At 44.8% G+C, this 72,089-nt stretch overlaps 2 protein-coding genes across 3 annotated transcripts; one reads left to right on the top strand and one right to left on the bottom strand.

Moving 5' to 3' along the window:
- Positions 1-5,436: 5,436 nt before the first annotated feature.
- LOC144121445 (transmembrane and coiled-coil domain-containing protein 4-like) lies at positions 5,437-29,998 on the bottom strand. Of its 2 annotated transcripts, none has more exons than XM_077654648.1 (15): positions 29,439-29,998; positions 28,844-28,967; positions 27,403-27,460; positions 24,583-24,724; positions 23,045-23,177; positions 22,808-22,905; positions 20,793-20,936; positions 20,035-20,154; positions 18,718-18,882; positions 18,019-18,155; positions 16,069-16,153; positions 14,755-14,872; positions 10,997-11,114; positions 10,432-10,641; positions 5,437-8,377 (listed from the first exon to the last, which is right to left on the bottom strand). In XM_077654648.1, exons 1-15 carry the CDS (start codon positions 29,491-29,493, stop codon positions 8,042-8,044), a joined length of 2,043 nt encoding a protein of 680 aa, XP_077510774.1. In that variant the 5' UTR covers positions 29,494-29,998; the 3' UTR covers positions 5,437-8,041. The 2 variants fall into 2 exon arrangements, with proteins under 2 accessions (XP_077510774.1, XP_077510775.1); XM_077654649.1 differs by having other exon boundaries at positions 28,844-28,964; positions 29,439-29,983.
- Positions 29,999-58,077: 28,079 nt separating this feature from the next.
- On the top strand, positions 58,078-66,143 carry LOC144118714 (solute carrier family 13 member 4-like). The gene is made up of 4 exons (XM_077651558.1): positions 58,078-58,224; positions 59,344-59,508; positions 63,933-64,070; positions 65,993-66,143. Exons 1-4 carry the CDS (start codon positions 58,108-58,110, stop codon positions 66,068-66,070), a joined length of 498 nt encoding a protein of 165 aa, XP_077507684.1. The 5' UTR covers positions 58,078-58,107; the 3' UTR covers positions 66,071-66,143.
- Positions 66,144-72,089: the final 5,946 nt, after the last annotated feature.

Genomic DNA, 72,089 nt, shown 5'->3' with positions numbered 1-72,089 from the left:
GCAGCACTGATGTCATCCTGCCATTGTACTTGGCAGAACACGACAAGCTAGTGACTGAATGCTTTTGCTGCTCCTGTTTCAGAAGTGAGAAAAACTAACAAATGGAATGCGATTAAGAGACCACTACTCATTTCTCAATGAAACTAGAATAATAGAATCATCTCTCTAGGGGATTGCAATCATCCCTTTCACTAACAAGCTCAACCGCATTCCTAGAAATCTCGTTGTCTCCTGAATGAAAGGCGTCTTAATGGTCACATCAGGTCGGCATCCCGTTCCACTTCCGATGATGATATGTAGAGAGAGATACAAGCTAAATATCAGCATCAACAGTCTAGAGATGGAAGCAGGAGCCTTACAGACCATCTTAGTTTCATTAACCCTTTCCACTCAAAGCATGGACCCTGAAGACACTGTTTCAAGTGATATGGCATGTTCCAAGACAAGGAAAAAGAAGACTTTGAATCCTGTTTCATATAATAAAATGAAGACTTAAGGCATTGCTTGATACAAGCTCTGCTCTGTGTATAAAAGTAGCTCACCCCCAAAATACTAGTAGCATTAACTTGCAATACTGAAGATGTTTGTGAAACATGCATCAAGTCACCATCATGCACATGATATTAAGATGTGTGCTGATGCAGGATTGCACTGCTGTAATGTGCGCATAGCTTACACTACATGGTTTCAAGCAGAATGGCAACTATCTCCACCTTGTGGCCACACCATGAAACACAAGCTTATGAACTACTGCAGCCTTGCTGGAAGCTGAAGTGTGTCTCCACTTAACCTGAATGAAATTATTTCGTTTCTCTTCCACAGGCTGACAAGTAAATAGGTTTTTGTTATAATGTTGCACGGCAGCAGCTAAATTTTACATATGCTTATGTAATCAATACCTCCACACAAATTAGCTGCCACATCATATTAATAAAGAAACTGAAACAATCCTGCCATGAGACAACATTTACGCTAGAATATGCCCGTTTAGAGTTCAGCAACATCACATTGTACCACACCAACAAGTGCCCTGCAGGTCCCATAAACTCAAGCACCCATTAAGCTCTCTAATGCTGGGCAGTTGATAAATGGAAGAACATTGGCTCCATGCCTAAAGCTGTGCAAATAAATTAAATTCTAGTACATGCTTTCAACACTCGTGTCTCAAATGCACAAGCTTGATAAATGGAACCTTTTAGTAACTATGAAACTTATTTTATAGTGTTCATACGTTCAAAAATGATCCTTTGTGCCAAATTCTTAAATATGTGACCCTAAAAATGTAACCCTACTACATTACCTAACAAAATCAAGCAAAAGCTTAAGATGTAAAAAAAAAATGCAGATCATTCATAGCAACTCAGGTTACAGGAAAGCCGCACATGGGAGTGTGCTACTACCCACAGATTGTTTCTCTGGCTTCCTACTCACTTCACAGCAACTCCTGGAAGCTACTGTCTAGATTTAGTTCACCTTGGACAACCAACAGCTACGATGGACAAACAACACAAGTCACATTTGGCAACAAGCAACATTACACAGACATCAACACCACATTTCTTCCTATCCATTGAAAGCAGTGCTTCGCTTACCACTACCACAATACTAGGTACCATCACCAACAACAACAGCAACTCCATTGCTGCCACTTAAATGCAACACCAATGATGCACCCCGATGCACTTGAAAAATGATTGTCGCGTATAAGGCTCGTTTGCCACAAAAGGGACACTGTGATCTTAAGCAGCCACACCAGCTGCTGAATACACCAAAGGAGTATGGACACCAAATATTCATTTGAATGTTTTCTTCTTTTGGAATGATGCTTAAGATTTTGTTAGTATATGTGGATCATCATGTGAAATTTGCCTACACCTACAAATAATTTAAAATCAAATTTCTTCTGTTATGCTGTTCTGGTTTCAGTAGCCAAGCAGTATAACGTCAAGGTTGACTTGAGGACGTACGAGGCAAAGAAACAATGCAGTATCACTGCTGCATCCTGGCTTTTTTGCTACAACTCTCCCATTAGCGTGCCCCAAGGGCCAGAATTAGAATGAATGAAAAAACAGCTATAATGCCACTGTTCTTGTTTCACATGAACTGAAGTCGACTTTGATGCCATAGCCATCATTCAGTCATTGACGCCGAAACAACACAGGAGAAGAAATTTAACTATAAACTGTTAGCCAGGCATAGGCAAATTTCACATGGTGATCCACGGTTACCGATGTCTTGTTTATCGTTTCAAAGAAGAAACACACTACCAAAATCTGGTGCCCGTACTCCTGTAACAAATATACACACCAACAGTGCCACACTGCGTACAGCAGGAGCCAAACAGGGACAAATAACAGGAATAGCTTGCAGGAGAACATATAGGAAGCTGCTTTCAACAGGATTGTACAAGCATGGACTATGCATAGGGCATAAGTTTTATGAGCGGCTAAATTTGTGCTTCCAGTCGCAGCAGTGAAGCACTATTATTAGGCCAGAATGATATGCGAAAGGACTTTAGGCATTACTACTTGGTTTCGTAAGGGCTCACCAATGTGGGTCTAGTTGCTTAACATGTTCGCTGTGGCAGCAATTTTTGGAGCCCCAATCACTGCCTCGCTGTGGCCCACCTGGTGGGCCACCCTTAAACTTTCTTGGGTGTGGCGTGACCCACCACTGGGTTACTGGCGAAAACACCTTCTTAGGGCTGCCAATAGATGGCAATAGCAACATCTCATGTGTGCTTTTCGTGGGCTCTTTGAAACATCGCGAGCTATCCCATGGCTTCATCACGTGACTCGGTATTAGTGGCTGCACAGCTTGCAAACCCAACATGCCCCACCGGTGGCCCACGACACAGTGAACTTGTGAATGTGCACATGCCATGGCATTAATTCACGTCGAGACTGGAATCACACGAGTTCTTTGACTGCTAATGAGTGAGTGTTACGGTTTAGATAAACTGCTTTTTCTTCTGGCCCTTTAGTACAGTAAATGACATGTATGACATTCAGCACCTGAATCTGTAAAGGTCGAAGAAGAGCAAAGCTACTTACTTATGAGAAATATTTTGTACACAACTGTGGAATGCAGGAAGACTACAAAGAAAAACTTGTCTTGAGTCTCTTGAGCTTAACAGTAACACAGCTCCTACTGTACAATACCACACAAAATAGAAAAACTTGTACAGAAAGTCACCCAACTTTGAAACAATTTGTACAAATGAAGTGTTAACAGTCTGTCATACTTTGGACATTTCTGCAACTCAATGCTAGCATCTTGAATGCCGATAACTGACCTTTCTTTGCCAAGAGATTCAGAATGTTTTGGAAAAAGCATGTGCACGCTAATAAGCAGACTTCCTGAAAACTCCTTACAAATGTGCTGTTAAAATACATTCTCATTTATTCTTGTAAGGTGTTAAATTCTGGGCTATTCAGTGAAGTATGTGCAAGAGTGTTTAACCAAGTAAAAAACACAGAGTAAAACAAAAACATTTAGTTTGTTTGTAGGTTCCATAAACATTCACCTGCACACTGCCACTTCAGTGAAAAGTAGTCCAGGAGAATAAGTGTTCCTCCAATAACTGATACGCACAAAAGTGCGAACAGGATAAATATTTACACTGCATAATAAACAAAATATAACGAGCACATCATCATCCTAACATCAATAAATATCCTTGCACAGTCAAAAGTGTAAACCAATAAAGCAAAGTAGTCCAAAATTGTTGAAAGCACAAGAAAAGACACAATGGCAGAACAAAATCTGCAATCGCAGTAAAATTTGTGCACAATAAGACAGTCTGCTTAAAAGAAATGGCGACTTTCACAATTACTTGTCTTAAATCAGAGCCAGTGCTGAGCATGTCCTTCACTGCTGCACATTTCTGCACTCAAATCCTCCTGTTGTACGGCAACACATTGCAACAGCTTGAAGGTCGCGCTAGGATGATACAGAGGACATAAAAACCTACGGAGATAAATGACAATGTGCACATTTTGGTGCCCTTTATATCATCTTAGTGCAGCCTTAAAGCTATGATGAAACAGAGCTACCAACTACTCCCAAGTATTAGCTCTCCTTAAAATGACGTCACAATTTCAGCTGAATTCTGACATCCCAAAGTTTGACATGTAGAGCACATTTCCACCATTGGCTGATACCGATTAAAACCACCACCATCTGCAAGTATTCCAAATGTTAGGGTAAAAATATAATAATAAAGAGCAGCACGAATACAACGTCACTGCAAACAATACACTAAGATATTCGCAAAACACCTAAGCGCACACTGAACCCGACTAAAAAACTGAAGATTATAGTATTTCTAATCTTGCTTCTATTGTGGCCATGCCTCGACTAGAAAGGCAAGAGGTGCCATAAGATGCAATCACTAAAAACATGTATATTGAAGACAACCTTTCGAAGACAAACTGAAAATTACAGCAACATAGGGGGGCAAAAAAGGCTCATCCTCCCCTCCTTTCCTCTAGAAACATGGAGGTATTTGCATAATGCAAAAAAAGCCCATGCCTATGCTGTCAAAACAGAGAGGATGTTAGCACAGCAAAGGAAGAATTTAGATACATCTAAAATGGTGCCGAAAGAGGATAGAGTATTGTGATCTTATCATCAACATGCATGAAATAATAGATATCTACTGCTACTTGAAGGGCAAATCCAGGAGTTTTTTCAAATATTTTGAGCTGATAGTTCGGTCATCACATACCTTCAAGTCTTCTCTCTCTGCCGCAACAAACCATTTTTAAAAACGCCGAGTGGAATGATTTTAAAACAGCAAAATGAAACTGAGACCCAGTCTGTGGCCAAAGAATATGCCTCACGAGATGATTATGGCACAAACACTACTCTAAAAACAATGGCAAGTGCATTGATTGGCTGAAGTAACGACTGAAAATGATGCGTCTTTTCATAAAATGCCTGAGAAGACCCAATACAAGCGTGAAAATATTTTTTGTGAAACGGGCATTAACATGAACACAGTGCTTGCAACGTCAAAAATTCAGTGTTGCCCGTTAAAAAATCTGAACGGAGGCCACGAAAACGTCAAACTTTAAAATCGATTTCCACCGGAAAGAAATGTCGCATGGCTGCCAAACTTGATGGAAGTAATCAGGGAAATGAGAAATATCTACAGTACATGTTTCATTAGAATGTGGTAGCAGAAAAAACCTCTGGAGTTGCCCTTTAAGTGACTCAGGATGCATGAAGCCTACAGTACATTTGCTCGTATTTTGTCAAAACATCTGAGAAGTTTTGCTGCAACAAGGTTCAGGAGAGATGAAAATTGCACAGTCCTGCAAGCACACGGTTCACATCCATTCACTAAATAACACTCCATTGTATGAATTACATTTCCATTTCGTCTTTTTTTCAAGCATGCAAGTTGCAGATGGTATATATATATTTTTTTTTGTGAAGCCTCAAGTGCAACATTTCATCGCCGAATAAAAATATGTCAACAAAAATGACGGAAATGCCCAGAAGAGCTGACCTGCAGCCAAATAAGAACTTCTGACATGCTTAAAGTTTCTTTGAACAGAAAGACATACAGCCATGCAAACTTTCTGAATCCTTTCACATCCAAAATACAAAGAGCTCTGGGCACCACATTAAATGTGTCATGAAATTTTTGTGGTTTCAAGCAAGCAGTGAGTCGGAAGAAGCTCCTTAGCTCTCTCATCTTGCGTGTCAGCATTGTGCTCCGACATATTCAAGCCCAACATAATCTTGCTGCTACCCGATTCCAGGCCTTTTGAAACAAGCTCTATCAAGTGTAAGAGCTTATGCATGCTTGCTTCCTCCTTCGTATAACAAGTTCTTCTGTGCTATGGTTTTAGTATTTCAAATCATTACTCGCCCACCTGACTTTCAAACCTAATTCTGCAGATTAGTACCAATGAATGGATTACGCATACTGCTAACCGGCAGCAAGCAGTGTTAACACTGTGCAATTTAAACATGTTAAGGACAAAAAAAGATAATACCTGTCAGTGTAAACACAACATTCCCTAATACTCGGAAGCCATTATTTTTTAGCAATCTGCCACTGAAAATTTTCACGGCAAGGACTGTTTATAAAGTTGTGAGATCAGATAAGTATTTGGCAGTAATGAACAGCAGACTACAACAATTTGATGGGAGAAATTGAGCTGATTCTACAGTTAGTAGAATCCTTTGTGACTTTGAGACAAGTTTTGTTTGCAACTTTGTTGTAACTGGGACAGATAAAATCGGTGTGCATACCATCTTTCATTTCTTGACTGATTCATTTCTGAATGTAGTTGCCACTATATACATATCATTATACTACTTTCATTCCAAAAGTACAAAGATGGAATATATATATATATATATATATATATATATATATATATAGTGTAAATGAAAGAAAAAAAAAGGAGTGTCCACAATGCAAGGAAACGTAAATGAATGCATAAGGTGAACAGCGATGCTTAGCCACAGACAACAAGCAGTAAGTGCCAACTGTGCAATACCTGTACCGGTAATTATAGTAATTTGCATGTAAAATAAACTAGGTGCATTAAAATATAAGCTCTTTTGTTTTCTTCTCATTTTTTTTCCTTTCCTCTTTTCTAAACTGTTCTTTCAAGGACCATCATAGCTCAAAGCAACCCTCTCAAAGCTGTACATGACAGTAATCATAGCTTTTTCAAAAATACAGTCCCCGCTGGAAAGCGTATTCGGCGCAAAAATTTGCAATACAGCTTGCACCGGCAAAAAATCAAGGATCTAGGGAGTGCAGTCATACCAACTGACAAATCCATGCTCTCAAAAGCAAATGAACTGCCCTCCCATGCATGCTCGCTAGTCTACAAGAACCAAGCAATGCTCAATATCACACTATGACACACACTGTAATGTTGTATACATACAATATAATGTGTATCTGGAAGGTGGCTGGAACCCCCTCCCCCCCTTTTCCTAGTTTCCTCACAGCCTGGGCATGCAATCTGAAACTCAGTGGTGCATAGCGGGGCCTGCACTCGAATTCAGGCTGCTCATTTCAAACTCCATATGTGGGTTTGGTTTATGTTTGTGACAAAATGGAAGGTCTAGGACGTTTTTGTAAAGTGACTGCAGCTCTGCACAACTGTTTTAAACAGGTGTCGACAGCCACTCACTCCAATGGCACACAAACACACAAAAAAAATAGAGCCCCTAGACTGCCTTCCGTGGTTGTACCTTGAATGCAAAAGAACCAATGCAGTCTATAGTCATAAAAACTGAAGGCTGTGATGCCTGGACCTTTAGTAGGCACCAATACTTTTGCTGTGCAGCTAACACTTAACTGGCCTCAAGAAAAACATTCAGAAAGTGGCACAATCGTTCCAACAAACAATGAAGTGTAAGTTTTCCTTTAAACAGCAGTTAGCAGAATGTGGCTCAGCATCCTCCGGATAACATTAAACATGTCACAAATTCTGGCAAACTACATTTTACAAACTGTAGTCACAGCAGCCCGTTTCCTGAGTAATGTGAACGAGAACAAATATTTGGGGTATAGTACAAGAATATAAAGACCAGAAAATTCAGCTGTCAGGCACAACACATTAGTGCCTCCAATGCTTCGGGTAGCTAGGAGCTAATCGCTCCTGGGCAGCCCCTGGTGCCTGGGAAGTTGACTATTCTTGTGCACATGTTGGGGCCTTCAAGGTGCTAATTTTTGTCACAAGACATATAATTAACCCCTTTTAACTGTGCAAAAACATTTTATAGCCTCGGCTGAAGGTCTTTTTTGTGATCATTTCATTGGTCGAACACCACCGTTCCCGACAAGCTGTCTCCAACGCACATGTCCCAACGAACACATCTCTTTCAAAACAATGTTCCCGCCTATGAAAAACAAATAGCACAAACAAGGATGGGAGAAGAAGGGCACAGACAGAGCGGTGTCCTCCTTTCACTGTTCACTTCTTAACGCAACATGCACTGACTAGCTCAACATTCCCACTTTTTCCTGTTTTTTTTTTTTCCTGCGTCAAACAACGCCGCCAAGTCAGGCCTGAGACTTGTTGTGCGACACACTGCCGGCAGCAGTATGAGGGCTTGATTCGTCGTCCCATGTCGACCACTCCCAGCTGTCGGTTGTCGAGGCAACGCCACTCGTTGCATCATCATCGTTTGCCGCTGTGGTGCTTGGTGCGGCACGGGGCCTCAGGAGGTTTCGCGTCGACTGTAGGAAACCACGGGGCGACCAGCGTCGATGGCCATCGGCCGTCACGCTGCTGCTTCCACCAAAGGCTGAGCTGCTCCTGCTCAGGACGCTCTCGAGGGAGTAGCTCATTGGCCGGTCATTGACCGACAGGTGGCGGTTCTCTCTTGGAGCACAAGCCTGTCGAGCACGGAAGACAGAGCGTAGGAGGCTGTTAGGGAAGCTAAAGGCAAGTAACGGCAAGAAAAAAAAACTGCAAAAATGTATGCAGAGCATGACCACACTAAAGGTCTGCTGAGTGGAATCTTGATCAAAGCATGATGTGACACTAACACTTGCTTGGATTCATTTATCCTACACATGTTAAATACATGGGAACTACCTTCCCTCTTCAATGGCTACGATTACTACTAACTATTAACTCGTAGAAATGCTTTGCACAACATAATGCACTAAAATGCCATAATATTGTAGTATTCGGGCCAGACTTTTTTTTTTTACTGTTGCCTTTGTGTACGCATAACTGTTTACTACCCTTTGTCTGTACCAAATGTGAAATACCTAATGCTATGCACTCCACTTTCCTCTAAAATAAGGTGTGCGTTGAGGGTATGAATAAGTAAAATAATAAAGAGCTGCACATTTACAGGTTGGACAGGCGCAAAAAAATCATGGCAGAGAGTGCTCAACATAATCCTAGAACAGCTACTCTCTAACACCAGTTTGAACCTACTAATGAGTGCAAAGGTGCAAAAGTAGTCAGACGACAATAAGAAGTGGCTTGACACGGTCACATGGTTAGGGCTGTCACACTGTTCCAGATTTCTGTTGAGCATTTTATGCTCCAATGTCAAGCCAAGTCTTATTCTGCTTGCATGTAGTGCTATATGGATGTCTCTGTTCAGCAACTTCTGGCTGAAGAAAGCATCATCCAAATAGCATGAAAAAGGAAAGAAACCAAGCACTGCATGAATTGAGCATTCTTAAAACAGCAGGGTCACCCAAAAATTCAGCATACCTGTCTGTTACACTGAACAAGCGAATAATTTCGACCCGAACCATCACAAGCTATGTACGCAAGGCACATGTAATTTTCTAGAGAAGCTTTGTAATGTGACAGAAGCCAGCTGTTGTATTGAAATTTCACATTTACTACATGCACTGTCTGTTGTAGAGGGAGACAGAACTGAACTTTATCACGCTGACTGGTGCTGCTACCTGCCGCAGTGTGCAAAGAAAACTATGGTTGTGTACCAAAGTAATGCGGTAGCTGAAATAAGTTTTTATTCAGTGACCCCAAGTGGCCCCAACTAACATGTTGTAAGGATGACAGTTTCTCTAAGTAGATGAGCGCACAGATCACTTCTCTTACTGCAGCCTAAGAATAGATTAAAAAATTCGAGGACGCTTAACTTCGTCTTAAAGAGTGGGACACAACATCGTGTTGCAGCGTTGCCAAGGAGTCCATGGAACAACATCGCTAGAGTCACTGCAAGCCTTTTTTCGGTGACTCTCTCAAAACACAGATGCTCCACACTAGCACTCACAGATGGCTGCAGTTCTATCACACCTGTTCAGAAATGAAAAACACTACTCCGATGCAGAAAGGTCGCCTACGCGCGCACCATCTGCTGGGCCAGCGCCATGCATGGCGAAGGGGGGTTTCAATGGGTCCCATACGATGGTGCTATGACTGCACACTAAGCCCGGAGGAAATTTACCGGAAATGCATGGTACTCTCTTAATTCAGCCATCTCTAATTTACATGCTCATAATTACTCCTGTATGCCTCAGTACAGATCTCGAAGATACGCTTCTAAGAAACCCGTGCATTCACTAGACGCGCGTTCAATGATGTCCAAACGGCAAACCGCTGTGGCAGCGTGGAGGCGTCCCCATCTCGAATGCCAAAGACCCTGGTTCGATTCCCAGCCTTGACCAAGGTTTTTTTATTTATTGAGTGTGCATGCCCTCTGATTTTTACGCAGCCCCCAAATATTTCCCACGCGCGGTGCTGACAACTACTACTACAACTACAAATAGTACTACGACGTCGACAGCTTTTCGACCACCACTAGGACCATCACTAGGTTGCTGGCAAAAGAGAGTTGCAATATGTATGGCATTTTTATGAAGAAGCCTGCTTCATGCAATAAAATATAACAAACAAGTCAGATACGACTAACACAAAGCAAAGCCCATAAGCAAATGGAGACAAAATGTGAGAAACTCACCACGTTAACAGTTTTCCTGGCATACAGTGCAGAGTCGGACCTTGAACGATGTAGCTGTTGGCTGCGGAAATTCTCGCCCCTGTCTGCTGGGGCGTAGGACCTTGACTTGCGCATGCTTGGATCTGCCTCCAGCACATCATCACACGTCTGGATGCCGACAGCCTTGAGAATGATATCCATCTTCTTTACGTAATCCGTGTGCCCAGAAACCTGTGAGCGAACAGGCTGACAAATCACCCACTTACAAAGGAACAAGGACAATTTCCAGCCTCTGATGCACTCCAGTAGACAGCAGTTGGAATACTAAACCTGTTGCTACCAACCTCTCTGAGCACTTCTGAAGAACGGTTGCCAACACTAAGCATACGGTAGAAAAGTAGTTTGTGGAAGCAGTGTTTCTATTCACAACCTCTTCAATGTGACTACATTTATACACACTGCTACTAGCATTTCTCTCATCATATAAGGGCTGGTACCGTAACCTGCTATCACTACATAAACAACTGGTTACAAGCCAACTTATAAAAAAGAGCGCAACAAATTGAATTTCATGGCAGGTACTGACCACATCACTGAGGTCAACATTGCACATCCGTCTGTCGTTCCATCTGATTGCCTGGAGTCCGGCTATCTTGAGAGTTGCTGATGACGTTCGGTGCAGAAACTTAAGCAGCCAGTCTCCCCTAGTGCCAAGAAAAAGATATTCATTACATGTCATTGTACACATATTTTTCTATTCAGTACATACCATGTCTAGGGCACGTACAGTAAACCCATACCAAACAGGCTAAAAACAAAAAGGCCAGCCCATTTACATTTCCTTTGCACGATAAAACATTAGTTGCTTTTACCTAACAGCAGGGAGGAATAATAGTGAGCTATTAAAAAGTCGACACAAAAATAGCTTAAGCACACAGCTTTGGTGCTTTGAATTTCAAGTCACAGAGTACTAGGTAGCATACTAGGTAGCATATGTGGCAATGCAAAATAAAGAAAAAAGAGCCAGTTCCACACTTTTTGAAGAATAATCCTGAATTAAGCCGCTTAGTAGTGAATTATGCTCATGGAATGCAATAAAACTAGAAAATCCAAGAAACGTGCAGAATGAGCATATCAGTGAAAAGTTCCCTGGCTAATGGTTCGTGGTGTTTGTAAAACCCACTTCTATTGTAAAATGCTGTGGAAGATACAAGAGTAGTGACCATGTAAAAACATCACTGCGTGTGTCACTCCTATTTATTGATGCTTGGTGAGGGGTAGGACAAAAATACAGCAAAGTATAAAAAAGTATTAAATTGCTAATCATGATAAGTACTTGCATACCGCTACAAGACAGTTGCTTTTTCAAAGTAGCCAGGTGTTTACCGAACACTGAGCTCTCTACTTCGCACAGATGATGAAACTACGTTAGGGTTTGAACGTAGAAAGTAAGTGCAAATCATCACAATGCACCCAATCATCCACATAAGCAGACATCATCCACCAGATTTCACGACTAGCCAGCCACAGTTCAGCTTGCCTAAATTTCTTAAAGGGCCACTGACCACCCTCTGGTCGAAAATATTTTCTACCTCTCTGGTAGTGAGGCATCATCCCCGGATGGCATGGCCGCAAATATTTTTTGACAAGACTCATTAATAGCGTAGTTACAGCCATCGAAATCAAGCTACTTTGCCATGCTCCTCTCCTTCCGTTCCCTCCCGAAGATCTTTCTCTCTCGCACCTCGTCAAGTAGGCTCCGCTAGTGAAATTCGCCCTTTCACCTCTGATGTTAGCCAGAGGCCCGGTGTCTTGTGGAGTAGGCCACATGCTATGTCATGGCCTCGCCTTGAAAAGAATTCTTTTCTTCCTTTTTCCTACCCGGATATTTCATATTTCATGGCCGGGGGGGGGGGGGGGGGGGGTTGAAGGGTGGAGCGGTAATGTCTCCCAACACCCTCTCTATTTTGCATGTTTCCTCGTTCTTTGTTTCTTTGTCTTTCCTCGCCCCAGTCATTTTTGTTTGTTTCAGGACTTTTTTCAAGTTCTCCACTCCCTACCCTGCCTTCCTGGTTGGGTGCGCAACAAAACAGCTTGACCCCTGTCTTTTCCCGACCTGTGTTCATCCCCCGCTTCACCACCGTCATTGCGCATTACTTGGCGCATCGCGTGCCTTGGTGGCCTTGCTCCGCTGTGCTCACAGATGTTTTTCTGCACTGCGCGTCTTCAATGTTATTGTCGGTAGTGTGCCTGACTTCAGCCGTGGCTGAAGGAGACTGTTCATTGCCTGAAGTAGCCTTGGGTCGTGGACGTAGTCGTCTGGAGTGAAGTGTCTTCCGCAAACCACGACATTCCTGACTGCTGTGTCTGGAAGGCCGATTCGTTGGAACCAGACACGACTCAAGGCTTAGTCTTCTGGCAATTTGTACTGGATCGTGGTTCGACTCCAGTCGCTATGTGCACATCCAACGATGAAACAGCGTCGTTGCATTTTCTCCGAATGATCGAGAGACGCGATCGGCTCGACCACCTCAACATGTTAGCAAGCGCATACTTTCATATATCTGTGTTTTTTTTCAGTGACATACCCAGTTAGCGAGCTTGCTTTTCATGACTATGTTTTTTTGTGTGTGTGTTTGTGTGCGAGACAGGCCTTTTACCTGTTTTACGACCGGAGGGGTGGGAGTCGCTTTTGTTCGAAACGCATGGCGAAGGGCGGACTCAGGAACACTCCGGTATTTCTTGGAATTGCATGTTTTCACTTTTCTGTGGGTGTTTATGTGTTCTGTGCATTTGTGTCTTTTCTCTGCTCCTAAACTTCCCCTCTTTCAACAGAGCTGAGAAAAACCAGGACAGTGGCAGTGTAGACAAGATGGACGAGCGAGAAGCAGTGTGTGTGTGCGGAGCGGTCGAGAGTGCGAGAGAGCGAAAGGCTCTACGACACGACACACGCACATAACACGCTGAAGCATGCATGCACTGGCACGAGTAAAAACCTTGTTGGGGGGGAGGAGGGTGTTGTATGTGAGCGCAAAAACGGAAGGCGCTACGGAAAGCGTGCGTGCAACAAGCAGACGACGCGACGAACTGGCTACGCCCACCCTTCGCTTGTCAGTCAAAATGACACACCAATGGAATGCCTTTCGCGAGGGTCTTCACGATGACGTCAACTTGAAGGCTCGGGAGCCAGAGTAGAAATAAGGAGGTTGGCTTCTCGAAGGAAAGAGCGAACGGACTTTGATTTGAATTTTTACTGCTTTTCGGGGCACGCATGGCTGTAGTATTTCGCAGAGGTTATCTTCAATGCCTCATCTATGCACTGGGATTGTTTGTCTAAAATGTCCAGACCCCTGGTCAGTGGCCTTTTAACACTCGATCCCTTACTGACACCTTGATGATGGGCTGCTAAAGTAGCTAGCATATTTAAAAAATGGCAGCCCTTGATGCTACTTTGGAGAACTCTGAATTAACTGCGACCACCTAGGGTTCTGCTATTCATTGTAAAATCAGAACTCATTCAGCTGCCAAAGCAGATCAGATCTCATCTCATTTTGTTCAAAGCTCCCTCGAGGCAAGTCCTCTGGGCCCACAATGTGCCCCTCCAGTAGCTTTCCTCACAAAGCAAACACAATTCTCAGCAACTCTCTCACTACCATCATTTCAGATACCTTCCTAGGACCTAGACTTAGATAAACTCCACATCACCAGTGTTGAGACTAAGCCGAGCAGGACTTCAAAGACTGTTAATCCCAATCAGTCACCCATCCGTATTTTTCACATGGCTGCTACACACATGTGCATGTGCTCCTCTCCTCCTCTGCCCTCTTCTGAGCTCCACTGGTTGAAAACAAACTGCCAGGTTCTAACCCATATGCGCAGTTCACACTGGTGACAGGTGCAAGTGACAGCTAGCAGCAGTTGTCAAGCATGCACCTGCCACTTCGCATGCATAGCTGCGTGCCTCGCGGAAGCAGATCCACCTGAGTTGCCCATGTGCATTCGTTTTCAACCAGCTTCCTCATGAGCAGATGAATTTTTGCGCATTAAGCAGGTGGCACCACATCTTGTCAAAAAGGTGCCGTTTTCGCTTCTTTGTGAAGCCAGGTTACCACATGCAAAATCATGAGCAGCTGGTTCCTTCGTCTGAAATTTTGCATCAATGACTATATTAAGTACGCACAGCAACAAACGCATTGCCTGTGATCCCATGAGTGCCCCTGGACATCATGACAGCACAGGAGAGGAAAAGGGAGTGAGCAGTGGCCGATATGCAAACTTGAATTTTCAGCAAGCAGCCCCATGCCACTTCAGGGTGCACCTCCTCAGTACACTCTCGCCGCTCACCTACAGTAGCCATTGACTATTCTTCCCCCAACAACACGAGCCATCGGCTTCCATTCCTCCTTGTGTGCTGGAACTGGAGCTCCCAGGAGGATTGCATCCTCAATGATTCCTTCACACCCTGGCAGAAAAAAAAGGCAAATGCAGAAGCACAGGCTTAGATTAAGAGCGATAACAAACAACACAACAGCTCTTCATGTTCACGAGAGAAAGCACATTTTAAATCGCTCTTCCAGTAACATGTGGTGGCCAGACACCGTAAAGGTCTCATCACTGTCACCAACAGCCCAACTGCATCCAATGAAGAATGAAGGCTTCTCTACCTCTGATCTCCAATCAACCCTGCCTTGCACCAGTTGTGGACATCCTATCCCCACAGACTGCCTAATCTCATTTGCCCATGCGATGCGCAAAAGAAATAAAAAGAAAATATGCAGATACAAAGGCAAAATTCTGGCTGCAACTGCCGCACAAATGTATGCCCACCGGTTGCCCATAGAAGCTCCCCTATCCTGGCAAAGCCAGCTTTTCCTTCTTAGTCTATTGCTTCCTTTTCTTCATCATCCCATTCTCCCAAGTTCACCGAGTCATCAAGGATAATACATCTCCCTACCTATGAGTCCACTAATGCAGTATACATTATAACTGGGCACATAGACAGTGAGCCGCTGTTGAAGACTAACGTGACATTTACAGTTATATAGGCAAGCTCTACAGTGCTGTCGCAAAGGTAGGTGAAAAAGTTGGCAAAAATTAGGCGCGCAAAGCCTCAAATACGCTTCTGCATAGAAAAGAAAACCCGTCGCATGATCGAACCCCCCCCCCCAGATGGAGGCAAAACGCAAAGGCACCCCTATGTGCTGTGCACGTAAAAGGGTGGTCAAAATTATTCTGGAGCCCTCCACTACGGCACCTCTTTCTTCCTTTCTTCTTTCACTCCCTCCTCTATCCCTTCCCTTACAGCACAGTTCAGGTTGCCACAGATATGAGACAGATACTGCGTCATTTCCTTTCTCCAAAAAACCAATTTTAATTTTTTTTAAAAATAAAAGTATACTGTCTACTGGTTATTGCCACAGCAAGAATTGTATGCTTTCAGAGACTAAAAAGGCACTTAATTCTTTCGTTCTTCTTTTACTTTTTGAGGTCACAAGTTATACTGGTTATACCAAGTTACACAAGTTATACCACATCACTCCTTCATCATTACTTTGAAGGGCCATCCAAGTGGCAAGGTATGAGTGCATTAGAATACTAGGCTGCTGTCCAGTCATAAAAAACGCACTTGCAATGAAGGTCTAATGATATCTTGCATACCTTTTCGCTTGGCCATCTCTTTGAGACAGTAGAAGATGACACGGGCACCGAGGCTGAAGCCGACTAGAGTGACAGGACGCTTGCCCTAAAAAAAAGAAAGTGAAAATGAAGAAACCAACAAAAGGATCTGAAACGCGGGGCAGTATATACTATGATGAGTGCTAATGTTTTCCGAGTGTGAAGATGCCACATTTAGCGTGTCAGAGAAACAAAGGAAGTGCCACATTTTAAAATATGTACCACTGTTTCTCAGAGACTCACTCACCGTGTGTTCAGTGTTCACAGTAAATCTGAGAACTCATGTTTCGAATCAGCCTGCAAATTGTCAGCACAATCAGCAACAGGGTTTCAACAGGACAACCAAAACGGCTGGTTGTCCGCCCTTCCAGATTCCGAAAGAGTGACGGAATAAAATGAGTAATAAGCAGATTGATGGCACATAAGGACATGTGCAGAATGTATGAGAATTTAATGCATAGAAGAATAAATAATTTCTTGACATCCAAAGGTCAAATGTTGGTCTCAAGAAATACTGCAGTAAAAGAAAACCTGATTTTGAACACCTTGGAGCTCTTTAACATGCATTAAATGTCAATATAAGGACTTCTCATGCATTACCTTGACTTGCATGTCACTTGTATGCTTCCCTCTCCATTTTTGCCCACTGTGCCTCACTATTCTTGCTCCAGCATTTCTCCTCATAATAAATCTCTGAGAACTTCGAAACAAAGTTCAGTTGACCCAGACAAGCATTTGACAGCCCCTTGTATCTAAAAGTTATTTCTTTAGTTATTTCCTTAAATACATTACAAGGCTACTAGTGTGCCAATAGGGGTTTTGCAACTACCTCAAAAACTTATAACTCATGTACAAGGTCAGAAACACCTGGTGCAGAAAGAGTAGCAACAACATAAAAGCACAAATGCAGTAAAAGCTTGTTAAATTGAACTTGAAGGCACCGCCGCATGTGAGGAGGCTTCATCGTATGAACTACAAATAGCATGAGACAAGCACGCAGTTTTTGAGTGGCGCACAACGGAACCACGAGAGCAGAAGCGAAGGAAACGCTTGGTGGCTCTGAAGCGGAGAAAAGATAAATGAGAGGGAGAGAGGGGGGGGTGCATAACACCAGCGATGCGCAAATCAGCAACATCCGAAACACCGGTAGGCTCATGCCAGTTGGCTGATGCTGGTTGGTTGAGCTGCCCTTGCTGGGGACTGGCACGAAGCTTGGAAAAGTAAAACTGAAAAGCGGTTGGACTGTTCACAGGAGACTGGGCCACTGCTCGTTGTCACCTCTGCTATTGCCAGAGGTGAGCAGGCCGAGAGCGACTCTGGAGCATGAAATTCAGGTTTTCAGTGGGGCTATTTCGACAATCATGTGCCGTGTGAGTCATACCTGGTCATGGCCTCCACTCGGAAGCCCGTTCGAATTAACCGTTGCTAGACCTGTAGCGCCCGAAATTAAGCGTACAACACTATAAACTTAGATGGGCATTGGCCAGGAACGAGCCAGTAGTTTTAATAATCCGAATTTCCGAATTCACAGGGGTCAAATTAACGAGCTTTTACTGTACTAGGTCAATAACACAACATTAGAAGCATAAGCAACGGTGCTAATAGACACAGTTATTTACAGAACAGCATAAGGCAAACACTCAATACAAAATGAAATGTTTTAAATGCAGAAAAGGAAAAAAAAATGCATCACATTCGAGTGAAAAAGATACAGTACCATTGATTTTGAAGTAAAATGAAAAGTAATGAAAAATAGAATGAAATAAAAAATGTATAATGCATAAGAAAGAATTGACGCAAAATGTATAGCTGCACTTTGCCACACCAAATGCCCAGGTTAGGCTCAAGATTGATGTCATCAGGAAGATCAAAGGCACCAACACATGTGGGCACATAGATGCTCACAAAAACAAGAGTTTCACTCATGCTGACCTGCTGCCGAGCCAAAAGGATCTCAGCCAGATGCCTCCCCACCTCGGCAGACCTCCGGTTGCAAACTCCCCAGGGGTTGTCAATGACACCGGCCACCATGACCAGGGTGGCTGGCCACGTGATGGCTGTGATCAGACCTGCCAACAGAATGAGCGTGTAAAGCTTCATTTGAAAAACTACTGCATTTGAAAGTGTAGCATAACGTTCCTTCACTAGAAATGGTGCTTCCACTACTCTAAGCAAAAAAAAAACAATGAAAGCAAGGGTTGAAGCTTCAATGCCTTTATGTTCCGTTAAAACTGCCTTCAGGCAATTCCTCCATCCACCATTTCAATGCCAGCCACATTGCAGTGGTACCCCTTTGGAAGCTCTGTTTGTTTGCTCATCGGTGGCGGTGGCATATGTCGCAGCGCGACCTGCTGGCATAGTTGGCGGAACTTCTATAAAGTGTTGCCTTGAGAAAAAAAAAGAACGAAAATTTGCCCAATTCTTGAGGCACATAATTAGTGAGGAGTGCTCTCCCTCCCTCTCATCACATGTGCAGAGCAGGCACGAAGGCTTCCAAATAGACAGCATTAGAAAGGGCACTAGGAGCTGCATGAGGATGATCTGGCCAGCATTGAAATCGGGGAGGAAGCACTGCTTCAGAAGCCCGCAGGCAAAAAAAAAAAATGACGAGCCAGAGGCAGGAGTCACAACCTGAGAGGATGGTGTACTTCAGTGCCTCCTGTGCGGCCATGGAGACTGCAAAGCTGAACAGGTAATCGATGGCATGGCCCAGCTCCAGCAGGTAGGAGGACTCATAACGCAGGACGTACTGCTCCCGCGAGTTCATTAGTGTGCGCCATGGCCGCTTCAGAGCACCTGCATGTTGCCAGGCGATAACAGCACCGGTGTGATCAGCAAAAAAAGGTATACACAATGTGCACATGCGACTGACTGTTTCACAGTCACTGTGCATGCTTCAGAGCAAGTACTGAGGAATGAGCAGAAAAACCTATACTTCATTTCATACAGAGCAGTCAACGTTGCCAAAGCTAGCACACCTGTTCGCACAGGCTAAGTCCATGCCCAAAAAGTAGTTCACCTCACTCCCTCCTCTATCCCTTCCCTTACGGCACAGTTTAGGTGTCCTCTGAGATGTGAGACAGCTATTGCGCCATTTCCTTTAAAAATCAATTTTCCATACAACCAAAGTGAACACAGGCATACTTGGCTGCAAAATATCTCAAGTACCACGACAGGCAGCCTCGTGCATTTCGCTTTACCTCTTGCCACGTTTCTGTCCCGAGACCCACTGATACTTTGAGAAGTAAAAATGACATATGGCAGTATGATACATGGCTGGTAGGGTGAGTCACTCTATCTGTGCCTACAAAGTGGTTCACACTCAGCGCAGATTATAGCCACAAAGTCCAAACACTGACTGTCTAAGAGCTTCGACCGACAATGCTAGCACTTCGTTTTATACTGCTCTTTGTTTTCGTCCAAGTTCTCACCGAGGCTTTGAGAAAAACGGATGATGCATAGTGGAGTATTATGGTTTTGTGGGCCTACAACCTCTGCAGCCTCTGCAGGGCTCACTGGTATATATGAAAATGAGTATAGACTTTCAGGACTACACAAGCAATAGGGCCTGGAAGTATTAGGTGACTAATAACCACTGGCCAGGTATTATATAGCAATCCTGTCGCAATTCCATGACAATTATTTTGCTTTACCCCTTTAGTGATGCCAAGCCCTCACTACTGCTGGGCTCGACACCATAACGAAGACCGAACATGGGGTGTGGCATCACTCCGACCAGTGATAAAAAGCTTGGGAAACACAAAAATGGAATAGGATTGGTTGCACAATTGTTATAATTATCCAAGAATTATCCGAGCTCAGGATAATTAGATTCACTCGTCATCACATAAGGTAAGTTCCAATAGTAGCTATCACTAAAAGCAGCTCGTTCATAATGCTGCGAAAATAAAAGAAGCACATTTGAAACAATAAGCGAAGAAAGATTACCTGGGTCTTCATCTGATAGCCAGCCTGAAATGGCCAAAGTGATGTGTAGTCCTTTGCCCTCGGTCAGTGTGTCGAAGGCAAACTCCTCAATTTCACCAACTCTCTTCTTCATCTTGTAACCTGGCAGCAAAAAACGAAAGTACTCTGAGCACAAAGCACTGCACACAGAATTGCCATGCATGAAGACTGACTAAGTTCACACAAACTGCATGCAGCGGGTGCAATGGAAGAAGAGAATTTGCAGCCTGGGCATCACAATTCCTTCCATGCATGTATTTCCTGGTCTATATTTATGCAGCACGCAGACCAATTTGTTCTGGAACAACAAGCAACTTAAGACTGCAGTTTATTCAAATGCATTGGTCATGCAAGCAGATATGCAAAAGTGGATATGCAGCAGCCAGCAAGGTATGTCATATAACCAGCACTATAATGCTAGGAGAAACAAGTTAGTAAGGCTCAATAAATTCAAAAAAGTTCCCAGTAAGCAAAGCATCACATTCCTAAATAAAGATGAAGATACTGCCTTAAAACCAATGCTTTCTGAACAAATGCTTCAAACAATGCGTGTAAGCTCTATTTTAGGCAGCTAGGACTAAAATTATGCAGACCTCATGTAGAGCCTTCTCAAAGGCTTTCATTATTTTTGGATAAGAAAGGATGAAGTCTAAGATGGCTGTAGTCTCCACTGCTCACTAATGCTGCAACTCAACGGAGGGGTTGTACAGTCAATCAAGCACAACCTTGCATCTCCTTACCAGTAAGGCCGGCTCCGGCAATCCCAATGAGTGAACCAATGACTGCGATGCCGGTGGCAGAACCCAAGGCTGCAGCTCCTGCGCCCCCTATGATAGCCCCGGCCCCAGCAGCCATCAGTGGCGCTGCTAGCCCTCCGGTTAGGCCTGCACAAAAAATGAGTGCACTGCCGATAGAACCTCTCTCTCGTGCTCCATATGTTGGAATGCCTCTGCACAGTCAGTGAGATTAGACACGTGCAGTCAGGCTCAATACGAGCTGCAACACCACAGATGTGACCATGAAGATGCTTGTGTATCATGGCAACTTATGTGCTGCGCTACACAGCTCCAAACATGAAAATACTGCACACAGTACCATAGAACCTCTCAACAGTGAGGAGACTCAGACCAGCAAAAGCCTTTACTACACATCAGGGTCTTTACTATATCAGTTTTTGGTGAAGGCATATGGCACTGAGGATGCTCTCTGGTAATTGATTGACTACTTACTAAACACAGTACTGGTTTATAAAAGAAACACAAATACCTTCCATCATGCTCTTATTGTCCATTTATGTGATAATTATTTATTTTCAGTAATCACATTTCATGTTACCATGTTTTTGATTTTGTTTACGTCCTGAGGAAGTACTGCCTTTGCGCAAATATAATTCTGCTATAATTGTAACACGAGTTTGATTTCATGTGAAAACAGAAATTTTGCATGAACATGGCATCATTTTCAGCAGCCTCAGCGCTGTTTAAGAGGCAAGAGTTAAACGCGCGACAGAGTCTATGCACGGTGGTACCGCTCACGCAGTGCCGCCACACCTCCATTTCTTGCCACTGCTCCCCTGTACTTCACATGCCTGTGCTGCGAATGTTTGCCCTTTCCTTCCCTTTCCTACTCTCCACTGCATTTTTACTGTCTTCCCTTTCTCAGCGACCTGCGCCTCCTTGTTTCTGCGTTCCTAGTCAGCTTTACGTCTTTCTTTCTATGCACGCCGCGCGCTTTCCCTCACGGCCCCAAGGACGTTAAAAAGTCAAGTGAAGGAAACAGCACAAACGACAAGGACGTAACACGACAACACAGGCGCTGAACTAACAACTGAGAGAGTTGTTAGTTCAGTGCCTGTGCTGTCGTGTTACGTCCTTGTCGTTTGTGCTGTTTCCTTCACTTGACTTCATGGACCAACCAGCCCGCCAAAAAGCCCTATTGGAGTTAAGCAGTTGGCTTTTCCTCACAGCCACAGATCTTGTTGGTGAAGCTATCTCAAAGAGCACCATTCGTCGTCTGGTCTCAATTTGCCTCCGAATGTTGGCCTCAGCGTGCTGCGTTGTCACCACTCTGCGGGAAGTGCGTCGCCATGGTCAGACGCTCTTTACTATAACCGTTTTTTTTTTTCGACAAAAATTTTTACTACAACCGAAAAAAAAATGTACAGTCATCTAGTCATCTATGGGAGGCAAAATGGGACCACAGATTAATTTTACTATACCCGAGTTTACTATAGCGGGGTTCTTCTGTAGAACTCTTTCAAGCGGCATGCTAAGTGAATAACTTCTAAGCACTGCCAAGTTCACACTGCTTCATGAACTGAGCTCAGGGTGCATCTTGTGTGCTGCAGGTTATACCGTGAGTGTAACTGCACCTCCGACAGAGCCAGTTTACATGTAGAATAAGTTCCTAGAAACGCTATGCTCACTTCAACTACGAACAGACACCTCCAGAAACACCTAAAGATAATTGTCAATTCAATTATTACAGTAAAAACCGCTGGCACAACAGCATGAACGCAAAGGTGTAGGCTAGTTGGCACACGCCCTACTCTGGCAGTCCCCTCTCTTTGTTACGGCAAATAATTTTTAAAATGTCAAGCAAAGCAATTCAAGAACAGCAAACTGAAAACAAAACTTAGCTTCATGGACAAAGGTGGTGCTTTGACACTGATGTCTGTGACACAGCAACACACTGAAGAAAGTCCCTCACACAGTTCTGCAAAAATAGGCACAAGGAACAGAGATGAAACACTGACCAATGACGGCCCCTCCTCCAACAGTGGCAAGACCAATCATAAGGAAACGCTTGAGCTTCTTGTTGCGCTGTCTCTTAGCAATTTCCTTTCGTTCCTCCCTGAAAAACAAGGAATGTGAACGTAAATAGAAGCCCAGGAAAACGCCTCCATGCAATCGGAGTTAATAGCAGACCTCAGTATATCAAGGCATCTGCAAACAGAAAATGCATGCAGCACGAAAAAAACACCAAGCCTCACTCCGACTGTTCGTGAACCTCCTGGGACAGCATTTCAACAACAGACTCTTCGTACATTTCGACGAGTGACCGTGAAACTCTTAACCTCCAGGCAACGTAAAAGATGAACACACGTGTTCGAGCATCGTAGATACCTGCAAGGAAAGTAGTTCAACTGTAAGCTGCAATGGCAATGGCAAGAACTGGTACAAATTCATGCTGTCAGAGAGCTCATTCCTTCAAAAGCAGTAATAAAAATTTCAACAAAATTTTTGAAGTAAACTATAATGTATCTGGCATGCTGAGAAAACTTCTAATGAAGATGAGTAAAAAATAACATTCAAATGAGATTCACATGATATTCACATGAGATAAGCCCATTACGGTCCAAAAAAATTGCAGTCGGCTTATTACAATTCTTGTGCAAGTTTAACATCATATTGCTCCAAATAGCAACAAATGTTTTCAAGGCATACATTGCATGACTGCCATGCTCATAAAAAACAACCTACACTGATCCCAGAAGCAGAATACCACTAGCAGCATGACTACCATGCAAATTCTACTCTGACTAAAGCACTTTTTAGAGGAATTGTACACTAGAACTTAATAGCCCTCTGAAATACTAACAAATGTGTTATAGCACAGCCTTCAACTTCAGACCTATGAATGGAGTCATTGCAACACTAGGCTGTTTGGGCACTTGTCCCCACTCACATGCTCAAACATACAGGGGAAGTTTTCATATATGTAGCATCTCAGACACAAGAAAACAGCGTGCATAACAGGTTAGAAACAACCAAGTTCTAAGAGACACTACAGCATGTGCATGTATTACATGCGAAGTGCAATCATAAGGTGTAATGTTGGTAGAAAATGCATGCTACTGCAACCTGTCACACCTGTAGCCAGTCCTTTTTGTGCCCAAAGGAGAAAAAGAGAAGAAGAACGTCACTTCAGTAAAGAATTGGCACAATCGAGATATTTCGAAAAAAGCACCTGACCAGAGCGTGGCATCCTAAGGCAACTAGACAAATGAAAGCAGTTCGAAATAAGAAACACAGCTAAGAGATGTAACAGTTAAAAACGTAAGAATAGAAAGGCGATTACACCACAATTTTCTTATTTTCCTCAACAAAATGTGCAGACTGACATGTGTTTTCAACAGTGAAAACACACTTCATGAATGTCATGAAAACACAGACATGAATGTTTTCAATACTTGCTCAATACATATGCTGAAAATTAACCACTTAACCACTAATTAACCATTAATTTACTGAAAATTAACTAGTAAATGCATTACAGCACAGCTTCTAATTTCTGTGCCATTGATGGAGTCATAGGACCTAAGCCTTATCACGCTGTTTAATAAATGTTCAGCCTGTGCAGCAATGCATAGTTCCTGAAGATAGAACAAAGCAAGAAACATGCCATACACTGTAACCAAACTGCAGATACCCAAAAAATTTTACTTTTGTCTTATTTCTGCCTTTCATCCTTAGTAATGCCTAAACAACTGACCAACCTCTACAAATAAAGAACAAGTGCCATTCTCACCTCCCTGAACAGCAAATAAGATGAGGTCTTCAACGACACGCAGGCAATTGCCATTCAGGCCAGGTTCATCCTTCAGAACATGTATGAAGGGCTCTAGTTCACCACCTTCACCCATCATCAGAGCGTTCATTACAGGCTGCACCTGTAGGAAGAGCAACACGTTAATGAGATGACTGAGCTCAAAGCTAGAACTATAAAAAAGAAAAAAATCACCTGCAAAACCATAAAAGCATCATCATAATCACCTTAGTTGAAATCACAACAGGATGAGCCTCTCTTCTAGTGATGTTCGACTAGTACTTTTCTGTACCAGTAGTGGCTCTGCCTACTCCATAAAATTTAATCTAATCACTCAATCTGATCCTCCACCACCCCTGCCTATGTTTCTCTGTACTCGTTAATGATGTCACTGTCAAAACAAACCCAGGTTTCTTCATCTTGGTTTCACACAGAGCTCATGTCTAATTCACACAAAGCAGACTCTTATTAATTAAAGCTTAGTTCATTTGAACTCCTGGTTTATTCAAACTGGTGCTTTCATCTTATCAAAATAACGTGAATTAAAAAAGGCTCTCCTCAATTGAAACTCCGGATAATTCAAACAAACTTTCAGTCCCCTTTAAGTTCGCCTTACCAAGAGTGAACTGCAGAATACCATCAACTGATTTGTTCTCTAACATACGGAGCTCGTTTCATGTCTCTTGATGCTAAGCTGGTAATTTTCCTTTCTACTGCTTGCAGTATTTTCCTTGCACTCCTTTCAAGCTTTATCATTAGCCTCGAAGTCTGAGCACTGTAGGCAATTACATACAGGATACACGAATTATAAACTTTCCTTTTGAGGAATACAAATAGCCTTCAATTCGTGGCGCAACAGTGGCTGCCAAATCAACTTTAACCCTCTGTTACTCTCCTGCTTATTTCTCACTCATGGTCCTGACTCACTAAAATGGATTGGTCAAGACCGACGAACAACTACGAACAGAATTGCTTAGAATGCTTAAGCAGTACTTTGTGGAGCAAATGAAGCAAAATTTTGAACCAGGTAACAATCCATGCACCCAAGCATATCTATGTTGGCATAAAAGCAACAAAGAAAAGAGCATTATGCCTCAAATTAAGCAACTGCGAAAAGATTTTGCTTTGTATGTTCAGAAGCACACCACTCCCCAAGACTCTAGACAGGCCTGCTCACGGCTTTAAAACTCGTTGTCAATTTATGCATCTCATGGCTGAATGTATTAAGTTGCTCTTTCACCAAAACTGCTGATCATTACTTTAGTTTCCTTCATATCACTCTTAAAGTCCACCATGTAAATCACATGTTTGGATCCTCAATCATTTCCTGTAATTGATCCACTGAGCTGTTGAGCATGCCTCCAAATCATGACGAAGTCAGAGAAATAAAAACAGGTTCTCTTCCCTCCCTTTGTTCAAGTGTGCGCCATATACTAAGCAAAAAAAATCCAAACTCGGAAAGGCTTAGTTAGTAAACTCATGACTCACAACTACAATATATATGTGACTACCTTGAGCTAATATGTGTTTACAAGAGATAAGCAACAATCCAAGATAGGATGATCACAGTTATGTCTAAACACTGTTTGAGCACAACGACATTCATGCATCAGCTAGAAAATGCAAAACTACCTTCCTCATGCTCATTAAAAAATTTAGGAGTGACAGCCACAGCAATGTGTAAGATATAAGACACACAGTGCAAGACTACTAAGCACAACCATCCAAGACACAAGCATAGCTATCAGAGGCATGAACAAGTTAGAGGTAGTAGTAGTAGTATCAGTGGTTTAATGGCATTGCAGCAGCCGAGCCCATGATGTGCCAAACACAAGGTGATACTAGTTACTTATGGTGATTAAATTTGAAGGTCTGAAACCTTAGTGTAAAATATAGAGGCTACAGTATAGGCAGGTGTCCAAGAAGTAACTGAAATGAATGAAAGATGCCAAAGTCACGAAGAAAATAATTACCATTTGCATGAAATTAGTGATTCATCACAGGGTAAAAATACTGAGTGACATATGTAGGGCATTTTCAGTAAATATTGTTAAAAAAATTGATGCTCTGATTCATGAGACAGCAATTAACATGCATAAAACTGAAAGTAGATCTCCACACAGTTCATAGGTAGGTTGGTCCATTCTTTTTGGAAAAAAAAAAAAACACGAGTCAGCCACACATGCCGAAATCCTAACCTTGTGAGGGTGACTTCACCAAAAAACTATCTCAGTATTGGCTTTACGAGGCACTTATGCATCTGCCACAAAACCCAAGCCTCATGGAATCCACGGAAAACTGCCCACAACTCGCACATAACACCGGCATGCACCGACAACTCTGAAACAATGCATTATAAATATACCGTGTGACATAAATGAATGGATTTAAACATTTCCTTCAACATTGATTCAAGATATGCCTCAGTTACTCAGATTCACACCGTCTTTCTTGCAAAAAAAAAAGAAAAATTTGCCCATCAAAAGCTAATTTCAGATGTACCATATCAGCCTCAAATGAAACAGGAATGGACAACTGAAACATGACCTCAAAAACAAAAAAGTATTAGCTACTGGAGAGCAAACACCGGTGGGGTCAATCAACACGTCCAATATGTGGTCATCAAGCCTCTGAAATGAAAATCACCAGCACTAGAGTTCTGCCTCCCTTAACTCAGATTTCCTCATTTTGCTGTTTGTGTTTCGAATGACTAGTTAATGCTTCATTTGATGTTCATAGTGCTGCTGATGACGAAACAAAAAAAGCATGATGTCAATAATAAAACCATAGCAAAATTTCTACTTGTGAAGGCAGGCCCAGGTGCTGAATCAGCTGCAGGAGACATTTTTCGCAGAATTCTCTGAAACAAAAACAGTGAAAAGAAATGGTGTGGAACTAGATTTATGAAGGATTGTAAAAAAAAAGCACACAGTCACAATAGCACTGCAGAAGTTAATAACGTCCTTCCTATAAAATCACATTCTGAATAAGCTCTTAAAATCTGGGCACGGTTCCTCTTGAAGAAACCAACCTCCAGGATTAGGGTGAAGAGAAAGCTGTCAGTGCTGAATGACTGATAAAGGAAATAAATGCCCAAAAAAACAGAATAATGTGTTTCAAATTAAATAAAGCAAAAAGTATGACAAAGAAATGATCATTATAACCCCACACAGAAAACAGCACCAAATGAAAAAACACTTCTCAACATAGGAGAAGAAATTACCAGTTTAGGAAACGGTTGACTTGCTAGAAGTGTTGCTTGTTGGGCGAGTTGGTGATCCATAATAATAGAGGAGCACGTATCAAAACAGGACAACAGGAGGAACACAGAACGACACGAGCGCTCGTGTCATTCTGTGTTCCTCCTGTAGCCCTGTTTTGATACGCGCTCCTCTATTATTATGACTCACTAAACAAAAGAAACACACTTGTGTTATTAAAGTATGCATATTTTTCAAACCCCTACATGATTCTGTGAACACGATACACATAGCAAGCTTGAATAATAAGTTGGACAAAGATTCAAGTCAGAATGTAGAGTTGCTTGTCATTTCCTATTTTCTCCTGTCAATCCTTTTAAGAACTTGTCAATGAAAGAATTAAAGCAAACATCCCAGCAAAATTCTACGAACTCAACTTTGGTGATGCAATTTAGGCACATTTTTCATGTCATGGCATATTTCAAGTGCTGATGGTGTACGGTTAAGTGCTGCTAAAAGCATCTAACCATACTCCACGACATCTATGTGTTTCAAGAGCTGCAGGATACTCTGATATTGATCTTTATTTTCATTTTAATGTCCCTGCTATGCATCCAAAAATTATTCCTTTCTGTCGATTTTAAGGAACGTGAATCACACAGTGTGGGGAAGATGTGGTCTGCAAATGAAAGGTAGGGCACTAAGTTACTTGCACTTTCCTCGGCAAGATGGCATGTTTCTCCATTTCACGCGGACACAATTTCATAAAATTTTTGTGCGGGCAAATGACAATGCTCGAACTGAACAGTCCTGTTGACAGTCCTTAAGCAATTATGCGTGTAAGGCAGTTGTATATAACAAATAAAACATTGTTTCACGGAGCAAAACAAATATCCAAATCTGGTTGGCAAGGTAACTGCTCAGAGGAAAAAAATAATCCTCCTAAGTGTCACACTATGCGTTTATTTTTCTTGCACACAGACGGCATATGGAAGCAGCTGGCTGGCTTCCGCTCTCAGTTTAAAGTAAACATGCACGCGTACCGGTCCCATTCGTCGGGGAAAAGGTCGTGAAGCGAAAGGGCGCAGATGGCACAGTAGGAGTACAAGCCGGCATCTCCCAAAATGTTTTGCAGCGGCCTCCCAAGTCGATGCGGAACTGAAACTGCTGGGCGAAAAACAATGAAAAAGGGGACATTTTTCATTAGACCGCTATAAGCACGCGGACACATAAACCACGCGTGAAAGGTGCAGTCAGCTGCTGCACATCGCGTCATCAAGTGCTACCGTAAAGAAATATTGCGAAAGGTGCACGCAATTAAAAGTTCTGGTCAGAGGTCAAACGGCTACCATATGGACTTCATCTCTCCGTCGTCCAATGGATACAAACGTGCAGCACAAAAGATCGCCGCGATGCCTGAGCGCGTCAAAACCGTTCACGGTGCAAACCGCGCTCTCGAACGTATGTCACTGATCGGAGTCAGCTGATTCGCGCGGCATATTGTCAGTATTCGCGAAACGGTCGGCCACGCCAGACACGAAATAGCGAACTGCACGACCAGCGATCAAGAGATGCACAAGTTCGCCGATCTGACACCACCCCCTAACGACTAGATCGCAGAAGGCAAGAAGTTCAAACCTTGGGGAGGCGTTTGCACATCCTCTTCGGCTTCCACACCAACTTCGTCAGCCATGACGGTTGTCACTGGTTTCAAGTCAAGTCGCGGTTTCGTCTATGCACGCCACGCGTGATCGCGTTTCGCTAACATTATCTGTTCGCTTATCCGTTCACATTTCGTGCGATGGTGCAAGATCAACGTCGAAAGTCTGCGGTGCACTGGTGGCATCGGAAACGGCATGTGCAGTGCTGTGCGTACGGATCAGACGAAACCACGACTTTCGCGCACGGCGTCAATGCGCATTGTAGAAATAGTGCACGGGATGCGGCTGCGCGTGATGCCGCTTCTCCTAACCAGTCTTAGCACAACGGGTGATTGTGATTACTATAAAAACATCATCGTACGAACAATTTAAAATTCCGATGTGATAACATCTGGGTCGATAACTATAAGTGCTGTGCAAACGGTAGTTTCTATCCGCTTTTTGCGTCTGCTTTTTACACATTTACGAAGCCAGCGTAGCAACACGCCTACGTCACTGACTGGGCAGCTTTTGAGATGACTCGGCTCGGCTATGAATGACTTCCGTTCAGGTGTGTTCAACATACTTCGCGTTAACAGCGTAAATTTTTTAACCTTGACGACGACATAAATGTTTTTGTTGAGGTTATTACGTGTAATCTATGTGACCTAAGTAAATTAAATAAAGACTCAGTGTAATAAAAGAGCAGACGACACTGCAGTGGTGTAGCAGCCCATGGATATACCTCCACCGTGCTTTTCACTTGTTGACTGCATAAACACTTGCGTTATGCACCGCGTCAGTTGCCGCTTCTCCTGATCGCAGCGTGCTCTTTTCGTTGGTTGTTGGCGCCTCAGCCTCTTTCCTAGGGTCGGCTTTGTGGAGGCCGCTTTGAAATGTATGGCTGCTCCTAGCCACGATAAGAACGAGGCGTTCGTCCTGCAGGTGTGGTTGGTACTCGAGTAACCCGGAAAACCTGTAAATAAGTCACTACGCTTGGAACTGTGGCAAGTCTGCACCATCGTGTAGATTCTCGTGCCACGTGTTGTGCACGTAACTGGAACTGCTGCGCCGTATCTGCTGACTGGGCCAGTGGTGCTCCTCTTCTGTGTTGCCAAGAGCCGAGAATAACGAGTCTGGCTCGGGCCAACTAGAACTGTCATATTGACTCCATGGCGCAAAACGCAGACGGACAAGATATACAAAGACGCGCTTTCAGTCTGCTAGTCATCGCCAACTATACGCGGCCGTCGATTTTGATAACTCTGTTAGGCACTGACCTCGCGCATGCAGTTCAGCTGCTTCCGGGGGTAAAAGCCGAGGCACTACTTCACTAGCAAAACTGAAGAACCCGGGGTATGTGTGAAGCCTCAACCTTTGACGGAGTGCCAACGGCGGAGGCTTTGCGCAGCTGCTCATCAACGCGCGGGACCGCACCCCACTTCCCGCGCGCAGATGCGGATAACGCCGACGATAAGATCATGCATGCAGTTGCCTTTGAGGTGGTGTTGCCTCCAGTGCTTTCGCACTTCCAACTCGGTATAACTACGTTAAAACCCAAACATTTTTTTTTTCTTTCTTTTGCATCACGCTAGCTTCGTTAAAGAATAAAGTCACGCATCTGTGAGAGATGTCTGCTTAGCGGTGCCGGTTTCTTGAAATGCATTGTATAATTTCTGTTAAACGTTTATTGCTTTTACACTGTATTAGCATGGCAGCTAAAATAGACGAGAATGACACCGTGGCTGACAGCTTTTTGTCATTTTAGCGAGACGTTGCTTCCTACCCAATGCCCAAATTCTGGTACCGCGTGAAGAATAAGACGTGTCTCATTTGTTGTAAGAAGTGGCAGCTCATGATTAGGAAATTTTGTCCACTGACGTTTATGAGTTCTGAGTCGTAGAACAAACATGAATGAGCAAAATTTGTATAGTTCAATATTTCAGTTGGTTGCAGTCCGATTCGAGCACTTCCTCAAGAATGAAATATGACCATTTGGGACGACAACACACAATTTTGACATAATGGGCTCAAATTGCTTTCTCTCCATCGCGATCCACAGAAGAAGGCGATATTTCATGGCGTTCACGGCAGATAAAAGCATCTTCTGGGTATGTTTACAAGTGATGTTCTTACAGGTTGCTTCAGATCTTGGAGGCTGGCTCATTTTAACGCATTTTAACCTCATTAAATCTCATTTTAACGTATCCCCACAGGAAGAAATCCAAGTATGATAAATCGGGCGACCTTGGAAGCCAAAAGCTGTGGTTCCACCACACCAAATCCACTGGTTGAGAACAGTGTTGGTGGTAACGCGTTACTTTTTTCGGTAACTTAGTAACCTACTCGTTACCATTTCGGAACTGTAACGGGCAACGTACTTACGTTAACATTTCTCGGTAGCGTGAGGTGTCACGTTACTATGGTTGCGTTTTGTTTCAATTGTTCCCCCTCCGCCCCTTTTTTTAGAACAAAAAAGCACGGATCACCTAAAGTGAGTTGCAAATAAGAAAAATGTACACGTGCTCTCGACGACCCTTGTCGCGGCTCGCATGCATGCCAGAAAACACCTGTCCTTGACGATCGCACCCAACTAAAAAAAAGAAAAGACAGAATACCATAAAGCACGAAACACGTGCATGAACACGCATTCACACACTTGCCTTCACCCCCCCCCCCCTTTCCCAAACAACTCACACACACACACACAACTCTAAATAGTGGAAGCATGCCGATCATTTTGGAATATCGCATTTTGGAATAAAACACTCGGTATATGTGCACGAATAAAGACAACTGGTAGCAAGGCGCCAGTCCTTGTCGTTCTTTGTATCTTGTGCCTGTGTTTCTCGCGCAGCGCAGGCAATATACAATGCGACTGTAGTAAACCACGTTCAAGCTAACTAAAGCCGATAGTCGACTGTCAGTGAACGTTGCCGTGGCAGGAAGCGTGAATTTATCCCGATGGCTTGACGCCGGCTGGTGCCGTCCCGTATAAATCCGCACCTTGCTCACATCCTGGAAATGCTTATACTTTACTGTTTCCGAATTGAGCCAGCTTGAATGAGCTATATACTGAGGTTTCACAACGACCAGGCCAGATGCGCTATATACTGACTATGTATGGTCGTAATACATATTAGGCAAAGCATGGGCCGAAATTGCGACCTAGCTATACAGATGCTGCAGAATGACTGTCTCCCTAAAAGAACATATACATACTTCCCTTCTCCAAGCGTATTTCTTGGAAACCTTTATCTGGCATAAAGAAAACATCAGTGATGTAAATGACATCTCATCTCTGGCAGGCAGCAATCAGTAAGATGAAAGAACACGGATTCACACGTAAATTGCTAGCTTCAAATGCAGCATGATTAGCGAATTATGGCAGTACCGTGTTCGCAAAAGCGGGCTTATTTGATCTGAGGAGCATATCATGAGACTGCTAAAACAATGTCAGGAGGTTCATCACTATTGCCAAGCAGTAAAGAAGGTTGAAGACTCATGTAAACATTTGCGTACAATCTGCATCTCAGCACTGAAGTGATAAGAAAAACTGCAAATATGACGATTTTGTTGAATGCAGACAAGAATAATCCATGCCATCATTCTCGCCAGCCATATTCGTTCACAGTGATCTCATGCGTGGAACGGAGGACTTGAATTTAGAAAGGACCCAGATATGCCCCTGCATCCATGAGCAGGTTTGTTGACGAAATGAATCGGGTCGCATAGTTTTGAAACAAGCTGATTTAGTAATGAGACCATAATTCTGTGCGAAATGCACTTTAATTATAGATTTATTTATGGAATGTTCTCATAAAATACGTTGTTCTTCCCGAGTCCGTGCTTTACCGCAGGCACGCGCGGGAGAATCCCACGTTCTGAACAAGATGAAGAAGGCAGTTGTGCGGGTCGTTCTCTGTCACCGCCGCTGTCAGCCTTGATTTTAGGATCCTGGCGATCATCAATCATTTCGTCCGCGAGTGAGTCACTGGATTTTCCACAGTTTTCTCCGCATTCATCGCCCACCTAAAAGTGTCGTTCCGGAACAGCCTATAGGCTCAATGAGTGCAGGCATAGGAATTTTACCAAGGCAAGAAAGACGGTTTTTAGTATGAGGTGTTTGTTGGGGTTGTTCCAACACTTTGCGTATTGCCTGCCTTTAAAAAGGTGTCTTCAAATACGGTGTTTATCACGACATGAGAAAGGGATACGAAAATAAGCCGTGGCCTCAGCAATTTACGCTTTATAGCAAAATCGCGCTTTCTCAGTCATGGCCTGCCTCGGTGGCTCAGTGGTTAAGGTGCTCGGCGACTGATCCGGAGTTCCCGGCTTCGAACTCGACCGCGGCGGCCGCGTTTCGATGGAGGCGAAACGCAAAGACACCCGTGTGTTGTGCGATGCCAGTGCACGTTAAAGATCCCCAGGTGGTTGAAATTATTCCAGAGCCCTCCACTACGACACCTCTTCTTCCTTTCTTCTTTCCCTCCCTCCTTTATCCCTTCCCTTACGGCGCGGTTCAGATGTCCACCGAGATGTGAGACAGATACTCCGCCATTTCCCTTCCCCAAAAACCAATTTTCAATTTTCAGTCATTTGGACACATATGCGTACTAAAAAAAAAATTCACGTGGACACCTAATTACCTTGTGTGTTCGCAATGCCACAGCATTAGAAGCTCGATACATTAACTGCAAATTAAGTCATTCCCGGCCACTTCCCTCCGGCGAATCGGCAAATTTTGTGACCGGCGACACATTTTTTTTCCCCGATTAGGCTTTTAAAGCCCTCGCATTAAAGCAAGATTACGCTAGTACCAAAGCAGGACTGAGATGAGCCTCAATAAAACAGCTACCCTGTGCCGTCCGCATGCAAAATAAGCACATTGACGAGATATGCAGGTATGGACGCACATACTCTAGATATTGAACGCTGTTACCATCGAGAGTTTCAAGTTGCGTATGCCTTTTCGCCATCTTGCGTCAGAGTGTTGCCTTTTTCAAGGTTCTGGGCCCTTGGTCCAAACCTTCATCACAAAGGACAGCGGTGAAGGCGCTCCTGAAGTTCTTAAAGGACTCGGGGTTGAGTTCCCGACTGTAAACTTCGCGCTTTAAGTGTGCGCCCTCGGCCCCCTTGTCATAGTGGTCGATGAACACGTGAACACTTAGTTCGTTGCAGCTCTTCCCTTTTTTTCCCTATGTTCCCCTCCCCACGTGTATAGGTAGCCTGCTGGGCATCGCCTGGTTAACCTCCCTGCATTTTCATCCTTCTGTTTCTCTCTTCAGAAATGCGATATTTCGGGCACATCCGTTTACCCATTATTTAGACTCCGATGGCGTTCAATTTTCCCTTTACAGCAGGGAACGCTGCGAGCTACGCGCCGTGGCCGTCTCTGGAACTCTCGTGGGGAGGTCGACATATCTTTTCTATGGCCAAGAAAAGTCTACACGCCTGGAACATCGTCGGCATCGGCGCTCCCGTGTACCTGGCACCGCTGCTATTCTCCAAGAGTTTGGTATGCAACATCGGCTTCCCATTTTTATCATACGCAAATGCCGCGAAACTCCAGTGGCTATTGCGTTGCACTCCTTAAATGGTGCCCACGGGCTCAACCCTGGGCAGTAAGCCTGATATCTGGGCTAGTCGGTGTCCCATATTATGCAGGGGCTGTCGCTATGAAGTTAACGAGAAGCCACAGAGGTAGAGCGGCACAGGACAAAACATAACACTGAGAGAAAAAAGGTATTGATCTTTTGAAGGCCGGGTGATAACGTGGCTGAGTAAACAGAACAGAAGCTTTTTGTTGCTTCTTGATACCGTTAATTCTTGTATGGTGCCACAGTACATTTGAAATAGTTTCTTAGCGGAATAAAGCGGCCCAAAGTGTGCGCCTCAAAGTGTGCGCGCCAAAGTGTTGCTGCGTTTTCTCGAAATTAAAGTCAAACCACAGCGGAAGCACCGTTGCAAAGGCGGTAAAATTGAAAAAAAAAAAACCTGCCGTGAAGATTTCTGTGTTTGTTAAAAAACCGATGAATCGAAACTAATCCTGGGCTCTCAATATGGCTTGCATCATGGCGAATGATTTAACGCACGCGAACGCACACAATTTCATAAAATATTTTCATCGCACCGAAAAAAAAAATTCGCTTTGTAGGGCAGGTAGCAAACATTTTTCTCTTTTTAAAACTTTAAGCCATCTTCCACATATCGCTGTCTAGTAATGAGCAGGCATGAATCCATCATTAAAAGAAAAAGCATTTTCGAGGTATGGCGTTTTCTCATTTTTTTTAAGGTATTTTTGAATACTCTAAGAATGGGTGCTTACGGGCACCAATAATTTTAGGCATTACATTGGAAGAAAAGTTACAAAGGTACCACTTGTTTCGGCCTTATAATACGCGCACATATACATGTAAAGCACAAACGCCGACCACGAAGTTGACTTCGATAGCATGGAGTCAATCGAAAATTTGCACAAAATTTACCCTTTTTTTTCAAGTAGTTTTAGTCTGGTCGCACTATCGTCTTTTCCAAGTTCGATGCTGAAGTAAGAATAAATTTGAGCGTCAGCTTAGTGTTCCCGTTCATAATAGTGCTCGAACATGTTGGTCGTATCATTTCTCGTGTGCTGTAAATTAACCGGTGAAAGGCGCACCCACTCCTTTAATTAATTTTCCTGAAACGCGGTATAGTCATGGTCAAAGGGGTACAGACAAAGTTTAGTTCTATCTCGTTTCAGGCGAAGCAACTAAGGCTGCCATGCACCAAACACAAGGATAAAAAAATGCTTGTTGGAGTAATAAAGTACTCAATTTGTTTCCGAAAATGATAGCTTATTTAAAACGCCAGAAATATTTAGGAACTTAGAAATGAATATGAGAATTATGAGTTGTCTTGGTTGATGCTTGCGTGTTAAAATTAATAATTGGTTTTTTTGGGGGAAAGGAAATGGCGCAGTATCTGTCTCATATATCGTTGGACACCTGAACCGCGCCGTAAGGGGAGGGATAAAGGAGGGAGTGAAAGAAGAAAGGAAGAAAGAGGTGCCGTAGTGGAGGGCTCCGGAATAATTTCGACCACCTGGGGATCTTTAACACACGCCGCGGTGGCTCAGTGGTTAGGGCGCTCGACTACTGATCCGGAGTTCCCGGGTTCGAACCCGACCAAGGCTGCGTTTTTATGAAGGAAAAACGCTAAGGCGCCCGTGTGCTGTGCGATGTCAGCGCACGTTAAAGATCCCCAGGCGGTCGAAATTATTCCGGAGCCTTCCACTACGGCACCTCCTTCTTCCTTTCTTCTTTCACTCCCTCCCTTATCCCTTCCCTTACGGTGCGGTTCAGGTGTCCAACGATATATGAGACAGATACTGCGCCATTTCCTTTCCCCGAAAACCAATATTATTATTATTATTATTATTATTATGATTATTATTATTATTATTATTATTATCTTTAACGTACACAGACATCGCACAGCACACGGGCGCCTTAGCTGTGCGATGTCAGTGCGCGTTAAAGATCCCCAGGTGGTCGAAATTCGAGATAAGACCTGTAAAAATGCTTTGTCTCTTATTTAGGGATTTTTTTTTTTTGAAATGAGGGGTAAATATGCCCTGGAAATGAGCGCTAAATATGTCCGAGCAGACCAAGTACTACTTACGCCAGAGATTTCCGAGCTTACGTAATGACTAACGCTGCAGCGGATCGAAAATGACGTCATGCCGAAGTTGCGCGTTGGCACTGACAGAAACTGAAACTAAGTTTAAGGGCCTCTTAACTGGTCACGTGGTGCACGGCGCACAGTACTCAATGCGTGCGATGCGCACACTATGCTCACTATTCGACGACACCCTTTCAACTTTTTTCCTGCTGCAGTCGCTGTCGTATGCCGTGCTCCTGGTGGCGCTGTTCACGGTCTTCGAGACGCTCCCCCTGACCGTCGTGTCTCTGGTCCCGTGGGTGGCCACAGGCCTGCAGGGCACCTCAGCATCCAGCTACGACGACGCCTTCAAGAAAAGCGCCCCGGCAAGCTAGCAGAGCCTTTCGTCTTGCGGTTTCGCAGTGTCTTCTGAAGTGCTTTGCTGAGTGGGCCGTGGGTGGGCAATTAAGGCATAAAAACGAAAGGAATGGCGTATGGTGGTTTAACGTCCCAAAGCGACTCAGGCTATGAGGGACGCCTTAGTGAAGGGCTCTGAAAATTTCGACCACCTGAGGTTCTTCAACGTGCACTGACATCGCGCAGTACGCGGACCTCTAGAATTTCGCCTCCATCTAAATTTGACCGCCGCGGCCGGGATCGAACCCGCGTCTTTCGGGTCAGCAGACGAGTGCCATAACCGCTGAGACACCGCGGCGGCTAAACAGAAGGAATGCGGATAGAACGTACCTGTTCGTCTTCTTTCTGTCTTTGTCATCTCCGAATGTCCTGACCATAGGCGTTCCTTCTGTCCGTCTTTTTTTTTTCGCAATATATAAAATATGCATGAAAATGGGCCATTACTGTTTCGAGTCGAGCTTCATGTCCAGCAGTTTCGGACAAGAGTTCTGCAAATTGGAAAGTTGTAAGATACTTTTACGAAAATAATGAAGGCAATGGTCCATTTTTATGATATGTAGCAAAATCTTTTTTTTTTAATATACTGTTTCCTTCGCTCGCATCTAGCAGTTAAGACTGCCCTAGAAAACCAATGGGCAACGCTTTTGACAATAACAAAAACGTTAATAGCAAAAAAATTTCAGCCTGCCGTCGGATGATCTGCGGATATATTGATTGTTATAGTTAAATCTTACATTATATGAAAAAATTGCGTTCATAAAAGGTTTCCCGCGCAGAAATGTTTTTGTACAGAATTGTTGGGTATGATTGGAATTGGCTGCCTCGTCTGTTCACGGAGTCAAACTTTAAGTAATCACATTGCGTCAGCGCAAGGAACTAACCGTAGTTTTAGAATCATGAGATTTTGTTGATTGTAGCCATTACATTTAAAATCATGCTGTACAGTGCATACTCAATCTAGAGCTTTCGGGAGAACACTTTGCGGCAAGAACAGTATACATCGAAGCGTACAGCCGGGCTCTACACGCTATACAAATGAAACATTTAGCCTCCAAGAACGACAGAGGCAGTGGCATATTAATTTTATTTATCTTAAGTATTTATTTCAAGATTATGAAGGCCTTAGTGGCTCTAGCAGAAGGCGTATGTTTCGTAATACGCAGAGTATTTCATGCTACTTTTAAATATAACATTTAAAAATGCTAAAAGCAACCGAATGAAAATTAGTGCTCAATGCCAACAGGCAAATAAACAATGTTTCAGTAATAATTAGATAACACATTATAGAAATCTTTTATTCGGCATCAAAACAGCGAAGAACAGCGAATAGTGAAACGAAGATATTAACAAAACACAAATAATCTTGCAGTTCAGCAAAAAAAAAAACAAAGAACAGTGGCATAATTCAGCAGCACCAGACAAATTTAAAGCGTATTAAAAAATCATTACAAATTCATGAAGGTAACGCTCTTCCCAGCCTTCGTTGAGGCTCCTATAGTGAGAAATTACTGCGGAAGCAATTTTCATCCCGCGATAGATTGAAAAAGAAACTTTTCTAAATTAATTTGTTTTGAATGACCGCTGACGTGCACACCTAGTGCTTCTTGATGAAATATAGCTCTAAACTTTAAACGACTGGCTATACGAGATAAAAGCAGGCTGCTTTTAGTTTGTTTTGAATGACCGCTGACGTGCACACCTAGTGCTTCTTGATGAAATATAGCTCTAAACTTTAAACGACTGGCTATACGAGATAAAAGCAGGCTGCTTTTAGTTTCCTTCTATCCTAAAGGCTGCGTGGTGTAGTCGCTTGAGTTTCGGCTGAGAGTCTCTGTAAGTAATTACATTACCAGGAATTCGGGACAAACGTGTCTAGTTCCCTTGGCTGCCACCATGTGGCGCATGGCTTTGAAAATTAAAAAAATAGCGCGTTGACATTATCCGTGGCGTATAAGACAGAGAATGACCTAGTAGCTACCGAACAGAACCTGATAGGCCGCTACGGCTTAGCCGCACTTGTTTGACGGTGCGTGAAACTCATGATGATGATGATGAAGATGATGACGGCGCGTGCAGGAGCTGGCATCACTAGCCGGCTTCCTGATAGCGTATGTGCTGGTGGACTCTACACGGCTGTGGACGCGGCTGTCGGCGCTGCTGCTGCAGTGGAAGGGAGACCGCGTGGGGCCCCTGTTCGCGTTGCTGATGCTGGTCGCCTTCCTGGCGTCACTTGTGTTGCCGGCCACCTTCGTCACTCTTCTGCTGGTCGCCTTTATCTGCCGCCACATTGAGAACATAAAGGCAAGCAAATGCGACGCCTTGCGCGTCACCGTGGAGCTCCATTGGGGCGATAGTTGCAGTTTTATTGCGAAAACACTATTGGCCTCCTAACCTTGAAAATGCCAGTGTGTGGTGAAGCCTCCGAAGTTAAGTCACATGATGCGGGAAATGGCGGGAAATAAGTGAGACTTTGAGGGTGACGTTGCCCAACCTGGAGAAACAAAAGAGATACTGCCGCGACTGGGTTTTGAAGACGCCACGGCGCGAACAGATCAGCTTTGCTGGCCACTGCAGGAGAGCAATATGCTATCGCCGCAGCCGATCACGCCTCGTGTTAAACTGCAACACACTCTCGCGCTGTGCACTGCATGTCGTCGTCTTCATAAATTTACATCTGTGCGCAAGTCACGAAAGGAAAGGAAACGCGCTTTCAATTGCTCTTTCAGGTATGTAGCGTTGGTGTCTACCTGAAAAAAATTGGCAGTGGCTTAGCTCGGCTGGCCAGGATATACGTAGCGAAAGTTAAGGCATATCTTGGTTAGCCTTTGTTAATCCTGATTGCAAGTCCAGGTTAGCCTGGTTCTCTGGCTAGTTGTTGTCACGTGGCTTGTCACGCGTTTGGTCACGTGACCAGTCACGTGGTTGGTCACGTGGTGCGGTGCAACCACGGTGGGAATGCGAGCACGGTGAGACTGAGTTCGTAGCCAATGTAGCTTTCGCTACAAAACCTGCTTTCGCACAATATTTCGTAGTTAGCAATTCTGAACCGCCAGCATATTTTTAAGTAGCCGGGTGGCCTCTTTCCCAGAACTGTCGGAGCGAAAATTGAAGGTGACACTAGAGCTCCGGCTTAAGGGTATGACGCGATAGCGTTAAGAGTTAATGCCCATATATGCGCAATTGGTCGTTCTCAAATTTAAATTCATAGGTCCCTGGAAGTCCTCATGTCCCTCCTGGCACAGTGGTGCAGCGGCTAGGCGATACGCCACTGCCCCTGCGACGGCAGGTGCTGCCACCGGCGAGGCTTGTGCGACTGAGGTTACTCTTCCCCAGTAACCTCACGCGACCAATCATAAATTTAAGTCACCTGCCACGGCGTTCAGTTTGCTCACAATCCCGTGGGCAGGTTGCGATGACACCGCAAACTCACGTGACCTAGGTGTCCCACCTAGCTTGGTTCTCCGGGTATTTCTCGCTCACAAAGACGACGAAGCCAGCGAAGGGGCGGGGTGGGTACGGCCAGCGGAGGAGCGCTGATCTTTGAGCGTGCAAAAAGTGGCAAGATGAGAGTGAAAAGAGCGAAGACGTTGAAATTCAAGTTTTTACTGCAGATAACTTCTGTTCTACAAAACATATTAGAAAAATCTTTCTAGAGGATATTTGTGAAGCGGCGTCGTTGCAGATCCCAGGAATACCTTAACTTTACTGAATAGTGATGCAGGGCCACTTTAACGCCAGCTCAACGCCCATCTGCGCATGCGCGCAGGATGACATCGCGGCGCTGCAGGCACGCATGGAATTGCACACTGTGCACACACCGTGGCTGTCGACCGCAAGAAAGAGTGGTTCCTTGCTCCGCGGATACCGTTCCCTGCAGCGGCCTCTGACGGCCCGTCAACGCAACCCTCAGGCCAAGGCGCAGTCCAAGAGGGCGGCGGCACAAACCGCGGCTGTGCCCGAAATGAAACCGGCGGCGGCTCTCGTGGGGATCGACGACGTTTCCAAGCAACTGGTGGCAGCGCTCCGATCGGCGTGCACCGATTCTCCCAGACTGAGGCTTCTGCGCTTGAGGAGGCGCTCTGGGCCCACCGGCTCTTTGGCCGAGATGCCGACCTCGGTAGACGCGACCATGCTGCAAGCGATCAGCGTCACAGTGACAACAAGTACGCCGCCACTGGAGGTGAGCTCGCTGGCTGCTAAGGCCAGAATAAAGCTTGCCGTATGCATTCCCGTCGAATAAGTCGCAAAGCCCTCGGCGTATTCACATTTACAGTATCGACTCTTCGTCTTGAAATGAGGGGGTATAATTATCAGTTAACATCCGGCCATTAGAGCATCTGTGAGTGCTAATGTGCTTATTAAAACCCATACAGGAGTATCCTCTAAGCACACTGGCCTGACTCTTCGTCTTTTTCAAATTCATCTACGCTTCCGCGAAGCGTTGCACTGGAGCGATTATAGACTGTAGATAAAGCTATGGTTTACCTGTCTTGTCAAGGCAGACGCAAAAAAAATATCTTAGGCGAACTCTTTGTGTAATTTATTGATGAAATTCACCAGCGTACAGTATAATGCGTCAGGCGCCTCCCACAAATTCTTTCTCATGGTTTAACACGGGCTGTTCTCTGAGGTAAATGGGGGGCTTTCAATTCTTCAGACTCTTCTGTGATTTCTCCTCGGATATACGAAATTTCATCAATCAGTTGCCGGAACATTTTGGCTGGAATTTTTTACCTTTCGCATTTTTTCCTTCATCCGGTGAATTCTTATTCGTCAGAGATTTTTTGCCTCTCTGTGGAATCCTTGAATTTGAAGACAACTGTTCTTGGCAATGGAGCCGAGGCTACACAGCCGAGACACGCCTTCTCTTTCAAAGCAGCGAATATAGTCTCTGGTTTGAGTTATTAGTTTTCTATTAAATCATAGTTTATTGGTTACATTGGTTATTTAAGGCATGTTTCTAACATAAAGGAACATTATAAACGTTAGAGGGCGCAAGTTGTTCCAACGACTGAGTGAAAAACCGAAAAACCGGGCATCAAGCACAGTGTTCGAGACGGCCGTCCAGCGGCCGAACTGTTGGCGGAGTGACACAGTTACAGAGTCTCAGCCCCTCTACCTTTCTTTTCACTGCCAAGAAAAATCTGCTGCCGATCATAGGCAACTATGTCCGCGCACTTGGATGAATATAGCCCCAATAGACCTATAGACTTAAGCGTGATGCGCACGTAGCGCCTTCCTGTTAGTGTAAATAGAATGAGCCGACTGTTTATGAAACAGGGTAGAGCTGGCTCGGACAGCAACAACTGAGGACGTATTCACGCTCACAAACAATAAATGCAGTTTTAATGGTCGCCAGAATAACGTTCCCAAATACAGCGCCATCCCACATTTTATTTTGCTTCTTTTCGAAAATTTGTCATAATTCGGAGCCTGTGGAAACGACGCGCAGTACATACCACACAACTTTTCTACTCAGTGAAGCCATACGGTATCTACAGCACACGCATTTTCCTGTCCGGAACGAGTGCTTGTCGCAACAACAGATAGGCGCGACGGGATGCAGACTTTTTTTCGGTCGTTTAATATTACTTATTTTTTTCATAACCTTTATTTACAGCTCAGTATTTCAAAATCCTCTCCGCCATCCCGGGCACTACAATTAGCACGGTATCCTCTAGAGGCGCTGGCTGCCCGCAGACGTTCCCGTGCGCCACGGTGCGGAGACAGTCCGAACGCAGCCACGTCGCCAGGCAGCGACGAGCCTCCAGTACCGTCATCCAGCCAACTGCTGTCACACCCCAAGTCCCCACAGAGTTCTTCCACACCGGAGCGCAGTCAGGCCTTAGACAACCTAGAACCAGCGTCCAGAGGGTGGACCTCTGGCCTGAGATCTCAAAGGGCGGCCACTCCTCCGCAGTCCGCCCATGCGCAAGAAAGTGTCAAGTCATCACTGTTGTGCTCACCTTCGTCGCAGGTCAACCGTAGCAGACAGCCATCCAGAGTTCGTTCCTCTCGCTCCGCGTCTCCCATGAGAACTAGTCCCGCGAGAACTCGTCGTCAGTACCAGCCACATTCGAGCTTAAGAACGGTCGCCAGCTCATCGACGTCACAAGGCATCCGTGCAGGAAGTGGCAACGCGCCGGCATCCGAAAGCACCTCCCCTCTTTCCAAGGCATTGCGGATGGCTGGTGTCCGCCAGTCGGCAGAGCCGCAGTCATCCTCGAAGTCACCGGTGACTTCGTACACGCCGCACGGCAGCCTTGGCAGGAGCAGTGTCGAACGACCATCCAATAAGTCTTCTCGCGACGTGCGCTCCTCCCCAGTGGCGGTCGCCGCGATGCAACTCCCGCCGGAGACGAGCTCCAAGTCACTCGTGGGCACATCCTCGCCGCAGGGCAGCCAGGGTCCCAGGTAGGTAACTATTCTACGCGACAAACGGCAAAAATTTTGGAGCATATTAACCCCGAAACGCTGCCCGCCACACATGTCATTGACCCATTCTGATGGCTCGCATGTACCAGTTGACCAGTGCGCTGAAGTCATGAATTCGTATTTCGCTTCTGTGTTCACTCATGAACCCACTTCCGACGTTCCCTTCCAACCGTGTTTTAACTACTCCGAAATGCAGCCGGTCACAACCACATCTGAAGGCATAGCGAAACTAATAGATAACCTTAAGATCTGTAGCAGTCCAGGCCCTGACAACATATCGCCTAAAATTCTAAAAGGTACCAAACTGGTTTCCAGTTTGATTTTACAGATAATTTTCAATCAGTCTATCGCCACAACATCAATTCCAAGTGACTGGAAAAATAGCACCGTAACCCCTGTACACAAATCTGGCAGCCGTTCTGACACTTCGAATTACCGCCCCATTTCTTTGACGTGCATCTCTTGCAAACTGCTAGAACATGTACTGTATTCAGCCATTGCATCCCACCTTGACGCCAATTCTTTTTTTTTTCCGAGTCAGCACGGTTTCCGTCGAGGCCTTTCATGCGAAACACAGCTATTCGAATTCACAACAGACCTTCACCTTAATCTCGACTCCGGCTTTCAAACTGACGTAATTTATCTGGACTTTTCTAAAGCATTTGACTGCGTACCCCATCGTCGCCTCATGGCCAAACTTTCGAGCCTTCATCTTGACCCGCTGGTTTTATCGTGGATCCACTGTTTCCTCTCTAACCGTTCGCAACGCACTGTAATAGACAACCACCATTCTTCAGCTACAAACGTCATTTCGGGTGTTCCTCAGGGCTCTGTGCTCGGCCCTCTTCTTTTTTTGGTATTTATTAACGACCTTCCTTGCAACATATCATCGTCAATTCGCCTGTTCGCAGACGACTGCATTCTGTATCGACGCATATCATCTAACAACGATCAAGTCCTCCTCCAAAATGACCTCAACGAAATAACCAACTGGTGCACCCGGTGGCTGATGACGTTAAACGTTTCAAAATGCAAGTACATGACAGTATCACGTAAACGCAATAGCTTAAATTACCAGTATTCTTTAAGGTCAATCCCCCTAACACAAGTCGAGTCCTACCGGTACCTAGGAATAACAATCACTAGCAAACTTTCATGGTCCGAGCATATTTTAAACATAGTAGCTGAAAGTTCAAAATCGCTCAACAGACTGAGAAGGTACCTAGCCGTGTCCCCTCCATTCATCCGCAAACTCGCTTATGAAACATTCATTCGTACTAAACTAGAATATGCCTCACCCATTTGGAACCCGCACCAGTCATACCTAATTGAAGCATTAGAATCAGTACAAATTCGTTCAGCCCGATTTATTACTTCATGTTACGATCGCAGAACCAGTGTTTCTGGCATAAAATCATCGCTTGACATACCGCCACTGTCTTTTCGCCGTAAAATTTCCCAACTCTGCCTTTTCCACAAGTTATACTACAGTTTTCCTCAATTGCACTGCACATTTCTACTCCCTCCCAATAGAACATCTCGTCGTCTTTTTAACAGCCTGAGCCTACAGCGCTTACATGGTTCCACCAATGCCTTCCAAAAATCCTTCCTGCCATCCGCCATTGAACTGTGGAATGAGCTGCCTGATGCCGTTGTAACTGAGCGCGATGCAAATAAATTCAAAACCCTGCTTTTAACACATCTTTTTCGTTAGCGCACTTACAGTGTAATGCCCGACAATTTTCAGTACCACCTCTGCACATGTTACATTTTTGAACCCTTGTCTGCTAATCAGTTTTCCCGTTTTCTTCCTGTATATATAGCGTGATGGCCACAGTGTACCTGTGATTGTTCCCTTTTTCATTTTTCAATGCTCTTTTAACAATTGTTTTGCCTTCTTCACTGTTATATTTCAAATGTTCCTATTGTTTGTGATTTCGTATTTTTGCTCCCCCCTTATGTAATGCCCCACCTAGGGGTCCTTAAGGGAAAATAAATGACGATGATGATGATGATGATGATGAACATTACAGCAATGTTGCACACATGCTGTCCCAGTTTCATTAGCGTTGCATGGTGGGTATTGAAACGATAGCGCTTAACACACAAAGTTTATGTTACATCCGAAGCATTGGTTTAGGGCCTAAAACGTAAAGGTAAAGTTGTGCTCGAAATGTTGATATAATGTTCAGATCATACCTGTGAAAGGATATTACATGGAGGCTTATTTCAATCGTGTGTCCTGTAGGTGTTTACACTCTTTGTACAGTAATGATGTTCTTCAACTAGGAGAATTTTGCAGCTCTTTGATTGTGCCTGACACAGATTGCATGTATCCACCCAGAATTTCATTAAAACCGTTGCTTATTACCCACTAATCCCTGACACTTGTTGGCCACTCTTCATGCCTGGTTGTAATAAGAATGACTGTGTGGAATCAGTTCGAAGGCGAGTGCATGAGTTGCATGCATTAGTTGTGCTGGATCATTATGCCCTGCCATCGCTCTCGTTACCCTCTGCTGCTTTGAAAGTGCTGAACGGAACTGTGTTATCAGTTGGCGGTCCATGTCCTGCAGGAATACTTTACAAGTATAGCGAGAGCTGCAAATACGTTTTTTAAAATGTTTAATGAAGGTTAGGAAAGATTACTTTATTGCTTGTAACGTCTCCGAAACGCCAGACAAGGAGGACATTAACGCATTTTGTTAACGCTTGACCGAAATCAAGTAATAATGTCGTAATAACGTTTCTCTGCTGCCTACCAGCACCAGACCGGAGTCCAAGAGGTCTTCTCCAGGCTCACCGTCAGTGCCGACGGGCGCGTCCTCGGCTAGAAGCAAGACCTCGGCAAGTACTGCGGACAGCTGGCTGCCGGCGCCGCCCTCGTCTGCTGTGCTGCCTAGGCTGGAAGTTTCGAGGTGAGCCCCATTCGTTTCATTTCTGCTGTGTCATAATGCGAAATCACTATAGCTATATAGTTCATCGGCGCCGAAAGCCGGCGCTGTCGTTGACCAGCAGCAGTGGTCCCGAAAATCCCAGGTGACGTCATCGTGCTATCAAAGAAAAAAAAATGCTCCCGAAGGTGAGAGGAACTGAGCCCAGGACATTCACATTGCGAGGTGAGCACGTAACTCATAGGTCACAAAACCGGGCTATTTACTGTCTAACAAAGGTGCGCCTAGTATATGCTTTGACGTACGACTGTATGTTATTGGGTAGGCGTGTCGTTGGAAAGGAAGAGAAAAGATTAAATATAAATAAACAGGAAATAAAATTGGAGGGGACACTAAGCTCTGTCTTAAGTGTGTGACGCGATAGCATTAATGCTCATATACTCAGAATTCGCCGTTCTCAACTTTAAATTCATATCCCTGGGAGTCCTCATAAAATACTCCTTGCGCACTGGTGCAGCAGTTAAGGGATGCGCCACTGCCCTGTGATGACAGGTGCTGCCACCTGTGGGGCTTGTGCGACCCAAGTTGCTCTTTCCGAGCTACCGCTCGCGATCATTCATTAACTGCCGGCTGCCACGGTAGTCAGTTCGCTCACTATCCGGTGAACAAATTGTCATGACGCCACGAGGTCACGGGATCAGGGTGGCCAACCTTGGTTGCTTTTCCGGAAGGTGGCCACCTGGGCCCCCCTAGTCCACCCAATTTTTCGCTTGCGGTGGCAAAGTGGTTACGGTGATCGGCTGCTGACCTGAAAGATGCGCGTTCGATTCGGGACGCGGAGGTCGCATTTCGATCTAGGCAAAATAACCGGGGCCCGTGTACTGTGCGATGTCAATAGACGTTAAAAGGGCTCTGAAGCACCTTACGAGGAGAGCATATCAACTCGTTCAATCACTGCATTGTGTTGTCCTGCACACTTGAGCGAAATAATACTCTTCTACACGCAGCAGAGAACACACAATCACACGCGAAAGATGGCGAGCCCTTCCCGGTAACTTTTTCGTGCTCGTACCCTCCTCCGTCGCACCGCTCCTGCGTATACAAGTTGAGAGATGGCTATTGGTTAGAATCTTTCAGTCGTCAGGCAGCTACCGTGGCTGCGGCTAATAAGCGGCGTAGCTTCGGCGGACCAGGAATCTCCGCTCCCGGTGGCGGGGCCGGCAAAGGAGCGCCTGCCTTTCAGTGTGCAAGAAGTGACGAGATGAGAGGGAAATGCGCGAAGACGCTGAAATTCAAATTTTGACTACCGATAAATAAACTTCTACAAAGCACTTTAAAAAAATTTTTCCTGGAGAGTATTCGTGAAGCGGCGTCCTTTAACATCCCAGGCATACCGCAACTTTATTAGAGCCTCTTTCGCTGCCCTTTTAAAGATCCCTAGTTGGTCGAAATTACTCCGGAGCCCTCCATCACGGCACCTCTTATACTATTTATTTCACTCGCACCTTCCCGTGGGCGAGATAGTTACTGCGCCATTTCTTTTACTCAAAGACCATTACCTTCATTCGCAGCCCACTCACGGTGATCGCCCTCCCCAAAATTTTCCCGCCACTCGATTCGAACACGTGACGTAACGATAAAAAAATGAGGGGTAATCAGTTGGGTTTATGCCTAGGATATGCGACAGTACTCTCTTCTACGTTCCCGTACTTCCTGCTATCGTTCTGCAGCCTGAAGCATAAGCTGTATCTCTACGACTATACCGATAGATATAAATTTACTAAGCCACTGTCATCACTAGAACCCAATCACTATCACCTGTCCCTGAAGTGTACTTACCAGCTGCTATCACCAATGTGTCATTAGAGCCAGTGCTTCTTTATAAGCGGTGTTATGGTGAGTGGCGGGTGGAGGGCGGGACGGCCTCTAAACGCCACCTGCCACGTGTCACATTATGCAGGGGGAGGCCTTGCCCAGGCGCCGGATGCCAGACAGTTTTCGCCGTTATGACCCTCCTAATGCTGTTGCATTAAAACCATTATGGAGTGAATGGCGATATAATCTATAGCCTCAGAGATCTGCGTTAAAAAGGTATCTTGACGTCATCGCAGTTCGCTTATGGAAACGGATGGTGGAGGCGGTACCTGCATTTCACTAGCTTGGTTTTTAGTGAAACTACCTTTCTTGTCATGGGAACTCAGTAATCTATCAATGCAGGCCAAGGTTCAGTTGCCCTCGGTGTTTTTTTTTTTACAAGCGCCACTGGCCAAGCTCAGCAGCACATAACTCTGATTAGTACTGCCAGCTGACTAGGTGGGCTAGCGGATTCTCACACTGACGAGCCGCCACGTAAACGACCCTCATGGACGTCGGTTTGGTTCCTGCAGGTCGTACGGTAGCGATGTGGAGCGGCCATTTCTTGAACACTGGGGGTCGGCTCGTTCCACCGGATCGGACTCTCCAGATGGAGGCGGTCGTCCTAAAAGCACCCGCGAACAGTTTAACCAACCTTTGCCGCATGCAAGACAAGGTAAGGGAGGCTGTCAGGTCTGCATGCAAGTACGACGCCAAAGGCAGGTTTGTGGCCGGGTACATACGTACCCGGACGCATGTTCAACGAAACAGTCAATACAGGAAAACTTCTATTTCGGCATGGTGTTTCATAATCCAAAAGACTTGGCAGCCGAGAGTTTACGGACGGGAAAGGTGGAGAAACACAAAACACTGCAGGCTATTCGATGTTCGCGCTTCTCAAGAAACATAGTCCGGACTTGGGTGTATAAAAACAGCACAGAACAATGTCTTGCCCCGATTCCTGGCCATGTGTCTTGAAAACGCAGATATACAAGAACTTGCTGAAAACTGCTGAGCTCAGTTTGAAACGAAATACATTGCGGCCATCTTTTTTTGTTTCTTCATGAAAGAGTGAAGCAGCGGGGGAATTTCTCGCTGTTAAGCCATACAAACCCCGTGTAGCTCGCTTCCGACCGAGGAGACACCAGCGCCTGCGAAAGGAGCTAGCTAAAAAAAAAAAATATTCATCGCGGCTCATTGGCACAACACTTGTTTATGTTTTTACTCCTCCCCTTTTCAGATGCATGCTTACACGCGCTTTCCAGAATGTGTAATGACCTGTTTCGGCAGCTACTTACGGCGCCGCACATAAAAATATGCATAACACCGAAGGCGCGAGGTGTGAGGCTTTGAGGTAATATTGTTTTCGTGTTTATTTTGCACTTTGCTTATAATTTGCACGTATTTTCAGATATTACAGTGACCGAGACAAGAACTGAACCCTGTGAAACGTAAGCAATTATCCTATGCCCCACGATTCAAAAGAACCGACCTTTTCTGGTCCATCACCTTCGAGGCGTAACGTGCAGTACGTCTACAAAGATAGGTTCACAGGGCCCTTCGTTTCCAGTTAAAACCGCTTGCTCGGTGTTGCTACGGATCACCTTGGAGCTAGCCACGTGAAGCATAGTTCTTTCAGTCTTACCGCATTACGTCTGCATCGCGTGTTGAGGGAAGAGTAATTCATTTGCCCTTACCGAATCGTTGCTGATATTTCCTCCCAACGTACTCCTCACGTGTAGCATGTACAAGCGGATCCAGAAGGTGCTTATAGTCGGCGTGGCCTACACCTCCATCGTGGCCGGCGAGTGCGGTCTCAAGAGCCAGGCCAGGGTTGTCATCGACGCCTACCATGCCTCGTACGTCAGTGCAGCCTCACAGATGGCGACACATGTTCCTTTTTAGCGTTACTCTTCGATGACACTCCATTTTTTTTTGCTTGGCGTTCAGTTTAGACTAGTGCACGCCGCAGCGTGGCCCGAAGTCGCAGCGGTATAGTGACGACTTCTTATGGAAGAGCTCTCCTAAGGTCATGCGACTTTTCTTGCTTATTCATTGACGTCAATGCCTTGCCATCCTTACAGACTGCGTACAATCCTGCCGAAAAGTTATTCGAGACTCTTTTTGAAGTGAACAAGTTGCGATACATTGCGTCTATTTGATAAACTATATATTTCAGGTCTACATCCCACCTCCCCCCTCCATGCATCCCCACTAAGAAGACGTACAGGCAAAGAATAGCTGCTATGAAGATGCAGGAACTTTTTGCCGATCGTTCACGACTCGTTCAATGAACAACAAAGGCCATATATGCTTCGAGGCGGGCTGTAATTCGCAACGCTCTTCCTCGACAACGGTACTCTAGGTCGCGAAAGAGTCCCTCTCTTCTTGAAGCAGCCAAGAAGACAGTCGAGCACGGTCATGATGCGTCCATCGCTGCGGGAACAGTGCCGGTTATAGTTAAAAACTTTCATGTCAACGAGGAAACCTGTTCATGAGGACCACTTTTCCATACATGCCTCAGACCTCTGGTGCAAATCCCCTCGGTGTTCCTGGAGCACTTGTCAGCGAGGCGAATGGCGTGACCTCTTAAGATGTTGGAACAAAGACAGAAAAAAAATGTGCGATTTGAAAGAAACTCTGAAATCAGGTGCATATAGGTGACGTTGAAAGGCCTAAATGTAACCCGAAGACGAAGATGCATTGTGGTGCAATACGACAAACTCGTGACCTGGATTGAGCGACATTGAGAGAAGCAATGTCGGTCAGGCACCAGTGCCGCTAATGAAGCCACCCGTCTGCAGGACGTGTAGCGTAGCAGCGCAGGATGCAGATGTCTGGCAATTCAGATAAACTGCGCGTAAAAGCGAGGATGGCGGAAAAGACACAAACCGCCTCCTTCTCCACACAGAAGCGTACAAGCGCACAAAGACACTCGGAGAGATTCTCATGCGAGTTTCTTGTTGTCTTCTGCTCGCCTGTAGGCAGAAGAAAGCCAGCCCGTTGAACGTGGTCGTCTTCGTGTCGTGCATGATCCCCGTCTCCCTGATCTCGATCCTGCTCTTCTTGGTCTTCATCTACCACTTCTACCTCAAGGACCTGTAAGTTGAGGGAAACAGATAGCGCCGAAACATGGGATTGTTGGTTCACGTTTCCAAGCTGTAGCGCGTCAAAAGACTAGGGAGGGTGCTTCTCGCTCACCGTCCCTTGTCTTTTGAAGCGCTACAGCTTGGAAACAGCTGGCTTGCCAGGGCTCATAAGGGGTCACTCACACTTATTTGTACACATGTGGACATCACCATGCGTGCTTGTGTCTTGATTACAGCAGCAATCGAAAAAGACTCTGCTTTCTTTCCAGGAACTGATTCACTCCAGCTAACTCAACAAAACCGTTCCTTTAGCTTTCCGGTGCGGGGCATATGCCCTAGCGGCGCACCGAGAAGAATGTGCCTCTCTAAAAAATATTTTCGCTAAGTTTCGCCATCTTCCGAGCAGAATTTTTAGCCACACTTTTACTGTCGTTCATTGCTCCTGCCACTTGCTTGCTACTTGAAAAACTTTCGCATGTCGATGCACTGTAAGGAAATGTGCGTTTGCAGGGACGTGGGCCACAGCCCGAAGTATCGCATGGCCATCCGCGAGATCACAAGGGAGAGATGGCAGCAAGAAGGCCGAATATCGTGAGTTGTGCTTCTGGAATGTCTCGTCACTTGTGAAATGGCAATGCCCGCGCGTTACAGCGAACAAGACCGTAATTCGAATCAGACTTAGTGTTGTAAATAAGCAAGGCGCAGTAGAATCTCTCGATATATACAAAGATGGATGTTCATCTATGAGTCGTCCTTCGTTGTTTTTCTTTTCGTTTTTCGAGTTGCTTTTAGATTTTCGAACTGCTCACCACCAACTGGCCTGATTGATAGTATTGAAAGATCTGTTAGACGTAATTGCTGACCTAGTTCCAAGTAATACCTCTACATTTACTACACCTATCTCTACTACCGCTTTTGCTACTTAGGCGGCTGTCATAAATCCCTATTTGGGCTATTCAGGTGGCGTCATATAACGACTGCAAAGCTACCATTGTACTCTATAAAGTAAACAATAAAATTTCAATATTATAGGGTGTTAGAACCTTGTGTCGAAAATGAATATGCAGAAATCCAAAGTAATTTTCAACAGTCTCGGGAGGGAACAGCAGTTTACAATTGGTAGCGAGGCGTTGGAAGGGGTAAGGGAATGCGTCTACTTAGGGCAGGTAGTGACCGCACATCCGGATCACGAGAGTTAAATAACTAGAAGGATAAGAATGGGGTGGAGCGCATTTGGCAGGTTCTCTCAGATAATGAAAGGCAGATTACCAATATTCCTCAAGAGAAAAGTATGTAACAGACGTATCTTACCGGTACTCACCTTTGATGCAGAAACATAGAGGCTAACGAAAAGGGTTCAGGTTAAGGACAACGCAGCGATCTATGGAAATAATAATGATATATGTAACTTTAAGAGCCCGGAGGTGGGCAGAATAGGTGAAGGAACAAACGTAGGTTAATGACACCCTAGTGGAAGTCAAGTGGAAGAAATGGGCTTGGGCAGGGCACGTAATGTGAAGGCAAGATAACGGATGGTCCTTAAGGGTAACGGAGTGAATTCCAAGAGAAGGCAAGTGTAGCAGCGGGAGGCGAAAAATCAGGCTGGCTGACGAGATTAAGAACTTTGCGGGCATACGGTGGGCGCAGCTGGCACACGACAGGGTTCATTGGAAAGATATTGGAGAGGTTTTTGTCCTGCAGTGGGCTTATTCAGTCTGATGATGATGATAACGTACGTCACGGGCGCCATTTTGTGGTCCAGGGTGCGGCTACAGTAGTGCTGGTCGAAGCAGAAAGCGATGATCTCATCAGACAGGCGCGCAGCCTTTCGCAGTGCTTCACGGACAACAAAATGGCGGCCGCTGTGACGTCCGTGAATACTCCCTATAATCAACACTGGCGCTTATATTGCGACTACTAATATTAATTACAGTGGTACTGATATTCGTATCAGATCAGATGCCCTCAAGTCATGCCACCCGTAAAGCGCAGCACAAAAAACTTGGAGGATACTCAAGCTTAGCCTTTAAATGTAGAACGTGATAGCGTTATCCGGCCGCCACCGCTTATCATCAGCCACTATTGGCAGCAGCACGCGGGGAGGGGTGTTGGTTCTGCGCGTGAGGGAGCAGCTGCGCAAGGCCTCCAGCGCTGGTGCTCCTGGGAATTTTCAGCACGAACGACAAGGTGGAGCCGACGACCCACAAAAGGGCCACTGCCACGCACTTGCTCAGTTTTCCTTCGTCTTCAAGCGCGCGGAGCCCCGCCGCGGTGGCTCAGTGGTTAGGGCGCTCGACTACTGATCCGGAGTTCCCGGGTTCGAACCCGACCACGGCGGCTGCGTTTTTATGGAGGAAAAACGCTAAGGCGCGCGTGTGCTGTGCGATGTCAGTGCACGTTAAAGATCCCCAGGTGGTCGAAATTATTCCGGAGCCCTCCACTACGGCACCTATTCTTCCTTTCTTTTTTAACTCCCTCCTTTATCCCTTCCCTTACGGCGCGGTTCAGGTGTCCAACGATATATGAGACAGATACTGCGCCATTTCCTTTCCCCCAAAACCAATTATCAAGCGCGCTGACTTGTCTGATCTTCCGGCCCAAGCGATAGGTGGAAGACGAGGCGGCAGGCAACCCAGTGTGCTCGGCGAGCGGAGAAGCAGCTTCTTGGGCGCTAGCGACTGAGAGAACTTCAGCACTTGCTCACACTTGGTGTATCACATTGTGACGTTGTGTGATCGCGTTAGCCTAAGCGTTCACGTTTTCCTCGACGGCGCTCCTTCGTACGGAATGAAATTCTAGAAAAGAATATTTCGATTGTTTGGTAACTTTGGTAAATGGAGTATTTTTTTTTGTTCACTGTGTCAGTTTTCTGCTTGGCACTCACCTGTTCCGGTGTTGTTGACATTTGCTGCGTCGGCAGAGCGTCCGCCCTTTATTTTGTGTGCCTTTGTTATCTGGCTTCAGCTGCACTGTTTTCGTCAGTAATCTTCGCAAATATGCCGGTCCTAGACCTTCCAATTCTCTTCCCACTGCCATGGGGAACCATGGTGCTCCCATAGGGCTGTAGCAAATGGTCCTGCACATCCAAGCTCGGTCAATCAATAAATCGACCGATCTGTCGATCAATCAATCAATCAATCAATCAATCAATCAATCAATCAATCAATCAATCAATCAATCAATCAATCAATCAATCAATCAATCAATCAATCAGCCAATCAATCAACCAATCAATCAATTGACGGTATATTGTAGTTGGACCAGCGAACATAGACTCTGGCCAAATAATTATGCCAATCAGCTATCACAGCATTGCAGATGATAGTCCGTATGCGCGTGATATAACGCTTGGCCGTATTCGCTGAACACATTATGGCTGCAGCCTGCGCTTCGCCGAAGGAACTCTACCACCTTACGTGAAAGGCTTCTTCCAGAGCGCCACCCGACGGCACTCTTAGCGTTAAAGAGCCGTCCTACGGCACTCCCTCTGTTCAATGCCGTCGTACGCAGTCATGTCACAAGTGCGGCTGCGTGTTCCCTGCAGCTTGTCGCGCCGTCGGCATGTTTACTCTCACGCTGTGCTATTGTTCTGAGGGCAAAGAACTTGCCTTGGGCCTTGTGTTATCAGTTAGAAGCGGACGTCGTATGCGCTTCCGACAGCTACACAACAACTGTGTAACAATGGCAAGTGCAGCAGAGCGGACACAGTGAAGCGGTATGAAATGAGGCTTTCACCTCTTACCATAGAGCTCCGATTATGACATGCCGTTGCTACTCTGTCCTCTGACGTTGCGCATGCTACATCGCTGTCAATTACACAACGGTATCGTGCTTCACGTCGGCAGTTCTGAGCCCTCCACACAGCTTCTGATCTTCCTACAAGCGAAGGGGGCTAGACTCATTGGCCCCTTAGCTTGACTTGTACTCCTTTAACGGAAACTTTACTCGTAAATTTACTACCACGTGGACGCCTAAACACAATAAAAGTGAAACATGCTGCAGTTGTGGCTTTTGAGGATTGCAGCCAACATTCTCCTTGTATTGCCGCCACGATGCGAGGTGTAATTGCACAGTTCAGAAGTTAGAGTGGAGGGGGGGGGGGGTTCAGATACTTTTGACTATGGTAGTACATCGGTTCAGCTTCCGGCCGTCACTTAAGGTGCGAAGTTCCTGAACATGAAGGGTGGTACATTGCTGCTATTTTTTAGTAACTTTTATTGTGCGCAGCCGAAAACAAGCTGCCACGAACTCTTCTCTGATTGCAAGTGAAAGTTATTAAAACAAGCTGCCGCGACCTCTTCCCTGGTTGCAAGTGAAAGCAATAGAATCGCACGAGCCAACCTGTCTCCTCCGCCTGATATACGTGCGTTCGATAACGCTGTGTAATTGAAGGAGTGTACGATGGGGGGCTAGTTGGTAATCCATGAACTAAGAACGAAACCACGCAAAGGACGATACACAGGGAAGAAGTAGACAGGACGAGCGCTCGTCCTGTCTACTTCTTCACTGTGTAATTCTTTCTGCAATCGGGGCAGCTCATCTGAATGCCACAAGGGGCGTGACAGTCAGCTAACCTCTTATCTTGATGCCTTTATTTTATACTGTAGTATAAAATGTGTGGCTCGTTTGGCTGAGACTAGGATTCTAGGCAAGAGTGCCGACAAGACTGCGCGTGTTAGCCTGGAAGCCTACTATATCAAGAAATATGCAGACACTTGCATCAGCACTCCATCGTTATCTCTTTTTGTAGCTGAAATAGACTTTTTGGAAGCAGCTAACGTTTGAGTGCTTGCTGGTATCCTTATTGATTGTCCGCTCTCCTCCTTTTTCACCTGTGTTGCTCGCCTTATTTAAGGCGTGCCTCCGCTCAATAAAATTCAGTTGTCAGTCAGCGCTCGTGTCGTGTCTTGTCCTTCTTGTGTGATATTGCTTGTTTTTGCGCTGCTCCGTTCCCTTGGTTAAAAAATGCACCAACTAGCCCAAATAGAAGTTTTACTGAAGTATAGGCGGCGTTGCGTATCACTCCGCTCTTCATCCTACTATAGATACTGGGTCATTTCTGTTGTATTCGGGCTTGTAGAAACACGGTCGGCATGCAACAAAAGTTTGGCTCTCTTTTGCATCTCGTGACCCGAGAATAATACACATACACTGATTGCATTCGGAGTGTTCCGCTCAGAACCACTGTGATGCGGCCAGTCCAGGATGTGTCTCAATGCTACGGTATTAGTTTATTGCAAGCTGGCGTAAAACAGCGCAGGTGGTTTGCTGTAACCGCAGGCGATATAATTAAGGTGCATGAGCATGAAGTTCGCTTGAGACAGGACTGATGAGTGTGCGATTGTTTATACATGGTCGTTATTGGCAACCATGCATGAAATAGCACTCGGCATATTTTATGTTGTAACAAAAATCCAGGGCAGAGGGACGAGCAGCAAGGAAACACCTTTGCGAATAGCTACACTGAACTGCGCACTTCACTGCTGCCGTCTGCTTTAACCGCGGTCTTCGCCTGGGGCAAAACAAGCCTTTCTTTTAAGGCGTTCAGAGCGTAGTGCCGTGAAATGCTCTTTAGCAAAGGGGTTTGCACTGACTGACTTGGAATTCTGCTCGGAATGCTTTGGTGAAAAAAGCGCCTGGTAGTAGAAGGTTTTTAAAGAAAAGCAGAAGTCTGTCTTTTTGCATACACAACTTCTTGCTGGTATTTTTGCAGGATTAAGGAAGTCATTGCCATCGTGTCGCTTGTTGTAATCGGCCTCTCACTTACGATGGAAGGTGACATAATCAACGGGTGAGTCAAGTTGGCATCCTCTTGATAACTGCACGCATACGTTAGTAATTGGTTGATGCAAGGTTTGCGGCAACTATGCGTCGATAACAAAGCCAAGTACATTTTAAAGTGGAAACTTTTTTCAACTTGCAGCTTAACGTACATTTTTTTATGGTAACATGAACACCTTTCATAGACCTTAAGCTTACTTTATTACATAGTGATTCACGGGGAAGGGGAGGGGGGCACGGAAAATCTAAGCAACAGTTATCTTTACGATTGAAAAGAGGAAATTTTAAAATCGGCGATTAATTTATTATTGGAAGTGTGATGTTGGCTGATGTTTACAAAGAGAGAGCGCCAGAACATTCGAACTCACTCATTCCTTGCTTCTTCCTTTTTTTAATTTCCTCGCCTTTAGCACGTCCTTTCAGTCAGGAACCCCACACGTGCATTAGTAAAGACTTTCTGCCACCGCTGAGTGTTGTTCTCGCACGCGCACGCAGGAGCGTTTCAACCACAGCGTCCTGCTTGTGCGCCCTGGCCCTGACGTTTCTCGTGCGCGACATGAGCATACCGATGATAACCGACGACGGTATCAGCTGGCGACTGGTGATGCGCTGCCTTCCCTGGGACCTGGTTCTGGTACGGCTTGGCGGAAGCGCCCTGCAGCTGGTGGCTGAGGTAGGCGCATGCACATTTTACGCCCTCGCTCAAGAGTCTATACAGTGCACAAAGTTTGCTTCTTAGCCGTGTAGTGGAGAGGCTGCGGACTGCCGAAGCTATAAATCTAGGCACAGGTTCATGACATCCTAGTGGAAATCCAGAAGAAGAAATGGGCTTGGGTAGGGCATGTAATGCGAAGGCAAGAGAAGTGCCAGTGAGGGTAACAGAGTGTATTCCAAGAGAAGGCAAGCATAGCAGGGGGCGGCAGAAAGTTAGGTGAGCGGATGAGACTAAGAAGTTTGCGGGCAGACGGTGGGCGCAGCTGGCGCAGTCAAGGTTGATTGGAGAGACATGGGAGAGGCCTTTGCCCTGCAGTGGGCGTAGTCAAGCTGATGATAAAGATGACAGGTTGAGAAGAACCCTCATCTTTACCTTTTAAGTGCTTCTGGGTCCTTAGGAGAGCCTAAAAGGTAAACCTTGTGGAGCTTGTAACCAAGCCATGAGGACCACGCCTTTACACAAAGTAGAAGGTGATTCAGAAACATATTTGCGCGTTTTTTAAAAAATACCCATGACTGTCAGGTGTATGCTGCCCTCGAAAGAGCAATCACTAAGAACAGTCGGTACTTTGTGTTTGAAGTCTTTATTGCTCGGGAAAGACATGATAGGAACGGAGAGGTACACGGCTGCATGCGCAGGACGGAGCGGTACTGTTTATTTTTGACCTTGAACTGGGTGCTCGCATAAGTAATGAATGCGTATCCTAAAATGTTTGTCTTGTTAGTAGCGCTATGTCTTGTGCATATCTATCGTTTATCTGCGTTCTTCTGTTGTCTTCCAGAAGCGCTAAATATTTCAACAGCACTGCTTTTACTGGATGTATGTTGGGCTTGACGGTTTATGATAACAAGTTAGCAATCACAGTCATATGATCAAACGGGCGAATATTTTTAGTGATTTTATTTTTTTATGTTGCTCTCCATATTGGCGATCACAGACTTGAACCCCATCGAGTAGGTCTCCAGTTTACAGTACTTACAAAAGTGTGAAGAGGTCTGCCATATAAGACTGTAGGCAAGTAAATGCAATGAAGGTTGGATTAACCATGGTGCTATATAGAATGAGTGCCACGCGCAGCGTTCCAGTGCGTCGACGTGGGTGCTGACTGGGCTGCTGTCTAACATGGGTCCCCACGTGCACCCGGCTTGGTGCTTGGTGGCGCTGATGGCTGTGACTGCGCTGGTCTCTGAGCTGGACACCACTGCCGTCAGCTGGCGCAACGTCGACATAATGACCCGCCTGGTGAGTAAATGGTTGGGCAGGGTGTAACTAACCGCATGCTGTTTACAGCGAAGAATACAGGTAGTCCTTGCCATAGATGTACTCCCAGAATGATAAATTGGCTGCTTAGAGTGCTCATTGTGTTCAAACGAACGAGATGAGCTGAAGGCGCTGTACTGCCGCCTTCGGAAGCTGTAGTGCCGCATTCCACGGTCACGAAACATGCCTGATTGGGAACGAGTACCGTATTTTAGGCATTGGGTAAGCCGCCTGTGTCGGCAGACGGTCATACAAATACTCTGGGTTGAAACACAGTGCGGTCCACCAAGCTTCCTTTCGACCTCATCAGTCAGAATAATGGAATTGAATCAGTAAGCACGACAGAAAGGGATATCCGGGACGGCGAGACAAGCATCTACCTTTAGGCTCGACGTATGCGCGTGACATTTGTGGATTCATCTACCCATGCGTTACTTCCGGAGAAAACAGTCCCCTCGGATTGCTCAAGAAACAGATTATTACGCCAAGGTAGTGCTATTTGTACGTGGGGAAATGGGATGCGGAGAGGAGGAGTGAGTCTCTTGTCCGTCTCATACTGTACAGAACGGTTCACACCCTCGGTAATCAGCTACAGCCCACAGGCGCAACAATTTCCCCTTAATATAGCGAAGCCTAGCTTCACCTAATAGGGACACATAGCCAAGGTATTCAACTGCGCAGGTGGAAACAGATATATTACCATACCTATGGCCATCCCTCAACCTGTAAGACTGTGAGACTCCATACCTTAGTATGTTCGGCTCAGAGAACACATGAAAGCCTTGGAATCACATCGCCTCTGTCAGGCTTTCATGCATTGCAAGTTATGCAAGTAGGCTGACCCTCTCTGTGTCCTCATGATTGAGGCCTTACATTGCAAAACCAGGAGATGATTGCATTAGTAACCCCTAGCTGGTTCTTACCAGTGCTGAAATTGCTTTCTTTATGGATAGCACCGGAATTTGTGCTGGGTTCCATTTTTATTTTTGTTTTTGTGCATGGGGGTTCATGTCTAAAAAAAAATACTGGAGGCGAGTAGCGTTTTTCCAACGTCGCCCTCTTCTCGTGTGCGTGTCAAGCTTTGTGCTTTGCCCAGTGTATATATATCCTTACTGATTTGCCCAATTATTGACATTAATTCATTTTATAGACCTACAGGCAGGGACAATGACGCATTATCGCACTAAACGACCTCTTTGAGGAGGCTGCTGCCCTGCTATAATGGACGCACGGCTCGCCCATGACAGCCAGACCATCCATTTCGCTTTAGCCCCACGCCTCTGTGCTTCGTCCGACATAATCCATTACAGAGCACCGGACAGCTTACCGAAAACAAATTAGCGGGCACTGGGAAGCGATATCCTGGACCATACGCCACCAGCGCGAATGCAAAATTTATGTCATGGCCATTAATTAATCATGCTTAAGCATTCTATACGAGGTACCTCGCCCCATACACGCCAGTCTGCCACGATGAAGTACTGCCAATTTACGCAAGTGTTTCTGGAGCCGCCTTTGCACCCATGGCGCAAGCATCGCTTTCATTGTGCAGCTGCGAATGTGGTGTAGCCGAGTATGCTCGTGCAGCAACTACGAGTTCACATCGCTTTTAGCTTTTCCAGGAATTTGGCGTTTAGTTTTAGCCAGGATGAAAAAATAAACGGTCAGCGAGGGGTTGAAACAAGTCCTATGCCCTATACCAGGTGCCACGTTTAAGAGGTCCTGAAATAAAGAAAAGGCTTTTTCAGTTATAAGGGCGCTTTTTTCTGTATATTCTCTTAGTCTCTTATTTACTGAGAGGCATGTACCCCCCTGCCTCCTATAAGTAATATCCACATCAGTTTTTTAGAATTTCGAAAACGCAGTCGCCCTGGACACTGTAGCCCAACAAATTTCGTTTATTTCGACGAGTTACGTGCATTGGAGAGGCTGCTTTCCCTGCAAGCTTCTCAAAAGCACGTGCCTTTTGGCGCGATTAAGCCAGAATTTATTGGGCCGCAGCGCGGAGGGTGACTGCATATTCGAAATTCGAGAAACTGATGTGGATATTACTTAAGGTGGGTTACATGCCTCTCAATAAATAGGGAGACTAACGGTAGTAATTAAAAGTTAACCACTAAATATTAGTTAATCGGCCTATTAGTTAGCACGTATTAGCTGTATTCTGGTACGCCACACCGCTGACAATGGTATCCCAATAAAAAAACGGTCCTCTTACTCAAATAGCCTATTTTTAAAAATCGCGGAAGATCCTGGGTTAAACACCTGGTAGAGTGGTACTAGTATAGACGTCTTTTTCTGGCTGCTGTTTAGGTCAAGTAAAGAAAGAAAACTCCCAGGGCGTGAACCACTGACTTCAGCGAAAAGTCACCTATCGCATCAAGCACAAGTCAGTTAAATAATGAAGCATAAGTTTCTGCGCAAAAATTCAAGACTACCAAATTAACGATATTTGTCTCTCGGCCTTCTTGTCTCTACCATGTAAATTTCCTGCATAGATTCATCTGCCGAACACAAATTTTTTAAACCGGTGATCATTAAACTGCATCCAAAACAAATATAAATGCGTCGAAAGTAACTGCAGAGATGCAGTAAATATGAATACTTCTCACAACCGTTGCTCATACTACACTTTCTGAAACGATGTGTAAGACATTTTCTGACCGCCTCAGGGAATGCCTTACACAAGTTGCACATAGCAAGGAGGTACCATGTCGACTGGCCACAATTTGACAAGTACTGTTTCTCATAAAGTTTTATAGGCGCCACCACTAATCTACCCCGATTGACGGTGTCCATGTCTGCAGAACTGATGGATATAATAAGGCCTTAAACCTACAATGAGGGCAAACGTGGCATTTCATATGTTCCCTTAATAGCCGTTTCTATGCAAACGTATTGCTTCTCTGTTCCACCTAATACATGATACGAATTAATTATAATCATTATAAGATGCCCAAGTACAGCTTTCTAGGTTCTTGTTCTCGGTTCTTTCTTGGATATCACATTTAATTGCGACGAAACTGCAGAATATCGTTAACTGCTGTGGTAAACATACTGATGTGAATAGTCGAATGTTCAGATGCGTAACAACATCTACATTTTAAAGTCCGTACTGCGCTCGCACTGAGTAGGGATTGCCATAAAAAAACGAATTGGGAGCATTTTTGACATTGAATAGCAAAAAACTACAGGCTTCCCAAGGGGGATCTGTGGACATACTGATTATTATGGTGCAGTCTCGCGATATGCGAAAACCAGCATTCTTAAAAACTGCCCATTGACAAACGTGCTGGTCCACAATTTCAGTGTCTGATAAAATGATACACACTGATTGTATGTTTTGGTAGTCAATGGCTCGTGTGATCATTTGCAAAAGTGGAGATGTCAGTAGATAAAATCCGGAAAGGCGGTAAACAGCTTCTAGCACTGAACAATATTGACCCAGGCAAAAAATATAGTATAATTCGCAGGTGTTGACTTGCACAGTTGATGCTTACTGGGTGTAAACCTAAGCAAAGGTGTTTCGAAGGAACGGTTTGGTAAATCACCGCATGGCGCCGTTCTCTCCCGAAAAAAAAGCCCAGCAGAGGCCAAAGGATGTTGCAGGGATGCGACAGATGTGTAAAGTACCGGGCCGAAGGAGATATATTTCTTATCGTAATTTCAGAAAACTCCTTAGCCCGCTCTGCTTCTGAATCGGAACCAGCGCACTATGTGATTTGCAAACGGTTATATCATTCTCGAAATAAACGGCACCAGGGATTTTTTCATAACGGAATTTTTTAGAGCGAAAACTCTACTTCACGACCAAAGCTGCAACAGCCGTTTCATCGCCGAAGCCTGACCTTGAATTGACCTTGAAAGCTTAAATAAATAAATAAATAAATAAATAAATAAATAAATAAATAAATAAATAAATAAATAAATAAATAAATAAATAAATAAAGCAAACATCGCTGCGACTGGCTTTCGAACCCGCGGCGGCGCGAACAGATTAGCTTCGCTGGCCACTGCACCAGATCACTATGCTATTGCCGCAGCCCATCACACCTGTTGTTGTTGTTGTTTTCCTCATCGTGTTTGCAACACACTCTCGCGATGTGCATTGCGCGTGGTTGTCTTCATCAACCAATACTACTATCGAACTTATCTCGTCGCCAGATGTGCTAACGACCCAGCAAAGCAAGATTATGTGCCAACAAGGATATAAACACACTTGCGAACGTCGATTCGGTCTAATTACGTTAAAACCCTACCACTCTTTTACACAGCAGCAGAGTTTCAATAGCTCGAAGGTGGCGATTGTTTAAGTGTGAGTGTCTTTACGGCGATCGAGGCTCTCCCTCGGCCGAGGTGTTTACGAGGAATGCGAGGAGCTGATCCAACGACGCAACACGACGCAGGCGGAGCGCTTCCAGATGAACCAGCTGTACTTCGCGCTGCCCGTGGCGATGCAGTCCCGCTGCGTGCTGCTGCTGCCGTACACGAACACACCGCTCATCTTCCTACACCTGTACGGCAACGTGCGCGGCGCAGAACTGGTGAGCGCCTTCCTCCGTCTTCCCGCGCTTCTGCGCAGACTAGCGCCGTAACATGTGAGGGACTGATAACTTTCGATCAACAGAAAAAATACTGTAGGCGGCTTTTACTTCAGTTAATGCGCAATGAGGTGACAGCGTACGTGTGTCAGTCCTCGCACACGCAACTTTTAAGGCGTAAGCCTTTCTTGGCCCATGAGTGGCGTGGACGGAAGTTTGTGGACGGAAGTTGTCCGCATTGACTGTCAGTCATAAGTTGTACGGTAAATAAAACAAACGTAAAAGTAGATTAGGCAACAGTTAATAAGCAACATATATATAATGGAATAAAAAGAAACAGCAACAAAAAATAATAAAACATAAAAATATTAAATAATTAAAATTAAAAAAAAATTAGAAGTGAAACGAACGAAAAATAAAATAAAATAAAACAATAGAAATTAAAGGAAATAAAATTAAAAATGAAGGGAGAAAGAGAGGACAGGGAAAGGCTTTCGCATTACCGCTATTAAGAAGACGTAAGTGCAATCTTGTAACATTTGTCAGGCCCTTCAAAACACCGCGTTTCTCAAGACAGGGGCTGCTACGTCAGAGCGCATGCGTGAGATTGGTGGCATCACAAGTGAAGTGACGTCACGTGTCGGTGACGTCATTTTTTCTTTGCGCTGGCAATCGACGCTCTCTCATCGTTGGAAAATGTTGCTTTTTCTGACATCGCTGCAAAAAAAAAAAAAAACTTTTCAGCCAGCCTCCACCCCCCACCTTTATTCTTTTTTTTCATACCCCTTTTTCGTTTTCCCATTTTTTCTTTCTTTTCCCTCTTTTCCTTTCTTCTGATTTTATTATTGACACTCGTCTTCATTCTTTTATGTTATAGTTGGATAAAGCCCGTTGTGCCATCCGGTGGTGCAGGCAGGGCACTTTTATTTTTCTTTCTTTTTTATAAGCCCTTTCTAACGTATGTAACACTCGGACGCACTGCGAGAAGAAAATTACGGGCAGGAAGCCGCTGTCGGACATCGTCGAATGCCGGCTTCCATCGCTTCCTCTCAGGATTAGTGCGACGGTTATTGTGCAAATTTAGTTGTGCTTTTTGAACATGGAGTAACCGCCTGTCACCAGCTGCTAGCCAGTCGCAGGGGCTTGAGACGAAGAGAACGTGCTGCGAAACGTTAAAATATATGTTCGCATGTTGGTTATATCGCTGACAATAAATAATGAACTGATTTCGTTTCTTTTAAGAAAAGTTTTACCTTGTTAAGACTTTTCGCCCATAAAAAGCATGGTTAGGAAATCGCGCCCCTTTTACAATTTATGATATATTCTGTTCTTTGTCTTGCAATAACAAAAATACGGCGTCATGATCTTGCATGGGCACTATTGGACTAATGCGACAGTATCAACGGAATAGTGTTTGAGTCAACTCTGCCAGTCAAATAAGTCGTGATGAAACCGTGATCACTACACAAGACTGAAGAAAGTGAATTACTTTCCAGTCTGAGCCACTGTCATGCCAGTGAAGTCAAGGCTAGCGCCTCATAAGCTAATATACTGCTCGTGCTTAGTGAATCCTTTTTACAGCGAGAGCTGTTAAAGGCACGTTTCCAACTATTGCGGAGTTGGCATAAAATCGCGCCATGCTGATTGGCAAGCGTGCGGTGACGTCATGCATGCCGTTAATGGAACGCGCCGCGATACAGTGACGTGACTCTAATACAGTGACGTCATGAGTGAACACTCTCAAGGTCTGAACTCAGTGGCGTCAAGAATGACAGTGTAGTGACGTCACGCGCTCTCTCTCAGAGCGGACGAATAATAGGAAATAAATATTATATTTAGTACCGAAAACAGAGTTCGCTGAATATAGCGTTACGCAGTGACTACATTCCTGTGAGTTTTTTTAAACATTTTCTCGTTTTCCACAGCTCTGGCTCGGACTGCTGCTCAAGGTCTTCATCTGCGTGGCATTTGTGATAGCGGCCAACACTGTGTTGTTCGTCTAGCGACCAGCTTCTGAACACATTTCTACTTTCCGCTGACGAACATTCATATTCACATTGTTATGACGTACGCACAGCTTTTGTGCGCGCGCTGTTACTCCACCAGAAACAACGGAAACTACGAAAGAACATTCAACGACCCCTGACAGTGAGCTCTTGCTGCTTTACAAGGGAAAAGGCTGCAAGGAAAATGTTTTATTTTAGCTACACCGACGCTACGTTAGTGTATTACTGGTCTGGTAGCTCGATTACTTTTTTGAGTCGCGCTTAATGTCACGTGGTATTTTAGAATCGCGCCTCTAGTGCAGATTTATTCGGCAAGATGAAACGAGCAGTTGGGAATGTTTTAAACTTGCGGACATGCGGATGTTAGTTTTTTTACTTTGTAAGAGGTTCTGGAAGGGCAGGTCATGTGATGCATTGATGCAAGAGATGAAACAAGTGCTCAAAAGATCAGTATTTTTATAAGTTAAGTTTGAAGCCTGTTAATCTATGTGTATGTATACAGCAAGTGGGCCCACCGCAGGAAGACACCAGATGTGCACGTGTTATTTAACGCCTAGTTGACGTAGTATAAAATCTCACGTTTTAAACGAACGTTGTCGCAGTTCTCAAGCGTGCGTAGACTTTTCGAGCGTATTCGCGAAACTGGAGTAATACTTAGTCCAGCAAATATATGAGTACTTTATCTACTGTCAAGAGGGCTAGGTATCTTTTTGTGACGGCCTTTATTACAAATCGCCAGCAAGGCAGTGCCTTATCCCACTGCAATAACAGCGTAAATAAAGGAGAGGCGATGAAAGCAGCTCTCTTCTAAAAGCACTGTCCCGGCTGGTGATGGCCGAAAACACAATGCCGTAAGAATCAAGAAACCCGGAAAGATCAAGGGATGGTTTTCAACTACGCAAAAATATGAACAAAAGTAACTAAATAAAAATAGAAAGCATAAACTCCGAAGCGTGGTCTGTAATACTTTGGCCGCACCCATATACTTACGGCTCTTCTGAAGGCTATATGTTTGCATCTTGTTGGATATTGTGCATGTATGCGGTTTATATCACTTTGTATGTATATGACCCGAGTGCCTCTCCTCACCGGAGCGAACCTGCAGGAATTCAAACTTACCACTGATGTCTGGTTGAACTTCATATGTGTCCTAAATAATTTCAAATGCGAACACCAAATTCATGGCATCTAGCCCCGAAGAAAATTACTGACTGCAAAATAAAACATTCGTTGTATGCCATGATTTTGTTGGTCATTTTAGGATATCGGACTTGTTTAGTATAATTCATTTTGAGATAGTACTTTCGGGCATAACTAACCATGCACAGTCTAACAACCATTATCTCACATGATTGGCGCGTTGCTAAGGTCATACTCATCTTCAAGTCTGGTGGTGAACTACCGCCCAATATCCTTAACAAGCACCGTATGCAAGCTATATACTAGAGCACATAATACATATTCAGGTAATACACTACTTAGAAGAACATATCATACGTTATTACCAGCACTGTTTTCGGAAAGGTTATTCGCATGAAACAGCTCGCGGGGTTTCTTCATGACTTCTTTTCATCAATATATGCTGGCTTTTAGAGCACATAATACATATTCAGGTAATACACTACTTAGAAGAACATAATATCATGCGTAAGTACCAGCACGGTTTTCGGAAAGGTTATTCGCATGAAACACCATGTGCACGCGGGATTTCTTCATGACTTATTTTCATCAATATATGCTGGCTTCCAAGTTGATGCTATATTTCTAGACTTCCCCAATGCATTTGAACCCGCCCCACAACACCAATGATTACGATTTTGATTACGATGATTGTATAAATGTGACGCATTGTTGTAATAAACCAGTTGAAGTTCCGCGCTCAGTCCTTCTGGTTTCTTCCTCGTCCCTTGTCTTTTTTTTGCGCGGCTTCAAGATGCACTCTAATAATAGTCACCAACTAGCCCGTCTCTCTCTATTATACCCACAACACCGACTGCTAAAAAAATTAACAAGCCTTAACCTTCACAGTGACGTGCTTGATTGGATATAGACTTTCATCTCGAATGCAGTTCACCTCTGTTAACGTCTATAACGTTGATTTTGGCTCTGTAACGTCTCGTGTACCTGAAGACATTATGATTGGTTCCTTGCTGTTCTTAATTTTCGTTAATGATTTGCCTGCATTTGTTTTTTCCCGTATTAGACAATTCACCGATTGTGTTGCTGTATCGTAATGTTTCCAGTGAAACTCACTGCACGGCCTTACAGTAGTCTAACTGCAACTCGTGAATGGTGTTCTTCCAGGTTAATGTCTTTAAATCTATCTAAAACTAAAACCATGTCCTTTACCAATCATGTAACCCAGTTTTAAAGTTCCTACAAGATTAACAATGAGCCAGTAGAACTTACAAATACATACAAGTACCTTGGACTCCATTTGCAGTCAGACTCGTCCTGGGATCACACATTAATCTCACGCTTACAACAGCTAACCGCTCCCTGGGCTTTCTTAAACGGAATCTTCACCACGCTCCTGCTGACTTGCGCAAACTTTCCTTCACCACTTTGATCCGTCCTAAATTACAGTACGCATCTGCCATATGGGATACCGTCCAAACCCGCACCATAAAGAAGATAGAAGTGTTGCAAAACCGTGCAGTACGTTTCATTTATTCCTACTATTCACACCGTACTAGTGTCACAGCTTTAAAAGCACGCGCTCAGTTACCGGAATTAACTGTCTTCCGCCGCAAACCTTCACGTCTTTCACTTTTTCATAAGCCTTATCATAACTCATCGATTCATGACGATTTCGTTCAGAAACCAGCCGCCAATTTTCCACGCCTTGATCAACCTTGCAAAGTTAATACCTTTTCGCGAAGTCATTCATTCCACGCACGATCATCAAATGGAGCCATTTACCATCAAATATCGCTACCCAATCTGACACAACTAAATATCAAGAGCTAATCCGTGGTTTGATTTACATATAACTTAACCCGCAATCCTAATGGTGCCACCCTTTCTTTCTCGCATTCCTTTTTTCCCTTTCTGGCCTGAAGATGCGCCTGTTGCGATGATTCATTAGTCACCCTAAAATTCTGTTGGCATGCATTTGTTCACTTTTAGCCATTTACAAGTATTTATTATTGCATAATCTTGTAATAATGCTCGCGTTGTAACTTCAATATTTTTTTTTGCAAAATTAAGTAGAATATTGTGCGTATATTTCTGTTTAGTTATTGTTGTTTGTCTTCGTCTGCTTTTTTTTAGTGTTATGTTGTGACTACTATTACTCTTTTACTGCCCCCTTTATTTAGTACCCTCGATAGAGGGCCTTTAAGGGTACTTTTTGAATAAATTGCAACAAAAAAAAGAGGAAGCTTTATTGCATATTTTTTGGTGAGCCGTGCGTGCTCTCGGCTGCCTGTCCCAACTATCCGTGCCCGTCCGGCAGAGCACGACGTCGGACGACGGGAACCTGGACCGGTGCTCAATCTTTTTGGCCCCGATTTCGCTAATGTTTTAGCACCTGCGCAACTCGGGGATCAATCGATCTCTCCGAACGTGGTACGCTCCAAAAACACGTGGCGTGCGTCACGCGCACCTCCTAGGGTCTCCCCAGGCGAACACTCTTCACTCACAACTATGAAAGTGCAAATATACGCAGTGGTCTTGGCCGCAGTGGCCGTTTGTGCACAAAACCAGGCTCCGACGGATATCTGTAGGAAGGTGCCAGGTAAACAGTAATTGTTTCGCTTTCCAAATACTTACTCCAAACAAGGTGCTCAGTGTAGTTCTTAGGAGACTAGTGAGATAATTATACTATGTTTTAAGGTTAATGTACTCTGTACTATGATCCTTGTAGCTTTCGAGCAGTTAACAGCCCATTTAGTTTTTTCCCCGACGAAAGACAATATCAACGAAGAGCTAAAGGAACGATTAGGGAGTTTAATGCGTTCTGTACTATATGAAGAGGCTGAGGAGCATGCATTAACCTTGCCTCTCAACATAATGTTGCTTCGATGGGGTCATTGGAGCCAAACGGCGCAGGCTGACGATGTTCGAACATCTATCCATCACCAGAGAGCTATCAGCTTCATTCTGTTTTGGTTTATGGTTCAGGGTGGTTTAAAGGGTTTAAAGTCCCAAAACGACTCAAGCTATGAGGGACGCCATAACGCATGTTTTGAGCATATTCTATTTTCGTACTGCGGAGCTGCGGAAGAAATAATACGGACTCGGACAATAGTGTTTATTATGTTCAACATTTTTGCAATACGTGGTTAATACGCGTTACCACAACTATTGCAGATCAGGCGACAAGGTAATTAGGATTCAGCAGGCAGAAGTCTCGAGCCGCATGTCTTGTTGAAGTGATGATCACCCTTAAGTCTTTTTTTATTTCATCAGAGAGTGTATGCCAGAGAGAGTGTATGCCAGAGAGAGTGTCTCTTCATTAAACGCGTTTGAGAAACTATGAATAGACGGATTCAGGCTTTAAAGAAATAAATAAAATATATGGGCGCTGAGGTGCACAGCGGGGTCACACTAAATTATAAACCCTCAAAATTATTCTGTAACGTTATTTACAACGCACTGAAATCTTGATACATGAGCCTTTTCGCAGTTGGCCTCAGTCGATATCCTGCCTCTGCGGCCTGAAATCGAAGCGTCGAAGTTGTGATAAAAAGCACAGCACAATAGCTGAGTTGTTGAGTTAAGTTTTTGAACGCTACAGGTGGAATTAGGCTTGCTTATTCTGTCGGTACAGCACAATAGGCAGTGGCATCTCAACCTAGAGCTGGACGGTGTTTGTGAAAAAAAGAAAAATGGTTAGTATAGTTGCTTCCAAAGGTGCATGTTCTGCGAAGTTGGTCCATGATATACCAGAGCCGTCGCCATGTTAATCGACCCCCTGAGCTCAGCTCACTGTAATGTGACTTCCTTAAAGGACTTGCAAGCAGCACACTCAGGGTTGTTCGCGGAAAGGTCCAATCTGATCTTGAAGAACCTAAGCATAAAAGAGAGGAAGTAAAGAAGAGTTGGAAAAAACGTGTTCTCGGTTTTTTAACTATGCATTAATATGCTTGACGCAGCCATTTTATTCACCTTTCAGCCAGTTTTGCGGCAATTAAAAGATGTTTTAGACTCAATTTCTTCGGCAACATCTCAGGGTCCTGCCTGCGTAGGGGCGCGGTAGTTATGGTCTAGAGTAGTTCTGAAATCGAGTTTGTGAGATGTACACGTGTGTTATGGCTGTAAAAGCTATGTATGTAGCAGATTAGGGCCAACGCTGAGCGGGTGGCCGATTATTGTTCACCTTAAGGCAACATCTCTTGTAGGCTGAAATATCTCCAACTTCGAATGGCTATAGTCCGACCTGCAGAGCCGGTCTCATGGGCTGTAGAAGTAGAACTACGATTTGCCCTTATATCCTGCTGGTGGCTGTTGTCATCCTGTTATTTCTTCCTTTGTATTTTTTTATGTTTGCAAATGCAGTTATTAAGATGGCGAAAGCTATTTCGTCAAGAGGGTGCTTTACTTTTTCTCAAAATCTGGAACTGTCAGACGAGAACATCTCATGTGCATCACTTGCTGGTACGTTATCTTCTTATCCGAAGCACCAAACCAGTCCTGCAACGCAAGTTATGCTGGCCAAACGCATTGTGGCTGCCAGATTCGTTAGGAGGTTCTTTGGTTCTTTCCTCAATGAACGTTGCCAATGTTAATTATCATGAAATTACAGGAACAGTATGCATTACTTAGGGGGAATACGAGCAGTGGTTAAACCGGCCCTTAACGCTGAGTAGTAGTAGTAGTAGTAGTAGTAGCGGTAGAAGTGGTAGTAGTAGTAGTAGTAGTAGTAGTAGTAGTAGTAGTAGTAGTAGTAGTAGTAGTAGTAGTAGTAGTAGTAGTAGTAAAAAACATTTATTTCGGATGAGAAGAGTTACGGCATAGATGCATGAAAGAGTGCGTGTGGTGTAAAGGCTGGGACTGTGTGAAATTTCGTTTC

This window comes from Amblyomma americanum, chromosome 2 (genome assembly GCF_052857255.1).
Source record: "Amblyomma americanum isolate KBUSLIRL-KWMA chromosome 2, ASM5285725v1, whole genome shotgun sequence".
Lineage (NCBI taxonomy): Eukaryota > Metazoa > Arthropoda > Arachnida > Ixodida > Ixodidae > Amblyomma > Amblyomma americanum.
This window is presented reverse-complemented; position numbering and strand designations above follow the sequence as displayed.

Coding starts and splice junctions, on each gene's coding strand:
- LOC144121445 (XM_077654648.1), bottom strand. CDS start 29,493: ATGGCTGACGAAGTTGGTGTGGAAGCCGAAGAGGATGTGCAAACGCCT. Junction 24,725..27,402: donor ACCTGGGCCTGCCTTCACAA/GTAGAAATTTTG, acceptor CTCTTCCTACAG/GTGCAGCCTGTAATGAACGC. Junction 16,154..18,018: donor TCCTTTTGGCTCGGCAGCAG/GTCAGCATGAGT, acceptor TCTTTTTTTTAG/GGCAAGCGTCCTGTCACTCT.
- LOC144118714 (XM_077651558.1), top strand. CDS start 58,108: ATGAGCATACCGATGATAACCGACGACGGTATCAGCTGGCGACTGGTG. Junction 58,225..59,343: donor CCCTGCAGCTGGTGGCTGAG/GTAGGCGCATGC, acceptor TGCCACGCGCAG/CGTTCCAGTGCGTCGACGTG. Junction 59,509..63,932: donor TCGACATAATGACCCGCCTG/GTGAGTAAATGG, acceptor AACACGACGCAG/GCGGAGCGCTTCCAGATGAA.